Source organism: Glycine soja, chromosome 19 (assembly GCF_004193775.1).
Source record: "Glycine soja cultivar W05 chromosome 19, ASM419377v2, whole genome shotgun sequence".
NCBI classification, from domain to species: Eukaryota; Viridiplantae; Streptophyta; class Magnoliopsida; order Fabales; family Fabaceae; genus Glycine; species Glycine soja.
In genome coordinates, this window is record NC_041020.1 from 6,797,847 (window position 1) to 6,865,830 (window position 67,984).

The 67,984-nt window shown below is 33.5% G+C and overlaps 4 protein-coding genes and 1 pseudogene across 40 annotated transcripts; 4 read left to right on the forward strand and 1 right to left on the reverse strand.

Annotated features, from left to right (window-relative positions):
* Nucleotides 1-6,490: 6,490 nt before the first annotated feature.
* LOC114398538 lies at nucleotides 6,491-11,641 on the forward strand (annotated as a pseudogene).
* Nucleotides 11,642-15,944: 4,303 nt separating this feature from the next.
* Nucleotides 15,945-30,293, forward strand: LOC114398269. Of its 35 annotated transcripts, none has more exons than XR_003663547.1 (10): nucleotides 15,955-16,960; nucleotides 23,190-23,208; nucleotides 23,483-23,583; nucleotides 23,702-23,779; nucleotides 27,377-27,532; nucleotides 28,612-28,692; nucleotides 29,170-29,232; nucleotides 29,302-29,376; nucleotides 29,523-29,579; nucleotides 29,744-30,293. XR_003663547.1 is itself a non-coding variant. In XM_028360453.1 (4 exons), the coding sequence occupies exons 1-3, from the start codon at nucleotides 16,708-16,710 to the stop codon at nucleotides 23,738-23,740; spliced, it is 393 nt and encodes a 130-aa protein (XP_028216254.1). In that variant the 5' UTR covers nucleotides 15,956-16,707; the 3' UTR covers nucleotides 23,741-23,779; nucleotides 24,464-24,593. The 35 variants fall into 35 exon arrangements, 8 of the variants coding, with proteins under 8 accessions (XP_028216257.1, XP_028216253.1, XP_028216254.1 ...); XR_003663544.1 differs by having other exon boundaries at nucleotides 15,956-16,960; nucleotides 23,190-23,244; XR_003663548.1 differs by having other exon boundaries at nucleotides 15,956-16,960; nucleotides 23,190-23,244; nucleotides 23,551-23,583; nucleotides 23,696-23,779.
* Nucleotides 30,294-32,956: 2,663 nt separating this feature from the next.
* LOC114399348 lies at nucleotides 32,957-39,115 on the forward strand. The gene is made up of 5 exons (XM_028361529.1): nucleotides 32,957-33,837; nucleotides 33,938-33,982; nucleotides 34,072-34,371; nucleotides 34,582-34,748; nucleotides 38,658-39,115. Exons 1-5 carry the CDS (start codon nucleotides 33,612-33,614, stop codon nucleotides 38,886-38,888), a joined length of 969 nt encoding a protein of 322 aa, XP_028217330.1. The 5' UTR covers nucleotides 32,957-33,611; the 3' UTR covers nucleotides 38,889-39,115.
* Nucleotides 39,116-47,528: 8,413 nt separating this feature from the next.
* LOC114399436 (DNA-directed RNA polymerases I and III subunit RPAC2-like) lies at nucleotides 47,529-50,267 on the forward strand. Of its 3 annotated transcripts, none has more exons than XM_028361622.1 (4): nucleotides 47,529-47,653; nucleotides 48,206-48,371; nucleotides 49,275-49,351; nucleotides 49,981-50,267. In XM_028361622.1, exons 2-4 carry the CDS (start codon nucleotides 48,220-48,222, stop codon nucleotides 50,121-50,123), a joined length of 372 nt encoding a protein of 123 aa, XP_028217423.1. In that variant the 5' UTR covers nucleotides 47,529-47,653; nucleotides 48,206-48,219; the 3' UTR covers nucleotides 50,124-50,267. The 3 variants fall into 3 exon arrangements, with proteins under 3 accessions (XP_028217423.1, XP_028217426.1, XP_028217424.1); XM_028361625.1 differs by having other exon boundaries at nucleotides 48,206-48,320; nucleotides 49,971-50,096; XM_028361623.1 differs by having other exon boundaries at nucleotides 47,530-47,653; nucleotides 48,206-48,320.
* A 2,343-nt stretch (nucleotides 50,268-52,610) lies between these two features.
* LOC114400761 (thylakoid membrane protein slr0575) lies at nucleotides 52,611-60,089 on the reverse strand. Its single transcript, XM_028363389.1, has 9 exons — nucleotides 59,700-60,089; nucleotides 57,848-57,894; nucleotides 57,651-57,753; nucleotides 57,354-57,440; nucleotides 56,506-56,589; nucleotides 55,935-55,988; nucleotides 54,789-54,869; nucleotides 53,358-53,403; nucleotides 52,611-52,865 (listed from the first exon to the last, which is right to left on the reverse strand). Exons 1-9 carry the CDS (start codon nucleotides 59,961-59,963, stop codon nucleotides 52,795-52,797), a joined length of 837 nt encoding a protein of 278 aa, XP_028219190.1. The 5' UTR covers nucleotides 59,964-60,089; the 3' UTR covers nucleotides 52,611-52,794.
* Nucleotides 60,090-67,984: the final 7,895 nt, after the last annotated feature.

Sequence of the window (67,984 nt, forward strand, 5' to 3'; positions counted from 1 at the left end):
AAATTTTTGTGCCATGTGTCTGATGGCTAAGGTAGCTTCCACTCTTTGATTGGGCACATGGTTTGGGGGTTTCGTGCAATCTTGTTGGTTGTTGTTGTGTCATTTTGGTTTGTTTCTTTTTCAAGTTTGAAAGCAAAACTGGATTTGAAGGTGTGAGGCTCGGCCTTGGTCGTTTCTTTACTAACTTTTATGTGCATGGCTATGATTTTCGTTTTAGTTTTCCAATTTGGTTTTGTTCTGTTGTTGGGATTGTTCTGTTTTTTTGTTGTGACATTTTCGTTTGTTTCTTTTTCAAGTTTGAAAGCAAAACTGGATTTGAAGGTGTAAGGCTCTGCCTTGGTCGTTTCTTTTCGAACTTTTATCTGCATGTCTGTGATTTTCGTTTTTGTTTTCCAGTTTGGTTTTGTTCTATTGTTGGGGTTGTTCTGTTTTTTTGTTTAATGTCTTTGTGTTCGGTTTGGTTTCAGTTTGTATGTGTGTTAGTATTTTTCGCTGTTTTTCTTCTTTGGTGCTTTGTTTACTAACTTTTATATTGTGCATGGCTGTGATTTTACAGTTTTTCTTTGGTTGACAAGTTTCTTTTGGGGTTTGCTTTTCCTCCGTTGTTGGGTTTGACTGTGAGAAGAAAATGTAATGTTTATGTTGTGCATGTGTGTTTTAGCTTTCATTTGGCTTTTGCTGGGTTTGTTCTGATTTTGTTGTCCTTTTGTTTTCTTCTTCGGGTGCAACACGTCTGTGGTTTACGTGTTTGTTTTTTCCCCTCAAAAAGGAGTTGTTGTGCCATGTGTCTGATGGATAAGCTAGCTTGCATTGTTTGATTGGACAGGTGGTTTGGGTGTTTTGCAGAATGGTGTTGGTCGTTGTTGTGTTATTTTCGTTTGTTTCAGTCTTCAGTTTGAGAGCAAAATTGTTTGTTTGATTGGTCGTTTGTTTTCTAACTTTTATGTTGTGCATGACTCCTATATTATAAAAGAGAAGCATAGGAAAATTACTGGTGTGACCCTTCTTAGAAAATTGGCACCTGTCCCTTTCGCTGGGTTTATTGTCATTTTGATGGGTTTTTGGTTTGTCCTGAGCTTCTACACGTGGGTGCTTTACGTGTTGATTTTTTTATCAGCAAGTGGTTTACGTGTTAAGCAAGTGGTTTACGTGTTAATTTTTTTATCAGCAAGGAATTTCTGTGCCATGTGTTTAATGGCTAAGCTAGCTTCCACTCTTTGATTGGGCACGTGGTTTGCGGGTTTTGTGCAATGTCGTTGGTTGTTGTTGTGTCATTTTCGTTTCTTTCCCAGTTTGGTTTAGCTCTGTTGTTCGGTTGGTTGTGAGAAGAAAAGGTAATGTTTTTTTTTGTTGAATGTCTTTGTCTAATTTTTCTATTGTGCATGGCTGTGATTTTACATTTTTCCTTTGGTTGAGAAGTTTGTTTTGCAGTTTAGTTTTGCTGAGGTTGATTGGGAGAAGCTAAGGTAATGTTCATGTTGTGCATTCTTTGCTTGAGAGGTTTGTTTTACAGTTTGTTTCATTTTCAAGTTTCGGAGGAAAACTGTTTGTTTGTTTGGTCGTTTGTTTTCTAACTTTTATGTTGTGCATGACTGTGATTTTCCTTTTTGTTTCCCAGTTTGGTTTACCTCTGGTGTTCGGTTGGTTGTGAGAATAAAAGGTAATGTTTTTTTGTTGAATGTCTTTATCTAATTTTTCTATTGTGCATGGCTGTGATTTTGCAGTTTTTTTTTGTTGACAATTTTGTTTTGCAGTTTAGTTTTGCTGAGTTTGATCGGGAGAAGCTAAGGTGATATTCATGTTGTGGATTCTTTGGTTGAGTAGTTTGTTTTACAGTTTGGCTTTGTTTGGCTATTAGTTTTAAGTGTGGTAAATGGAAATTATACTTTTGTACCTAAGTTTGGGTTTGGTTGAGAGAAGTTGAGGTTTAAGTTGAGGATGACTGTTTTTTGTATGGTTTGTTAATTTTGGTGTTAATGGATTCTTATATGTTAATTCTATTTAGTCACATGTGCAGATGTTTTGTCCACATGTTTATTTTTACTTATTTATATGGATTTTATTGTGGTCTTATGTGTGTTTTGTGAATTTTCTTCTTTGTTTTGTTGGTGAAAGGCTGTTAGCTTTGGTTTGCAGTGGTTGAGGTGGTAGTTTAGTTTTTTGGTCGTTTGACTATATGCTTGGTTTTTAACTGATGTTCTGTTTTTCTTGGAGTTGTTGTTCAGGGTTTGCGATTATAAAGTTATGGCACGTGTTGCTGATAAAATAAAATTGATAGATGGATCAAGGGAAGCTCTTAAGCTTTCTGTAAGGATCACTGATCTTTGGTTCATTGGGATTCCCGAAAAGACTGAACAAGCCGAAATGGTGGTTATTGATTCTGATGTATGTTTTTGGCGGTTTTTTGGAATTATAAATTATGTTATTATATTATTGGTCATTCAATGAAGTATTTATATGCTTTCTATATTGTAGGAAGACGAAATCCATGTTGTTTGCAAGCAGGATCAGCTGAAGTCTCGCAAGGCTGATTTGAAAGAAAATTTGACTTATGTGATGCATAATTTTAAAGTTATCAAGAAAGATGGGAAATTCAGAGTTTGTGATCATGAATATAAATTATGTTTTACTGGAGTTACTGTTGTTAGGCAATGTGATATGGAACAGTTACCTTTTAGGAAATTCAGATTTGTTGCTTTTTCCAGTGTCATTGTTGGTCATTTTAAAATTGGACTCTTGGTTGGTAAGATCATTGTTTGCAATTTGTGGATTAATTTTGATTGACTTGCTTATGTCTTTTCAAGTAAGATACGTTTACCTTGTGGTTGTTTTAGATGTTATTGGCGTGGTTGATGAAGTGGTATTCCGATATGTGTCATCCAAAAATACGAGGGTTGAATTTAAAGGATTTGAGGTTATCTTTTACAATTTAATTTGAGTGTGTGTGATTGTTGTTTGTATCTGATGATGATTAGCTGCTGATATACTGATACATTAATTGTTGTTTCCTTCTGATAGTTGACAGGTGCTATCTTGTACACTCTGGGAAAATTACTGCTTACAGTTTTTGTCTTATTTGAATGATATTGAAGATGAAAGGCCAATCATTATTCTCTTGACTCATGCTAGGATTAAGGAAGCACAGAGTCAGTGTAATGTTAGATTTCTCAATTTCCATGCTTGCTAGATTATATTTTTTTTGGGTCTAATTTGTAGGATCATATCTGGCATCGGTCAGTAATTCTTTCAAGGCGTCTAAACTCATGATCAATGACCTCGTGCTGGAAATTCAAGAATTTAGAGAGAGGTATTTTGGCAATGTGTTACTTATGTGATTGTAATTTCAAATTGTTAAATATATAAGTAATGTTTGCTGGGCTTTTGCATTTGTTGTATTGTTATAGTCTTTTAGATTTAGGGATCGAGGTTAGATCAATTTTGGTGCCTATTGGACAAGGGAGTTCACACGTTTCAGGATCATCTCAATTATCATCAAAAGATGTGTTTCTGTCAAAGACTGAAGTAAAAAATATCTCTCAGATTAATGCTAGTTCAGAGGTGATGTTCTTATTCATTTGTAGCTTTTCTTTGTAGAAAATCTAATGTCAGTTTCTTCAAACAGGAGTTTGTTTGTGTTACTGTCGCCAAGATTACAACCATAGTGATGGACAACTATTCATGGTGCTATCCGACTTGTGGTCAATGTTATAAAAAAGCTAACATGCAAACTGTGTCGTTCACATGTCTGTGTGGCAAAGAGAATGATCAACCTGTACTGAGGTGATTGATTCACTGTTTAATTAGTATGACGTTCATCAACTACTTTTTCTTATGTTGGTATCTATATTGGCAGGTATCGGGTTGAGGTGATGGTTAATCACAAGGGTGAACAAACCAAATTTTTGATCTGGGATCGTGAATGTGCATAGTTAATTGGTCAGTCAGCGGATGAAGTAAACAAGCTCAAAATAGAAGTATGTTATTGTATTGTCATGCAATGTTTTTTAGTTTACACTGAACATTTGTTACCTTGCTATCGATTTTCATTCTTCTTTTTCTGCGCAAGGATGGGGATGTTGATTTAAATGTCTCTCCTCAAGCACTAGATAGGCTATTGGGTTGTTTCCTTGCATTCAAAGTGAAGGTGCAACCAAGGTTCAGGAATTCTGTTGTTCTTAAATATTCAGATGAATCAGACTTGATCAATGTCGTGCTAGATATGATTCCCGATAGTGAGGTTGTGTTTTGTCAAATCTATTTTAGTTATTGTGAGTGTATGCATATATTCCATTTGTTTTTTAACTGTCGATTCATATATCATCTAGCCATGTTGCAAGATCGAGAATTCAATACTTGAGTCGACCGATCCTATAGTGCTTGAATCTATGAGCTAATATTGTCTTTCTCTGTTTTTCTTGGTGTATGTTGCAATGATGGCAACAAAATTTAGCTGGCTCATCAATCAATATTTGATGTAGCAATCTCTGTCTATTATCGCTGATCATGATCGGTCAATGCTTGGCTCAAGTGAGCCTACAGAGTTTGAATCTGTAAGTTGGGGTTGTCGTTGTGTGTTTTTGCTAGTGTATTTTTGGATGATGTCAACAAAATTTAGCTTACTGATCAATTAATATTTTATGCAGCAATCTGTGTCTGTTACCGGGGATCATGACCCTTTTCTCAGGATTCCATTGACACCAACTAAGCGTGTATCTTCTGATGAGTTGGATAATGAGCGAAAAAACTTTCAGATTTCACCTGCTGAAGTTTCCTCGAACAAATTAGCCAAGCATTCTCAGCCTGAATGAATTATGTTGTTGAAATGTTGCCTTGGATGTTTTTTGATGATCGTATGGTCAAATTGTAATATTTACCCCGTCGCAGTTTTTGTTGTTTTTAAACTCTTTGCATGGAGGACGTTGTTGGAACATTAATTTTCGTTAAATAGATTTTGTAGTTGCAAACAAAACTGGTTTTTCCCTCTTTGATTAAATGGAACAGTAGTTTTTTGAGACTTTGCATTACTCTATTTGTTAACCCTGTGATGAAATTTAAATCTGTGCATTGTTGTTGTCAAAATCTTAATGAATGTAATCAATTCAAGTTAGCTGATGAATCTTAACGAGTCAAGATAACTGATAAAGACAGATTGAATACAAGGATTATTTCGATTCAATACAAGAATGCTCATAAATGTTAACAAGTCCAGATAACTCATGAATTAAGGTTTTTTTTTAGGGAATTACACATGAACTAAAATATAAGCTGACATTTACTAATTAAAAACTCAATTTTTTGACTACTCAAATATTAATGGTAAGTCATTAGAATCAGTAAAATAGAAAATTGCTATTGCACAGCTAATTTGGGAATTTAGTATAATCAGTACTAAGTGAGGACAGATTCAAGGCAAGGATTATTTTGATTCTATTAGAGATGAGAATTGCAAATATGGCACATTGATCAATCGAAGAGAGATTGGACAGCGTTCGATATCAAAGTTTTCTCTACCCTGCATCTTTAGTTGTAGTTTTGTGTTGTAATTTCAATTTAATGCAAAATTTTCTTTTTTATCTTTCTCTACCCTGCATCTTTAGTTGTAGTTTTGTGTTGTAATTTCAATTTGATGCTCAATTTTTTTTTATTACAATGATAACTGTCAAAATGTTTAATCACATTTAATCTAGCAAACGCAAATTTGATATTTGTCATCTCTTGCTTTATGTCAATTAAGATTTGTTTATTAAAATTTACGCATGAATCTTTAGCTGTAATTTTGGATGCCAAAGTAAATCTGTTCATTAATTATGAAATCATGCCAAAGTAAATTTGTTCATTAATTATGAAATCCATTATATAAAAACGTCAAATCACATTTAATCCCCCAAACCGACATTTTATATTTGGCATCTCTTGGTTGATGTCAATTAACATTTGTTTATTAATTTACAAAATATTCCATCCTTTGTTGTAAATTGCGTTTTAAATTCTTGACCTCTAAAAATGCAGATCAATCACATAGTCAATTCTATATCCAGAACTTACTCCTCTATATACAATATCTTTACAGCTGAGTCTGATCATTCCTACATGACTGATTTTCGAAACTACTTTAATTCAACTTGCATGTTTAATTTTGTTTTTATTACACAATTGAACATTTGGAATTACTTTGATGTATAATTTGGTCTCAGTGTATTTCAAATCTTTGTTGTGGTGAATTGATATACCAAACAGCTTGATTGATATCAATTGCAAACATGCAAAAGAATGCACATGCAAATGCATGTACCTTAGGTAAAGCCAGAATGTATAGAAAAGGTATCCTACAAAAAAAAAAAAGGCTCAGCCTGACAGATCACATGAGGCAAGTATAGATTCCACTCTGAAAGATATACAATGTCATGGTGAGAAATTATAAATAAGATGTTTTCTTTTATAAATACATCAATCTGTTTGATTTGACTTAATTTGTCTCTATTCTTAAGTCATGACAGCTGATTCATTAGAAGATATAAATTCTGAATCTCCACAAGGTATGATGATAGAAAATGCTTACTCACTTTTTTGCCCAAATTTTAATTATATCTATGATATCTAACGTAAATTGTTACAGCATCTAATTCTAATTCTTTCTCTGAGGATGAAAATTATGAATCCAATACTAATGAAGCTGCAATCGATACTGAAGGTAATAATTATAGCTATGATATAACGTTAACGATATCAACTGATATCCTTTAAATTAAATTTCACTATCTCATTAGACAATTTCAGGCTATTCTGACTTGGGTGATTAGGCCATGGAATGTAGACATTGCAATGCAAAAATGTGGTATGATGAAAGAATTTCAAAAGATAGAATTACAACAAGTCCAAAATTCACCTTATGTTGTGGAGATGGGAAAGTTGAGCTTCCGTTATTACAAAGTCCAACGAAATATCTAGAACAACTTCTGTTTGATGGTAAAGCAAGTGATAGTAAAAATTATCAGTGTAATATACGGACATACAACATGATGTTTGCCTTTACGTCTGCTGGTATTAAGCTAGACAAATCAATTAATGAAAGTAGAGGACCTCCTACAATTAGAATTCAGGGTCAACCATGCCATCGAATAGGCAGCTTATTACCAATGCCTGGAAAACAACCAAAATTTTCACAATTGTATATCTTTGATACGCAGAATGAAGTTGAAAATAGAATTAATACAATGAGGTAGTACTTCTTTTGTTTCTTTTATTATCAAATATGAGGAATTCTAATTCAGAAAGCATGTTTTGTGACACCAATGGATGTATTTTTATATTTTTTTTTGCAGTCAACATGTTGAAATTCAACCAGAGATTGTTTCAACTTTAAGTCAAATGTTGGATGAGTACAATGTCCATGCAAAAAGTTTTAGAATGGCCAGGGACAGATTGGCAGATAGTCAAGTCGATAATATAAAATTGAGATTGATAGCTACACGTGAGAAAAATGGTCGTACATACAATCTCCCAAATGTTTTTGAAGTTGCTGCTCTGATTGTTGGTGATTTTCATCCAGACTCAAGAAGGGATATTATTGTTGAAACTCAAAATGGAGAATTACAAAGAATCCATGAATTACACTCTAGCTATCTAGGACTCCAATACCCTTTACTCTTCCCTTATGGTGAAGATGGATATAGACCTGATATACTTCACTGTTGTACACCTAGCAGCAGAAAAAGGAAGAGAAATCACCTAACGATGAGAGAGTGGTTTGCTTATAGACTACAGTCCATATCAAATGAAGCACAAACTTTGTTGCATTCTAGAAAACTATTCCAACAATTCATTGTTGAAGCATACACGATGATTGAGTCTGAAAGACTTAGCTACATTAGGAACAATAAAAAAACTTAGAGTTGACAAGTATTGTAGTTTACAAACATCATTGGATGCTGGAAGCAGTAAAGGCTCTTCTAAAGGAAAAAGAGTGATTTTGCCGTCAACCTTTGTTGGCAGTCCACGCTATATGGATCAACTTTATTTTGATGGTATGGCAATATGTAGCCATGTGGGTTTTCCAAATCTTTTTATTACTTTAACCTGTAATCCAAATTGGCCTAAAATCCGTAGAGTACTTGCACCTTTGAATCTAAAAGCAACAGATAGACCGGATCTTATCTCACGTGTTTTCAGATTGAAGTATGAGCAGATGCTTTTTGACTTAACAAAAAAACACTTGCTTGAAAAAGTAGTCGCATGTGAGTTTGCCATTAATATGCTTTTTAAAGTTACACATTTGTTTATTGCTTTTCATTTTTCCTTGATATAATACAACTATAAAGAATTTCTATATTATTGTTCCACTATTAATACAATCAGCTAACAATTGCAGATATGCACACAATTGAATTTCAAAAAAGAGGACTTCCTCATGTGCATTTATTGCTATTCTTACATCCAGATAATAAATATTCATCTTCAGATGACATTGACCACATAATATCAGCAGAAATTCCTTCGCATGAAAATGACCTTGAACTCTATACATTAGTCCAAAATCATATGGTACATGGGCCATGTGGAATTCTCCAACCTAAGTCTCCATGTATGAAAGAAGGCAAGTGTAGCCGTTTTTACCCTAAAATGTTTCACCCTCAAACTGTTTTAGATTCAAATGGCTATCCAATCTATCGTAGAAGAAATGATGGCCGTACCATTTCAAAGAATGGAGTTATTATTGATAATAGATATACAATACCTTACAATGCAAAATTGTTGAGGAAATACCAAGCACATATAAATATTGAATGGTGTAATCAAAATACTTCCATTAAATATCTATTTAAATATATAAACAAAGGTTATGACAGAGTCACTGCTGTTGTTATTCATGATGCTAATGGTATACTTGAGAATGCTATCAGTCAAAATGATGAGATTAAAGAATATGTGGATTGCAGGTAATATTAATTCAACATGTATACTTAAGTTACTCATTGTTTCTTTAATTAATTCTTTTAATTATGAATTTTTTATGTCAGATATATTTCTCCATGTGAAGCTACTTGGAGAATTTTTGGTTTTCCAATACATGCTAGAAAGCCTGCTGTGGAGAGATTACATTTTCATCTACCAGGACAACACAATGTTCTTTATGAAGATGATGATGATATAGATGATATCCTGCCAAAGTCAAGTATTTTAGATTCAAAATTCTTAGCCTGGATGAATAACAACAAATGTTTTTTAGAAGGTAAAAATCTTACTTATTCATAATTTGTTTCCAAATTTGTCTACAACCAAAAGGCTAGATCATGGAACCTTAGAAAGAAAGGCAATACAATTGGCAGGCTAATATGGGTTCCACCAACCACTGGTGAATTGTTTTATCTAAGAATGATGCTTACTGCATGCAAAGGAGCTACTTCATTTGAGGATATTATAACAATTGAAAATATTATATACCCTACATATAGAGAAACATGCTTTACAACGGGTTTTTTGCAAGATGAAAGAGAATTTGTGGAAGCAATCAAAGAAGCTAAGGACTGGGGTACAACTAATTATTTGAGGAAATTATTTGTGTTAATGCTATTATCAGGTGTCATTACTAAACCTGAAGAACTTTGGAGTCAGACATGGAATTGGTTAGCTGAAGACATTGCATATCATTATAAAAAAAAAACAACTCTGAACACAAGTTAGTTTTAATCAATTTGTAACTTTCCATATTGAATAACATCACAAATATGCATTGTTTAACTATCTCCTTTATCATTTGTTAGAATTACACATTGATGATGAGCAACTTAAAAATTTAACATTACTGGAAATTGAAAAACTTCTGCATGCAAACCAAAAATCACTCAGAGACTATCCTACAATGCCATATCCTGAGGGTGGAAATCCTGCATCGTGTCTAGAGAATAGCTTGATATTGTCTGAACTTAATTACAACAATGATGAGGCTAGAGCAGAATTCAAAAATCTTTTTCTATCGATGACAGGTAATCTACCAATTCATATATTATAAATTGCATTTAACAAAGTTAAATTCCATCTGTATTTTCTAATTTTTCATCCGCTAATTCTTCATTTCTATCAAATCTCAACTTATTTTTTATTCTAGACGAACAAAAACAAATTTATCACAAAATTATAGAAGTTGTCAACAACAATGAAGGTGGCATGTTTTTTCTATATGGATATGGAGGTACAGGAAAAACATACATATGGAGAACATTAGCAAGTTCACTGAGGGAAAAAAATCAAATTGTGATTATGGTTGCTTCTAGCGGCATAGCTTCTTTGTTATTGCCAGGAGGCAGGACTGCTCATTCCAAATTTAAGATATCTGTGCCAATTTTTGAAGACTCAACATGCAATATACTTCAAGGAAGTCAACTAGCAGAATTGTTAAATCAGACAAATCTGATAATTTGGGATGAAGCACCCATGGCACACAAATTTTGCTTTGAAGCACTTGATCAAACTTTAAGAGACATTATTAAAGAAAAAAAAATCCCAATAAAATTTTTGGAGGCAAAGTTATTGTATTTGATGGAGATTTCCGACAAATTCTGTCAGTCATTCCAAGAGGAAGTCGTTCAGACATTATAAATGCAACAATCAATTCATCATATTTGTGGCCTTCCTGTGAAGTCTTAACACTCACCAAAAACATGCGTTTACAAGGCAATGCCCAATTAATTGATGATCAAGAAACTACTAAATTTGCAAAGTGGATTCTAGATATTGGAGATGGAGTTATTGGGAATCAAAATGATGGATATGCTACCATTGAAATTCCTGAGTACCTACTGATTACTGAATATAATGACCCCATTGATGCTATAGTCAAATCAACATTTCCAGATTTATATCAACATCACAATAATCCTGAATTCTTCAAATCTAGAGCAATATTAGCTTCCACCAATGAAACAAGTTGAAGAGGTGAATGATTATATACTTTCCTTGATTCCAGGTATTTATGCACATATGAAATTTACAAAAACTAAGGTCTACTCAGTATTTATTCTCTATTTAACTTTGCATGCTACCTCAAATAAATATAATAGGTGAACAAATGGAATACTTAAGCTCTAATTATATAGAGAAGTCAGAAACCATTAACAGTTGGCATTTCCAATCAATCACAACTGAATTTCTCAATTCACTAAACACATCTGGTCTGCCAAATCATCGTATCAAACTAAAAATCGGTAGTCCTATAATGTTACTAAGAAACTTAGACCAAACGCAAGGACTTTGTAATGGTACTAGATTAATAGTTACTAGACTAGCCAAACATGTCATTGCAGCTAAAATCATTTCTGGCAAAAATCTTGGCGATAATGTTTACATCCCAAGAATGTCGATGTCACCTTCACAATCACCATGGCCTTTCAAGCTTTTAAGAAGACAATTTCCAATCATGCTATCTTATGCAATGACGATTAACAAGTCTCAGGGTCAATCACTTTCTATGGTTGGACTTTATTTGCCAAAACCAGTCTTTAGCCATGGGCAATTATACGTTGCATTATCAAGGATCAATTCAAGGCAAGGATTAAAAGTTCTTATTCATGATAAAGACAAAAAAAATATGACTTCTACTACTAATGTAGTCTTCAAAGAGGTTTTCAAAAATCTTACAAGGTAACTCTAAATTTTCAAACAACAAATTGTACTATCTATTGACAACAATTCCTAACTGTTATCTTACTTATATACATTCTAACATACAACCAAAGATGATATCATATATTACAATGTTAAATTTTACATTGTCAGGTATGTAATCTTAATCACCACATTAATATCTTCCATTTATAATTTCATTTACTTAATGTTATATTATTTAGCAGTTTATCACAGCTTAACATTTGCTTTGACATTTACATGTACAAATTTTCTTTATTTCTCTGTGAAATATAGAAATTTAAATTGTTGAAGTTCAATGATGAAATATCTAGCATTCATATGCTACTGCTTATATAATAATTATGCTTTAAACAATATTTTTAAAAAATCGTTCATGCCAATCGTCCACATGTAGCACATCATGCTGCATATACTGCATTCGTTCAAACCAATATCATTCTTATTTTACACAAAAAAAACTACATTTAAAAAATCCAGTTATCCAACATGACATAATTAGCTTTAAATAATTCCCATATATATCCTTCAAATATGATATCATGAAAAAATATCATATCATACCCCCTCTGCAATACATTAAAAATGAAATGCTAACAAGCAATTCTAGAAGTTGGCCCAATGCTCATATCTTGGCCCAAGATAAATTTACACAGTTACTGCCCTACAATACCAACAGTCTTAAGCTTCTAATTCGAACAAAAACTCTTCATCTGCTTCGCACCTCTTCAATTCATAATTATTGATATCACATCTATTCACAACCGTGTCGCATTGGAAAGAAGCAAATATTAAATACCACACTAAAGGCCTATCATCTACTTTCTTCTGCAAATCCTTTTTCATTTCTCTGTCCAAACTCTACTTTCACGCCATGCACAAAATGAGCACCACATCTTCAACCGCATCAACTGAGGTAAGTCATTTCTACTCTTCTCTTCAAGGCACCTACCTTTTTGTTGGGTTTATTGTCATTTTCATGGGTTTTTGGTTTGTGGTTTTTTTGCTATCTGTCTGATGCACGTGGTTTGGGGGTTTTGTGCAATGCCGTTGGTTTTTGTTGTGTCATTTTCCTTTCTTTCTTTTTCAAGTTTGAAAACAAAACTGGATTTGAAGGTGTCAGGCCCTCCTTGGTCATTTCTTTTCTAACTTTTATGTGCATGGCTATCATTTTTGTCTTTGTTTTCCACTTTCGTTTTGTTCTGTTGTTGCCGTTGTTCTATTTTTTCGTTTAATGTCTTTGCCTTTGATTTGGTTTCGGTTTGTATGTGCATTAGTCCTTTCCGCTGTTTTTCTTTTTTGGTGTTTTGTTTACAAACCTTTACATTGTGCATCCCTGTGATTTTACAATTTTCCTTTAGTTGACAAGTTTCTTTTGGCGTTTGCTTTTATATCCCTGCAATTGCAGATGAAAAATGGCATCATCCGACCACCACTGATCATCCAATTTATCACTGCCTTCAACAATGACAAGGTCATCTTTTTTCCCAATTCTTCCATTACTATTATTGTACATATACTTGCATTTATATTTCCCACTTTTTTTTTTCAGAATACCATACAACTTCCAGCGTTCTATCATACACAATGGGCACCAAACTATCCTGAGTTTGTTCATCTCAGATATAATGGAGCCATTTATGAAATACGAGTCAGACAACACAAAGACAAAGTGTATTTAGCAGATGGACTCCAAAACTTCCGGAAAGATTTGAAAATCTATGAGTCAACCAGCATCAACTTTTTTGCATGTGACCATCACTCTGTTTTTGACATACATTTCATACCACCACTGGAGCGGCAAACTTGCGGCAGGCAGAGGCATTCATCCAGAAAGCACATCTGGACTCTTCAACTTACTCAGGAAATGTTGGATGATCCTGAACCCCTGGTAACCTAACTTTCATATCTTAATCTCTTTAAACACATTTTTACCATTTTAATAATTTTGCTTTTTCCAAATTACAGAAACTCCCACATTGTACAGAAGTTCCTCTTAAAGCTTGCGGTAACCACATGACAGTCTTAAGGCGACATGGCCCCCCACTGCAATGGAAAGTTGAAACCCTGAATCCTGCTATTGGTGGAAAAGGTGTTGTCCAACCATGGTATGATTTTCTTGAAGAAATGGATTTTGATGATGGAGATGAAATCTCCATTTATTATAGGTATTATGAAAAAATTTGGGATATCATAATTAGGAGGCAGGAAGATTGGGAAGATAGTGACAGCAACTAGGTTGTCTTTATCATTTTGCTGTTCCAACAAACAATGTTAATGTTTTGCTGTTAATTGTCCATGAACAAGTAGATTAATGTTTTGCTGTTAATTGTCCATGAACAAGTAGATTAATGTTTTGCTATTAATTTCCATTTCCCTATTAATCAGCTTTATCATTTTGGTGTCCATGAACAAGTAGAAAATGCTAACGAAACAACCCGCGCATGTGCACGGGTTGCGGACTAGTTCTTAATAAAAGAAGTTGTAGCCACTCTCACTCCCACGCTGTTTCTCAAACAAAACAAAAACACAAATACAAATTAACCATAGCCATAAACAAACAAAGGATAAACACAACACTTTCAATAAAACCCTCACCTTATAGTTAGGACAACCCCAAAATCTCCTCCCGAAATGCGCCGTCGTGAACGTTGTTCACACCACCGCCAACTGCTCTCAATCACAAATAGGCGACAATGCAGCACCACCATTGACACTGCTGCTCGCACCACGATCACCAGACAAGTTTCTAATGCCGCCAAATGAAGAACCTTCAAATGACAACATTTCCAAGTAAGAACAAGGAGAAGAAGAAGAAGAATTGGGAATGGAAAAAACCCTAATTTCGTGTTTGGGTATAAAAGGGAGAAGATGAAGTTGATTTTGCTACCAATCGTCACATATCTAACCTCCCAAGCCATGTCACCTGACACATACACAGGCTACAAACACTGATAGAGAGGATCTAACGGTACAATTGCGTGCTTTTAAATAATTAGGAAACCAAATTAAACGTTTTAATGATTAGGGGACCTAATTGAATATTTAAATATAATTAGGGGACAAAAAGTACAATTAAGCCTATATATAATCATAAAAGAGATTTTTGAATTCATAGAAAAAAGATTAGGTGATTAATATAAGAATTATTGAAATTATTTAACAATTACAAAATAAAGTAAAAGTTAAAATAAATAATGAGATAAACTTAGATAATAAAGTAGTCAAGAAATATACATTTTAAAAAAGATAAAGGTAAAGAAAGATTTTTTTTACAAAATTCAAAATTTTTGAAAGGCATAATCAGTAGATGAGTGCGGCAACAATAAGTTTGATTTTTTTTTTTTGCCAAGATAAACCCTGGTTGAGGGTGAAAAAAGGAGTAATACAGTCTTTTTATATAATTAATTTTTTCCCTAGCCAGAAAAGTTGAATTCTCAACCTCCTATGGAAATGTTTTGGCGGATAAACGGGTAAAAACGATTTCTCAAAAAATATAATTTCTTGAGAATGTTTTTTCCTAAAAAATACATACTAAGCATAAAAAATCATGATTTATGGGAAAGTAAAACTTTCGGATAAATAATTCATTTTATGCTTTAGGAGAATTTTGGATAAAAAATAAAGTTTCCAAAATCAAGATTTATGGTAAAGTAAAATTTTTGGATAAACAAGTCCTCAGAAATATAGTTTCCTAAATCATACAAAGTAACACTTCTATCATGTAAGTAGTACTTGGATAAATAATTTCAAATTTTATAGAATTTAAATATAGGAAAGTTTAATTACTTTAATTAAAATTATTTATTTTAAAAAAAATTTATAGACATAGTATTTAAAAGTTTAATATCCATGCATGCATTGACATAGTAAAATCTTTTTTTAGAATATTCTTTTTGTATTAATTCTTTTAGATTGAATAATTAAACTCTTAAATTTAATTTCCAATAATATGAAACTTCAGAATTTAGTTTTTTATTTTAAATATTATTTGAATTTCTTTCATTTTACTTGAAAAGATCTCCTATTAAACTCCATTATTTTTAAAATTATTTGAATATTTGATAAAAATTCACCTCCAAATATAAAACTTCCATTATCTAAAAAAAATCAAAATTTAATCTAAAAAAAAGAATCACCTTAAAAAAGTGAATTCTTCTATAAAAAAAAAACACTCAAATTTCAACTTTCTCCCTCAACAAATCAAAACTTCATTCCTTTTCCTTCTGTTGACTCCTTTAAATGACCATTAAAATAACCTTTTCTTGAAACTCCCTCTTCTCATCTCTGTCTAAATCACCTATCTCCAAATTTGAAACATTTTTTTTTTATATAAAAAAACCCACATAACCCGTCTTCTTCAAGACAACAAAAACAATCAATCTTTGCTCCCTTCTTCCTCATCCTACCTTTACTCTCCTCTTCCACCTACCCCCAACAAGACATACACCAAATGAAACAAAAGTACACAACCCTAGTACTAAATGTGAGTGAGTAAATCCCAATCTTAATGGTTGTTGTCCAAGGCTCCAAGGTCCATCTCCCACACCCTTCCTCCCTCTCTCCCTCTCCCCACCCTCTCCCAACAACCTCCATCCTCTTTGAACCCTCCTCCCTTTCTCTTGCCCTCACCCACTCTGACTCCTCCCTCTCTCTCTACCCTTCCTTCTCCCCCCAAACCCTAACCCTAGCCCTAACCATCCCCTCCTCTTCCAAAACCACCCATACCCTACCTGCTCTTCCTCCTCTGTGGGTCCCACCGTCATATTTATAGTCTCCTCCCCACATAGAGCCGGCATCCTCCTTCGCCTCTACCGCCGTCGTCGCGAAACCCCTTCCTTCGCCCGTGTCACTGACGTCCGCTGCTCCCATAAAGACCTCCTCCGCTTTGAACCTAACCTTGGCGTCGTGCTCGACGCCAAGCATGGCGCCGCGGTTAGGCTCGCCGGCTCGGTAAATTACTTCGCGCTCCACGCCCCCTCAAGTAACAAGGTTTGGGTCTTTGCCGTGAAAGACGACGGCGACGGTGGTGGCGACGGCAATGACGGTGACGGTGGTGTGAGATTGATGAGGTGTGCGGTGATTGAGTGTTCAAGGCCGGTGTTTTCCGTGAGCGTTGCGTTTGGGTTTCTGATTCTCGGTGAGGAGAATGGGGTTAGGGTTTTTGGATTGAGGAGGCTCGTGAAGGGAAGGAGCGGGAAGAGGGTTGGGAATTCGAAACCGCTGAAGAATGGTGGTCGAGGAGGCGGTTTGGAGGCGGTGAACTGCAATGGTGATTTGGAAGGGAAGATGGAAAGACATGGTGGTGTTACTACTGCTGGTAGGTGAATTCAATGAGTAAAATTTACGAAATATTATGTTGAAAAGCTTTTTTTTTCTTTATTATTTTGAATTTAGTTAGAATGTACTTAGAGTTTCGAGAAATCGTAGATTGTTGTGTGTGGTAAGATTGATGATGGTGATTTCCGATTAGTTTGATGGTGTAAAAATTGTTTGTATTGGTAGTGCATGGAAATTAGTAGCTTTCTTGGGGAAATTTGAAAAGCTAATGCTGTTTTTTACTTGTTTTTGAATCTGGCCTGTTTGACATCTGATATGTTGATGCGTTTTGTAAAAATTGGTGCTTTTGTTTTTGTGCATTATTTTGTTTTTGCTTTTGTTTTTGGGAGGGGGGGCGGGGGGGGGGGGGGGGGGGGTAAAGTGAGGGCCTTGTGGAGTTATGTTCATCGAGCTGGGAATGTGTTTATGCAAATGTTCATGGGTAGAAAACAATCACGATTGTTTAGACTCTTTGATAGTTGATATACAGGTTCTGTTATTTTGGATTTTGTCTTAACTCTTAAGGTGACGTGCTGCTTGCCTTGATTCAAGTAACGGTTATTGACCTCAATTATTGTTTTTTGATAGAATTTTGGATTTTTGCTTGTCTTATTTATTTTGTTAGGTATTTTATTCATTATATCTGGCTGATGATGCTTTATTTAAGACTATGAAACATGGATGGGTCAAGGAGACTGTTATGTCATGCTAGTACATGTGCATCTGTGCCCTATCTATTATGGGTGGGAAGTAGTTTGGACATTAATATAAATATAAATTGTAGGAGTACTTCACCAGAGACTACTAGATGAAGGAAATTCAATCATCATTATACAGTCTCTTAACCCTCAAGATATGAGCAAAATAATGTCTTTGCTTTTTATCATGTTTATCTATTTGTTGTATATCAACTCCTTGTGGCCACAGTTTTTTTTTTTTTAAGGGCCTCAAATAATATATATATATATATAATCTCAAAGAAACACAGCAGCACCAGAGGTACTGCTGGTGATTGATACATCTGTGAACACACAAGTAAATAAAAAGCCCATCAAAACAAAACTGAGAAACTCAGTTACACCCTTCCCATACAAAACTGAAGAAATTCAGTTAGCCAAAATAACGCACTATATTGGACGACCAGTAGTTGAAGGAGTCACTAAAGTTTTTGTCTCTGGTTTTTAGCCAAGACCACAAAAGGAATAAGGAATCTTCCATCACTTTTGGAGGTTCGAAATTCTTGCCTTGGAATACCATAGAATTCCTATGCTGCCATATTGTAAATGTTAAAGCAATCCACCAACGACGCCACCGAGTTTGATTATTGCCAGCTCCAAAACCATCACAGAATTGAATATAATGATCTGCTGGGGATGCTGCTAAGGGACCAACCATCTTATTCCAGCTCATGGATTCCCACCATAAAACAGTAGTGACTTTACAATTGAAAAACAGGTGACCAGCCTCCTCTTGATGAGATCTACATAAAGGGCAGGTGTGGTCTGGAATGAATACATTTCTTTTTAAAAGATTGTATCTAGTGGGTAATCTGTTTTTTAGAATTCTCCAAGCAAAAACCGCAGCTCTTGGGGGTATGTTAAGTCTCCAAAACGAATTGTAGATATTTGGCTGAGGGAGATCTCTGTTGACAGAGATTAGCAGTCTGTAGGCTGACTTAGAAGAGTATATGCCCGAAGGATCTGCTGACCAGCGCAAGGAATCCTTCATTTGAGGTTGGATATGGACAGCGCTGATTAGATCCATGAATGCCACAGCTTCTGCCTGTTCATGATCAAAGAGGTTTCTTCTCCATTTTAAATCCCAGCACCATATACCATGGGATAAGCTACCCATATTGCAAATCTTACTATTCTTCTGTCTGCTGATGAGAAACATCTGATTAAACTGCTGTTCCAGGTTAGAAACAGACCCCAGCCATTTGTCCTTCCAGAAATTTACTAGACTCCCGTCCCCTACCTTCCACTCCATGTGCTGGATAATAGGGTTAAATTCAGGCTGCTTAACTAGCTTTCGGAGGTCCTTCCACCATTGAGAATGCCACGGCCTGTCTCTGCCATTAATTAGGTCTGCCCAGTCCCTGTATATGGATGATAGAGTTCGAACCCAAAGCTGATTTTGGTTAGAGGATAGATCCCATATCCATCTTCCCAACAAGGCTGCATTGAAGCTATTAATATCCTTGATCCCAAGGCCTCCAAACTCCTTGGGAAGGCAAACAGTGTCCCATTTTACCCAGGCTATTTTCTTATGATCAGGATCCCCCCCCACAGAAAGTTCCTTTGCAAGGAAATCACTCTCCGGGCCACCTTTTGGGGAATTTTGAAAAAAGACAGGAGGTATATAGGTAGAGCGGTGAGGACTGAGTTTATCAAAGTGACCTTCCTAGCCATAGATAAAAATCTCTGATTCCACTTAGACAGCTTTGATTCGAATTTTTTGATGAGAGGTTCCCACACCAGCCAACTAGAGTGCTTAGCCCCTAGAGGAATCCCCAGGTACTGAAAAGGAGTCTGCAATTAAGAAACAGAGCTGCCTCATGAACCCAATTGAGATGAGCCCCAAAAATTCCAACACTGCTTTTGGAGAAGTTAATCTTCAGCCCTGATGCCATTTCAAAGCCTCTAAGCATTGTCTTCATCACAATTACATTGTCCCAAACAGCTTCTCCCACAAAGATGGTATCATCTGCATATTGCAGAATATTTATTGGGACCTTCTGCTTCCCTACCAGGTAGCTGCTGTAAAGGCCTTTGTTCAAAGCTGTCCTCATCATACCATTCAAGCCCTCAGCCACAATGTTAAAGAGTAACGGGGCTAAAGGGTCCCCTTGCCTCAAGCCCCTTGTTGGAGCAAATTCTTTTGAGGGACTACCATTTATAAGAATGGAAATAGTAGCTGATTGATTGCAAGCCTTAATCCATCTTCTCCATTTGAGGCAAAACCCCATTCGCTCCATCATATAGTCCAAAAAGGACCATGATACAGTGTCATAGGCCTTGGCAAAATCCACCTTAAACACCAAGGCTGGCTTCTTACATCTTTTAGCTTCCTCCAATACCTCATTGAGGATTAAAATTCCATGAAGGATGTGTCTATCCTTTATGAAAGCAATTTGTCTCTCATCAATGAGGGCAGGCATTACTCTCCTTAACCTGTTAGCCAATAATTTGGCTATGATTTTATACATACACCCAATGAGGGAGATGGGCCTGTAATCATTAAAAGACTGAGGATGGCTTGTTTTTGGAATTAAAGCCAGGAAGGATGCATTACTACCCTTAGGAAAGCTACCATTAGCGTGAAACTCATCCACAAACCTCCTAAAATCCGGTTTTTGAACCCCCCAAAACTCCTTGATGAAGTTAAAATTGAAACCATCGGGCCCAGGGCATTTATCTCCACAACAACTCCACACAGCCTCCTTAATTTAAGGATCTGAAAATGGTGCAGACAATTCCTCCCTTTGAGCTAAAGTAATTGTATGAAATTGAACCCCATCCAAGGTAGGTCTATCCAATTTTTCCTCTGTGAATCTGGCATTAAAGAATTTAACAGCTTCTTGCTTAATCAAGTTTGGTTGCTGGACCCATGTATTTTCAATGAAGATACCTTGGATTGCATTATAGTGTCTTCTGAAATTGATGGATTTGTGAAAAAAGGCAGTGTTGCTGTCCCCCTCCTTGAGCCATTTAATTCTAGATTTTTGCCTCAAAATTGATTCATGAGCAAGGGAAACCTCCCACAGTTCCTGCTGAATGGATTTCATTGACTTGACTTCATCATCCCCCAAAGTTCTGACCTGGGCTATTGTATCAAAATGATGCAGCTGCTGCTTCAGGTGTTCCACTTTGTTCTTATAGCTATCCCCATACTCAAGACTCCATCTTTTTAAACTGGATTTTAGAGTCTTCAGTTTGTTTTTCAACACGATACTCCCCCAGCCAGATTGCACTTCCCCACACCACACTTGCTTAACCAAAGCTTTATATTGATTATTTTTCAACCAGCAATCCATGACTCGAAAAGGCCTGGGGCCCCAATCCATCATGTCAGTTTTCAAGAGGATTGGACAATGGTCAGAATAATCTCTATTAAGCACATGTTGAGATGAATCAGGCCATTTATTTATCCACTGAGCAGATACCAAACATCTATCAAGTCTGCTCCTTGCAGAACCATTTGGTCTACACCAGGTGTATATACTGCCAAAGCTTTTAATTTCGTGAAGGTCCATATCTGCTATCCACTCATTGAACCCAGCACTGTCATGAACACCCACAAACCTCTGGGAGGAACCAATTCTTTCATCCATACTTCTAATACTGTTGAAATCCCCCAGGAAACACCAAGCATCCGCAGGATTAGAAGCTTTTAACTGCTTCAATTGATCCCACAATTCTCTCTTCCCAGCTATGTCACACGGGGCATAGACATTTACAATGTTCAGCAGCATGTTGTTCTTAACCCATCTCCCTGTCAACAGCAGAAAATTCGTACCCTTCACCCTCCTATCTACTTCAAAGGCTAGATTATTCCACCTGCAAAGGAGACCTCCAGTAGTGTTAATTGAAGGGACAGAGTCCCAGGATACATTAGCATCTCCCCAAATAGGCTGACAAGCATCCTTAGTAACAGATTCTTTCTTTGTTTCCTGCAAGCAAACTAAATCCACCTTATGCTTTATGTTGAGCTTACGAATAGCAGCCCACTTCACCCCCCTACCCAAGCCTCTGCAGTTATATGATAGAATTATCATTAGCACAGTTGTCATGTCCCTTCTCTGCTACCATGTCAGAAGCTCTCTGCTCCATGTCAACCAAGCTTCCCATGAGTTGCTGAAAATCCCCCCCGCAGGTCAGCCCCATTTGGTTTAGAAGTTCACATTGTCTCACGATGGCTACTTCCTCTTGATTCTTTGACAATACAGAGTTATTGTGTGTGGCTAACTCCTGATGGGCTTTTTTCTTTTTGCACCACTTTCTTCTGGAATAAACCTGCAGGCCGCTGGATAACATCTGCTGTTGCTGATGGGGACTATGAATTTGTTGGGCCACGGGGGTGCAAGGCCCATTAAGGTTATGAGTCTGTTTATCAGAGAATTCAAAAGGTGGGGTGTGTGGACCGTTGGGGTGAGAAATACTCGTTGTTTTTTGGCCAGAGCTGGGGTTATCTCCCTCCTCAAAGGGACCATCTGCAGGCGCTTTGGGGGAAGAGGTGGAAACTGGCTTGGGCATTTGGGGAATTCATAGTGCTGTGTGGATAGCAGCCAAAATTGCTGCCAAATTGTGCTGCTATACCAATAAGCTGTGAAAATTCTGCCCTCTCCTTTCTTTTTTTCTTTTATAAGTAAGCCATTTTTTAGAGTTGCTTTTTATGATTTGATGCATTTTCTCCTTCAGAACCATGCTAGGATTAGAAAATAGAAATTATTTACCTTCAGCAAAACCCAGTAGCCCATCTCCCTCAATCTTCAAGCCCACATATTTTCTGTTACTTTTTCAGCTGGCCATGCTTTATCCAGCCTTGGATGGCCATTTTACAGTGTTTTCCAGCCAAGGCCAGCACTTCAGTTTGCGGCCCCTGTTCTAACATTTCTCTGCTAGTTTGTGTTCACACTTTTCAGGCCCATTCTGTCCTTTAGCTTTTGTGTTTCTGTCTTCCTCTCCCTGTTCACGGTGTTTGTGGTCTAATGTAATAGTCTTTATCAGATTGTCCAACAAAGATACCTCCCCTAAACAGCCATTAGCCAAGCACCACAAGGGGGCTAGGAAGATCATGTTATCCCACAAAAGCTGGAGCTGCTAAATGTTTAGGAAACCTTAATTATTCTTATTAGTTGATTCCATATCAGGCTATCATTATACTCACATACAAATCAACTTTTAGTCCTTTGTAACACGACATCTATGCCCTATCTATATTGCTGGCAATTGACAGTAAAGAAAAAAAACATTTAATAAAAAAATTACACTCTTTGCTAACAACTTTGTTAATTAATGGAGAACAAAACATTTTATACTTTATTCAAACTCAAAATAGTTCTACTTGTTAGAACTTAGAAGTGCCCTAGTCATAAACCCATTGAAATGGTCCCTCCGTTGTATATGTTGTACAACAAGTTTAATTTTTTCAACTTTTTTCAAATATGACAAATTGGGTTTTTATATATAATTTCTGCTAACAGTTTGTAGATATTTCTCATTGACCAGGATATAGGTGCGATACAAGGTGCTGTCCTTTGTTTAATCTCAAGATGTTTTAATGGTAAATAACTAAATATTAAGAACATACCTTTAACTGCAAGCTGTATTTTGAATTTCTTGTGATACAAATGGAATCTCTAACTAGCAGATTGGCAATCTGCTTTCATTATCTCCCTATATTTTCCAAGTGTGATCTGATGGGATCTCATGATCTGATTACTTGATTCTATACATAATAATTGTTAATCGGTTCCAATATTCCTCAGCATTTTACCTAATCTATGTTTTCCTACTTTTAGTGAAGCAGACAAATGTTAAATTAAAACATGACGACAGAGATGGAGGTTCTTGTTTTTTTGTGTTGAAGGGAAACGAGGTTAAAACAAAATCCATGACAAAGGTATCCATGTCTATAAAGGCTATTTCCATTCAGGCTGTGTCCCAGAGGATGTTTCTGATCTTGGATTCTCATGGAGATTTACATTTGCTATCCCTGTCAAATTCTGGCATAGGAGTAGATATCACTGGTAATGTCAGGCAACTACCTCGTATTATGAAAGTGTGAAGTCTTGCTGTTCTTCCTGATCTATCTACTAGTAAGTGTTTCTTTCTGTCTTGTTTTATATTTTGCTTTTCAAAATTCAATTTGTGGTTGCTTTCTTAGTGAACTATTTTATGTTGGTATTGGGCTGTTGGCAAGAACCGCTAAACATGGATTGATATTGCGTAGGATTGAGATTATTGCACTAAAATCCTTCCATTAAATGTGATGTTGATAATAATCACGTCTGTGCTGATAGCTCATAATTAGCTTGTTGATTGATTGTAATTGCACTATTAATATGGGACCAGTGTAATCCAAGAGACAAAATGTCCTCCCAATCATGCTCTTTCATCTATAAAGAAAAGACAAAGGCACTATGGGATTGGGATGCTGAATACTTAGTTCTCTTTTCTTTATATGATGCTATCGTAATTCGTAAGTATCAGATTGAATGACGTGACATTGGGATGCTTGCTTTTGCAAACTGAAGTGAGATATACTTCTCGCTTTCTCTATATATTTTTGATTTATTACTTTAGATATATTTGTTGAGAATCAGGAATTTAATGTATAATGATGTGATAGGATATGATATCTGATTTAGAGGAAACTGAACATCCTCTAATTATGTGTAATCAATACTACCTATCTATATAAACAAGCATCTGTTGTGTATTCTGCACACAGTTTCACTCAATTATCCCTCTTTATTTTCTCTCATTTTACATGGTATCAGAGTCAGGTTGAGGGAATAACGAAAACCGTCCCATATAGGTTCCCGGTGGACCTTTCTGGTCATCACACTTATTTCGACAACTTGCTTCTGCTTTTTGACGACCCTTTCTCCTTTTCCAGTGACAATTCCAGCCACTATCGGGCACCGTCACTTTTCCAGCGATCCATTGCCACCGGTGAGCCCTTTTGCTCCGCTCTTCTTCTGACGACCTTTTTCTGCATTCCAGTTGATCTTTCTGCTTGCTGCCCCTTTTCTGGCAGCCGCCGCCATTTTTTGCCAGAGCTTTGACGACCTTTTTGGCAGGTGACCCCACCATCAGCATCATTGTCCACCGATCTACATGATGGTGGTTATGGCATCTCGATTGGGCTTGCGCCTGCTCTTTTGCGCGCCAGACTTGGCTAAACAGCGCACTTCTCAGGCGCGTGGCACACCGTCTTGGGCTGCGCTTCTACTGCAGGAGTCGGCCCTCTTGTGCGAGCATAACTCAAGAGTTTTGCCTCAAATGGAGCATCCTTGCGGACACACCATTGGAGCTTGGTTCTATTTACCCTTCTTTAATTACTGTTTGGTTTGCGATTTTGGGCACTGTGCTGTCCATTTTTTTTTACGTGTTTTGCATTGTTTCAAAAAATTTATAGTCACCTATCCTATCGTCGTCTCTTTTCATTGTGTTTTCTGCTCACCACCTTTATCTCACCACTCATTTTCCGGCAAAGAACTTTCCAGTCATCTATTATGTCATTGTCCTTTTCCGGCGTGTTTCTCAGTGACTTCTCTCGCTTTGCTATCAATTTATGATGATTTCATCTCTTCAATTTGAATAGTTGGATCTCCACACTTCGTTTGAAATTTCCAAATCTTGGTTTTAAGATCAGAACTTACTTTGGATTTACTTAAGCTGATGGATGTTCCAGCTCTCTCTTCCTAGCAATATTCCCCGATTTCACCAAGATCCTTGAGTTGTCTTCAAAATATTGGTTTGAAGCTTCCAAATGTGGTTCTTAAGAAGGTCGAAACTTGCTTTGTTTTGCTTGCCATAAATTTCTTAGGCGGATAGTTATTCTAGCTCTTTGGCAATGTTATCTTTCTAGCAATATTCCCCGACTTCGCCAACATCCCTGAGTTGTCTTTCAAACATTGTTTTTTGGTGGAACTCAATTTTATGTTTTTATTTATTAGTTAGGAATTAATTTTCTTGTAAGTAGAAAATTAATTCCTAAGTAGCCTTCCAAAAAAAAATAAAATTCTTGTAAGTAGTTAAACCTTAGTATGCTTTAGCTTGGGGGGGGGGGGGGGGGGGGGAGTGTTGAGAATCAGGAATTTAATGTATAATGATGTGATAGGATATGATATCTGATTTAGAGGAAACTGAATATCCTCTAATTATGTGTAATCAATACTACCTGTCTAAATAAACAATCATCCGCTGTGCACTCTGACACACGGTTTCACTCAATTATCCCTCTTTCTTTTCTCTCATTTTACAATATTCATCATGTAATTGAGAAAATTTACATTGTATTTATACCCTACAATCCATATATGCCACCCTTGTTCACACAAGTTGCTGTGGTTGAGACTTGAGATTGGATGAGGCACAAGTACTCCGCCATTTCAAATATAATGATGGAAATGGGGGTACTTAATAGTTAATACTGATTTAGTAAAAGAGGCTATGAATATTCCTTACAATTTTGATGTACGAGTCCATTAGCTTAAACAAATGACTTTATTTTATGTTTTTTGTGTGACTGTGTGTGTGGGGGGTATTGAAGAATAATCAAATTATAATATTCCTTCTTGGGCTAATACCTTTATCAGGGTTATAAAGTGAACCAATCTACTCCAATTTTTGAATTTGTGTGAAATGTATTTGTGCATTAAAATCCAGTAGGTTATTAAAAAAAAGTTAATGTGATAAACTTGAGAGACTTGTAGCTTGACAATTGGTGAATACTGAATAGAAATTGTTACTAATTTTGATGTGTTTGTTACCATTATTAGAATATATGAAAGTATCTTATTAGTTATTATATCTTATCATATTTTAGATTTTCCTTTAGAATTACTTTCTTTGTTTCCCATTTTCTCTCATGATTGGTAAATGTATTTCCTTATCTCATGATTTGTTTCTCATTTAGTTATGATTATGATTAGTATATATAAAACTAAATAAGGGTTAGTCCTTTAGGTTCCATGAACCATCCCATCACATTGTAAATTTGTAATTCATTCAAGTCATCATCAATGCAGTGTTTCATTCTCTTTTATCTCTCTTTCTTTGTTCTCTTTCCCTATACCTGATACCATGGTTTCAACAATGCTGTTCAATTGTTTCTTGTCCAGTATGAACTGGGCACTGCTTTGCTCTTGTTTAGTTGTTCACTCTAACCTACTTGTTCTTATAAGATGTTTTGGAGTTTTTGTTGGAATATCATTGGTATAAGACGGGTTAGACACTTGGGCATTCCTATGACTTTCTTGTGTTTGTCACAGCTTTGTGGTTTCATTTCATAATTCATATTCATGTTCTGGAGATGTGTCTTTTTTATAACTTGTTTGCCTTCAAATGGGATTTAAGGATTTCCCAAGAGAACTAAAGGAGTTTGTAGGTTCACTTATTTGTGGCTGGAAATGTTGCCCTGATTTCTTGTCTACATGCTATGTGCGTGACCTTTGGTTCAGATAACAATGACAAAAGATTGGAGGATTATAAGCTTCAGAATTTCTATAGCACTTGGATAACAGAAGAATGTTAAAACTTATGGTTATTCAATTAGTCATTAGATCTAATGTATTTAAGAGAAATAAATAAAAAAAAACTCTAATTTATTCTCTTGTATAAGTCCATTATATTTTGTACTTTGTTCTCTCTGCAACTAAAATTAGTTATTATTTTGCACTTTGCAGTGTCTCAGACTATCTGGATATCAGATGGATGCCATTCTGTGCACATGTTCACTGCAATGGACATAGAAAATGCTTTGAAGGAAGCTGATGGAAATGATTGCAATGAAAAGCTTAGGGGATGTTTGGTTTGGTTGTTTTTTGTTTTCATTTTTACTGGTAATAGAAAATGGTGATGGAAATGTGTTTAGTTGGATTTTTGTTTTCATTTTCAGTGAAAATATTTTCCCAAATGAACCAAAAACTGGAAACAATAAAATCTCGTTTTCAGTTAAAATCAAGAACCTTATTTTGGATAAAATGAAAATGCGATGGCAAGGAATGTAATTTTAAGCAAATCTAAAAATACATTTCCTTTTGAAAACGTATTTTCAATGTTTTTATTTCTTGAAAGCAGAAACAAGAAGTCAAACCAAACATATTTTCAAAATTCTAATCTTTTGAAAATGAAAATAGTTTTCAGAAAATGAAAACAGGAAATGAAAATGCAAATCAAACACACCCTTATACATCTTCCAGGTTCACAAACTTCCTTTTCCATTATTGATTGAATTATTTACTGAATCAGAAATATGTAAGTTGCTGTAATTTTCTTGTTTGAGTAGCAACACAACTTCAACTAAATTTTTTTTACAGGCCAGACTAAATAAATTTATCCAAATCAAAATTTTAAGAATGTACCTTATCACTTATTCATAATAAAAAGTTAGTATATAAAGGTATTAAGTATTAGAGGAAATGATGGTGGGATTGATATAAACCTCGAGGAATGCTAACGACACTTTAACACTCTTTTTGACACTCTCTACTATTAACTATGGACTGAAATTTATTGGACATCACCAATTTTGGTGGGTCTCACTTCTCATGACTCTTGATTTAAAAGTGGGAATCACCAAAATTGGTGATTTTCAATCAATTTCAATCAATCATACAGAGAGTGTTAGAGAGAGTCTTGCTAGCATTCCTCAATAAAGCTTAGTGACATTTTATCTCATTTCACGTAATTTGGATATCAGACCACATTCCTTTTATATAAATAAATATTCGAGCTCCTGTAACTTGGAAATCATTGACTGTAGATTTTATCGAATTTTTCCACTTATTGTATAAGCTATTGACAATATGCCATTTATACTATATTTCTTTAATATAAATTAAGGATCCTATGATGCCTTTTGTGAGTTTCGTTCTCTTCACTTATGTATAATCCAAGTAACTTTTACTTTCTTTTTCAGTTATTTGAGTTCTCTTCTCCAGTGAGAAGATCCAAGATATCATTTCTCTATCTGCAGATTCCATTCTCATTCTTGATCAAGGTAATATTTACTTTTGTTTTTTTTTTTATAGACTTTTCATTAAATTCTATGCCAAGGACACTCCTACATCTTCTGCCTCCTTCCTTTGACAAATCATAATAAAGTGAAAAGGAAAGAGGGAATAAGTACTTGTGGCATGTCACTGTAAAGTCCTTGTTAAATTCTCATTATGCATCTGTTGTAATATTAGGAATTTTTATTTTATTTGGGACACTTAGAGTTTCAAAATTGTGATAGGCTGTTGTGCATGTATTTCCTACATTGTTTTCATGGGCCTAAGTTGCTTACATCTACCCTTTACCAAGGCCGCAGGATCCCAAAATGGTGGAGTGGAAGCCTTGCCATTTTATTTTAGTTCAGCTTCTAGTTCCATTCTATTAGTAATTACATATGATCTACTTTTATTGCTTCTCTTGGGTAGTTCCTGACTACATATCTTCTGCTTCTTCACCATGTAAAATTTTCCATTCTCAACAGGAAGTTTATATGCATATGCAAATTCCTGAAGCTGCTTTGATTTTTCTTTTATCTTTTTCAGTGGTAAGAATTTGCCTCATTCTTTCACTGATCTTACCCACTACAAAGTATTGATGTAAGCTTTGTTTGTAGGAAATCAATATTCCCGGTTCCCTTGATGTTCTAAAGTGTACTTGTGTGGTTCATCGATAAATTCTCTCTTTCATAGTAAGTATTTTATCAGTTATAATTAATACATTGTTACCCAAAGAGTGAGATGTTGCAAACCATGAACTATATTTTCCTTGAATTTTTCTCCTTTATTATAAATTATTTGAATAACATGGCTGGCATATCCATAATTCTTGAGTCAGGTGCTCTGGTTGCTCTTACCTTATAGTGCATTCCTAGGATACTGGAGATCATGAAAGGTATGCAAATTTTGTGATGCAACCCTCCTGGGTTCACACCTATTTTTAAACTTTTGTTGTATATGTGGTTGCCAGGGATAATATATACAGGTTCTTGATTGTTAATCAAGTTATCAATGATATAACGTGACCCGAGAATTGATGCCTTTTTTTTTCTTGTTTAGATTGCAAGTATCATTGAACTGGTAATATCCGTGGAGTTCTATATTTCTGGACCTTCGATTTTCAAAAGCTTAAAGCCACCTGTCCTGCAAAACCTGTCACAGTTAACTGCTGGAGTACATACCTCCAACAAAGATGTTGGCTGTTCATGCAACTTGCTTATGCTCATCTTCTTGATGTTGGCTGAAATCATGGTTTTCTGTCAGAGAACTCAGCAAGGTTCGATATAAAAGGCATGATCTTGGCAACTAGGTTGCTCCATTTGTTGGAATAGTGTTATTGGATTGCAATTTTCTCATTCCAACTATGTCTATGGCTGCTATTGTGTAAGTTAGTGGAGTTGGAGGCTTGTCTTGTTATTTTAGTGTTACATTTATAGCCTTGTCTTGTTCTTTAGTGTTAGGTTTATACTTTATAGCCTTGTCTTGTTATTTAGGGTTATGTTTATAGCCAATCATGTTTTGTTGTCGTCTTTACTCGACAATCTTGATGCCTTTAATGCTGTTATACCTATTAATTTTTTTGAATTTATGTTCATGTTTGATGCCTGTATGAATTCTTTGGCTGGGGTAGGTATCATTCATAACTCATAAGCCTGAAAGATAAACAGAGGAAGTCCTAAGAAAATAGGCAAAACATAGGGAAAGAAAAAGGACTAATGGATTTCCCCCATTCCATTTCTGTTGGTCATTAAATAGGGGGAAGATGATTGTAAGAGTTCAAGGTAAACTTAGCAAAAAGGCTGGAGTTAAAAAAAAGAGGTAGAAAAGTGAAATGGACAACTGTATGCTATAATTTAGATTAAGGGAAGGTTTGTTCCTATGCCATAAACAAAGATTTAGGTTGAAATCATATATTGACTTCTAACATTCAATTACCCAGTTAATGAAAGCGATTATAAACCAGTGTTCTCAAAATTGATGATGATGTTGCTGTGCGGATGTTATCCGAAAAGGGGTGCTTAATAACTACTCATGGCCATCAATCAAAACCTTGTTGCACAGGTGTCCTTGCAATTGAGAAGATAAGACAATTCACACTTAAGTGGGTATGAAAAATTTCCTTGAAAAGCAGAAAAATGAAAGAAGTGTATGGGACCCCAACTAACGGAACCTTTCTTTCTTGATACCTACTTGGCGTACACATCAGACAAAAGTGATGACTATGAAGAATTCATGGTGGGACCCTTGTAGTTCCATTATGTGAGGACTCTTGCCACATTCATTTTTTGCAGGATCACTATAAGCATGTGGCTTGCACATGCACAACCACAAAGGCTTTCACAGTCCAATCCTTCACACACTCCACTCTGCTGGTAAGTGACATCTACTTTGTCACTTCACAGCCCATACTGAAAGCAACCCAACAGTGCTTACTGATGCTATTCTATCGCATTCCCAAATCCCAACTTGAGAAACAGTAATATTACAGAGGGATTCACACCCCCATTGGGCTTTTCCACAGTAACGGTAGCTCAGTTTTGATAAAAGTAGAGGGGGGGGGGGGGGGGGTGCAACTTCATTTTGAGTGTCTTTTTTGAAATAAAATTAGCTAAAGTTAAAAATTGATGAAAATTTCTTCAGACATACTTATATCAAGTGAAAACAGAAAATTAAAACAGCAGTAAACAAGTCCGAAAGTGACAAGAATGTATTTACCATTAAATTTCTAATGGGTCTTCATCTATAACTACATATAAAAAAAATATAGTGTTTTGGTCTAAACATTTTTATACTCGTTTTATCCCTATAATTCCATTCATAATTTACTATATTATCCTTATAATTACCTTCACAAGTCATTCACTAATTTTTAGTATTTTTTATTTAAAAAAATATGAAAAAGCAGTTAGGCACTCCGTGCATGTTTTCCGTTAGTGTCAAGTATTGTCTATAAAATTACATATTAACAATAGTTCAATTTACCTAAATTTGATATGTATATCACTGGGATAATATCGTACTACTTAATGATTCTATTTGTTAATTTGTGTTTTACAAAACAATATTATTATTTAATAAAGGAAATGTCTAAAACGTATTCTAAAAAATTGTAAGTCTCCTCCGATTTAAAAATAATTTAAAAAATAGTAAAATAAAAATAGCTCTTCTTCATTTAAGTGTTCAAATTTCCAAGAAAGATGAAAGTCATTTGTTTTACATTTACTCTTTGATTTAAAGTTTCCTGAAAACTTCTTTGTGAGCTTTTCAGATGTAACTTTATCATTGATAATTATCTAACATACCTGATTGCAGCTAAAGGAGAAGTTTCCTGAAATGGGTATCAAGAGTTTGTGTCTTATCAAACAAAAATTAATGATTTTGTGAGCTGGTATAACATTCGTTTGAATAAGTGATACACATTAAGGCTTATGTTGGCCTTTTTAAGTGCAAAACAACAAAAGGATAAGCCGTTAATGTCAACCTTTCTCTATCGTATTGCCGCAAATTGATAACCGAATTGAGACCACGAATATTGTTTTGGCAATTTATGAACCTGGCCAATTATGTGCTGTAAATCAGTAAGATTGAAGTATCGTTAAAAGAATTTGCTTCAACTTCAAGCGAGTACAATAATGTGATTTCTATGAGAAGAAGTGGGAAATGAGAATTATAAATTTGGACCATGTAACTATATTTAGATGATCAAGATTATAAACTAGTTGGTGATTGCATGACCATATGAGTGGATTTTTTTTTTTGTGAGAGAGTGAGAGGAATACATATTATATTTTATCATGAATGATCTCAATAGCCAAGTCATGCGGTTTTCTTTTATTAAAATCACATGATTTTTTGAAGTAGTTACATGATCTAGTGATCATCCATGTTAAGTTGTATGATGCAAATTTACTCTTCTTAGTTAGTATTAAAATATGCCTCTCACAGTCTCGCTATATACATATTAACTATATCATAAATGGCTTAGATTAAAAACATATACAAGTCATGTGAGCTTTTTAAACGATTGTTATTATATTTTAGTTTTCTTCATTTCTTTCCTTCCATTTTTCATGCATAACAAGATTCAAAAAATCATATACATCTTTAACAAATAAATTTTTAAAGTATATACTAAAGTTAAGTTCATAAAGTTTAAGAAAGACTTATTATTGTTAGTAAAATTAGATTATGTATATTTTTTATTGACAAATATTAGTTGTTAATGGTTAATTTTTTTTTGTTAGGAAAAGAAATTAAACCTACAATCTTTTTATCTTTTCTTTCTCTTTTTATCACCCAATGAACCTTATAACTCTAATTATTATATTATGTATGTGTAGTTGAGTTGTGTTATAAGAAAGGATAAAACTCTTATTTTAAAATTATCTAACCTCATGGAATTTTGTGTGGCCCATAGATTCTAATATCAACTATTGCAGCATCCTAATTAATGGAACTAGAGGGAAATAGTGTATAGACAAATTTATACTTTGTCTTTCCTCAACAGAGAACCGTATAAATCCAATGGTCTTTTTTGTGTACATTGTAGAACCATGAAGATTAAAACAACCTCATCCTATACTAGTTGGGTCAAAGAATACTAAAGTTACTGGTGCAGTACCATAAATTTAATGCAGAGTCCAAAAAAAGATAAAAGTAAAGATAGACATGTAATGTAATATACAAAGACATTTGAGCCATGTAGTTGTAGCTTGGAGATTCAAAAGGTGAAAGAGCAAATTGTGGAAAAGACAGATTAAGTACAAAAAGCCACATGCACACCTACACAAAAAGCTTCATCTTCTGAACTCTTCATGTTCTTTTATGGTCATGTCATATAGCTGCATCATCCACTTTTAAAACTGTGCAAATTTTAGTACACACCTTGAACAACTTTTAGAACCATTCCAAGTTCTAAACTCATTTCATGGCCTCAACTGTAGAGGTGCAATCATCTTATAGTGCCAAGAAACAAGATGATTCAGATTTCAATTTGACAGAATGGGCAGTGAAAGATAGAATCAGTAGAGAGAACAGCAACTCCAGAAGGTACTCATCATCATATATAAGAAGCTTTAGAGAAGACACAAGGTCTTTTAGATCAAACGTTACCATTTCTAGCGTTGCTTCTTCACCTGGATACCCTTTAAAAGGTACATTAATTTCTTGTTCATTCCAATTCAGTGAATTGATAAAATTTTTATTTTTTTCCAACCTTTAATTTTCACTCAAATTCTCTTAATTTTGTCACAGATGAAATAGACCCTTCAACCTATTCTTTCACCACTGCTCTTAAAGGTACAAGAGAATGAATAATTAGCATATAGAGGGTTTATAGTATTAGTTGAATTTTTTTTTTCAACCAATTCCATGGTGGTCCACTGCAGCATTGCAAGCAAGGTCAGCCTATAGAAGTTGGGAGTGCCTATCCCCAGAAGGGTTTGCCTTGAATTCAAAGTGGAATGAAGCAGAAAAATATATATGCAACCCCTTTTCAGGAGAGGTACCAATGGAGTGTTTATCTGCCAAAACTCTTAGTGGAAGATCATTTAGAAACTCAACAACAAACAGAATTACCATGTCTGCCCCTCTTGTGTATTCCTCAAGATATATGCAAACAAAGCCATCATCAACTTGCAACAGTTGCACACAAGAAGAAGAAGTAGCTCTTCAATTTCACATTTCAGGTTATTTTTTTATCGACAAATATTAGTTTGTTACAGTGCTAGTTTTTATTAGTAGATTAGATTGAACTCGTTATCTTTTCCCTTTTTCTATCTCCCGAGCTTATATCTCTATATTAATTAGCCATGTTGTTATGTGTTGTTTCCTTTTACTTTATGACACAGTTGACTTTTGGATGCACTTAACCATTTCTAATTTATATCTGTATGCAGAAAAGGGAAAAGAGGGAATGACAAGAGATGCAGGTACTCAAAGTACACCTCCTTCTCTTGTTTCAAGCAACCCCAGCACTGATTTAACTCCATCCATCATAAAGAGCCCAATAAAGCTTTCTGAAGACTCACTAAATTCAAATACAAAAGCTATAACTGAGGAAGAGGTATGTGTTAGATTTTTCTTGCTTTTTTATTTTTCAAGGATTGGTCAGAATCTAATATATTCCAGTTATGACCTTAAAGTATGAAGGCCATTAATGTTCATTTTAATGATTTTAATGAAGGGTATTGCTAACCAATGTCCTAAAGGCATTTGTTAAGGAATTTAAAGAAGAAATTTTTTAATGCGTAAATTATAGGAGAGCCTAACAAAACATGAGAAATGAAAATTTGTGCCTCACAATTAAAAAAAAATATTCTTAGTTCCTTAAGTTGTGTCCTTACGACATATATTAGCATTTGCCTTTAATAATGAATACCATTAATTGAAGACAAAAATACTAAGATTAAAAACGAGTGAGTTTTAAAAATATGTTGATGTTTTATGTCATCGTTTGTTATACTTGATTATCCTAGCCTTTTTCCTTCAAAGATGTATTATGCGTAATTAACTTTTGAATATATAAAACCTTCACTGTAAATTTGATAAATTATTGGTTTAAAGTTTTGTATAGTTTCATCCAATGATGCATTACCTAATCTTTATAGACATTAGATTTTTGTTATTAGACATTTCAACACTCTAATGCTACTCTTAGCATTTTTTTTTCTATTGGATTTAACTTCAATTTTCTCAATATTGAGTTTGGTTGAGAAGATAAAAATAGAAAAAAAAAATAAAAGAGAAATTTTTAAATTAAAATAAAATTTAGAAGGTGAAGATCCATATAGGATCCACATAATTTCTTATAAGGTTAAGATAAAATAAATAGTCATAATAGTTGAATAAAAATTGACTGAATATTTTAACATATTTATGTTTTACTATACATCTGCATGTAATATTAATTATTCATTTTATTATCAATAACTGAGATGACTTCATCAAAGTGAGTTGTTCCCTTTAGATAGAGGACCCACATCTAGGGATTTAAATACTTGATATAAATCAAGAAAACATGGAAAAAAATGCATCTTGTGGTTGGAGCTCAAGCATCTCAAGCTAGAACGAACAATAGCAAGCTCTAAAAAAATTTATTGCAACATTGATTAAAGGTTGAGTAGTTATCAATGTTATCACTACCTGACGAAGTACTAAAACCATATACAAAAGTCAGCTTTATTTTATCACCTTTCAAAAGTTACAATTGCCAAAATGCAAGGAAAAAAAAAAAAAAAAAAAGAAGAAACCTAGGCCAAGGGTGTGATTTCAAAGATAAGAGAATCAAATCTAGTTGTCATATAATTATAATAGATTACAATCTTCCAATGTGAAGAGTGTGGGGGCAGTACTAGATATTATATTGGTCCCTCTCTATGCTTCATGAGCACATGCCACTCTAGTTTTGGTCCCTTCATGCTTACCCCAAGTTGTCTGCTGTCTACACGTACACTTGCACTTGTCTCTTTTTTGGGGAAGTCATTTTTACTGTGATGATAAAATTTTCTTCACAAAGGTGATAAGCTATTCCAAAATTAATTAACTCTTGGATTCACCCACTTTTCTTCCTTGAATGATTTAAAATACATGTGCCATTTTCTTTTAATTAATCTAGTTCTAGTTTTCCATGTTTTTTTAATATGTTATTGGAAAAGTATTTGAAGATGATTAATCTTTATAAAAAATTTGATTTATTATTTTTAGTGGTATTTTTTACTTTCAATTATATTTTTTTTATTCACAAAACTTAAACTTAAGATCAAGTTTCGAGTTTAGTATCACTCAAATTAATCACTTGATAACATTATCCCCGTGTTTGATGCTAGAGAATTTGGAATCTATGTAAATCATTTTGGTTATCGAAATTAATGAAAAAAATGTCATAGTACTAATACTTCATCAGGATCGATTATGTATGAACGGCTATAGTTAAGAGTGGAAAGTGAATCATATAGCATAATGCTAGAAAATTCCCTAGCAATGATAGATGGCAATAACACCGCAGGATAGTGATATTATTATACGGTTCGTTTAGTAGGATAGGATTTGAAAAGAGAGGGGAAAAAAAGGGAGAAAAAAAATACAAATTTTAATGCAACTTCTAGTTAGACACGTGAGAAAATGAGATAGAAAGAGTTTCTTATTAATGGGGCCTACATTCAAAATCTTCTCTCTAAATTGGAGAAAAACTTGAAATATAGTGGGGTTATTACTGTAGTCCCAAAAATATATAAAGTTATAATTGTATTATGTTATAAACTAAAGCTATAAATATCATTTAATATAATTATATTTTCTTTTTTTCTTAATTAAATAAGTAGAGAAAATACTTTATTTTTTATATTTTGATCTAAACATTTTTCTAATTTTTTTATTCTCTCTTCTTTCATTCCCTTATTTTTAGTTCTTTCATACTTCATTTTTTTTTTCTTTATCGTTCGTGTCATCCAAAGAAATTTGAGTTTGACCGGGGAAATGGTAACTGACATGTACTTCATTTTTTCTTACCGCTTTTGTGAATAACTTTTACCCTGTTTTTATTGCATGGGAAACTCATACACGTGGGTGTTAGGTATTCCAAAAAGTAAACTGAATTCCGAAGAATTGACCTTCCAAGGTTAATGCCCTAGCTACTTAGAAGAGTACGTGGTTTGTTTTAGATCGAGCTGATAATAAAAATTAATTTTGATAAAGTTAATTTTAAATTATTAATAATGCAATTGAAATGTAGCCTTAAATTATACTCAATCATAAATTTTGTAACGTACGAGTGAACAAAATTAATTTTGTCCGTAAGCCAAGTGGACACTTGAACTTTTGTCAATTATATAATTGAGTTACAAAATTGGTAGGGTAGTATGTACCTTAATTAAGAAGAATATGTAGTGGTTTCCAAACAGTCCTACATTTGAATAATTTCTGTAAAAGAAGGTTAATTCCTTAAGTTACTTTTCATTCTCCTGAATGATAAATATATATACAGAGAAGAAATACATTAAGAATCTTAATACAAGAAATTATACACATAAAATCCTCTAAGAGAATATTTACATATAATAAATCAATATTTGCCTAGCAAAACTTATACCTAGAATCAAGGATTGCCAACCAAAATAAGGAAAAAAAATCATATCTACAATCTCAATCTCCAATAATTTCCCAAATGTTACTTACATACGGCCATATATACTTGGTTTGCAGTCTAACTTTTGTATGAACCATTCTTACGATCTAAAACATTTTATACAACTTTTGGTAACATCAACCGAATGAGTGTAAAAATTATATTAACACTTTTTTGAGGTTTCATTTAAAGTAGTCAAATCATATTATAAAAGGCTCATTTGACTTATATAATGTCTTAAATTGGTTTGTATATACCAATATTTCTAGGATGAACTGAGTTTGAATTTGGTTCTCTTCAAGTAAAATTTCATATATTATAAAAAAAGAAAATTTTTATATATAAGTTTTTATTGATAAAAAAAACACGGCTGAGAGAAAAAAATTAAAGTAACTCTATCAAATTTTTTAACGATGAATATTAATGATCAACAAAGCAGGTAATATTTCAAATCCTATAACATATTAAAGTCAAGTGATTGAATATAAATAATTAACGTGTTAAAATTAAACTTGAACCATTTAGCTATTACTTGAATTCACTCTTCCATGAAAATAATCTTTTATCGGGCTATACTTATTTTATGATCAAACTTCAATTTAATCAGAATTTATTTTCCATGAATGCAAGATTTTTACCATTTAACAAACTTGAATCAAACTTCAAGCTACTAAATTTGATTACAATTAACAAACGAATATTTTCTTGGAAAAGATGGCTTGATCGATTAACGTTTTCTACTTTCCTAATACATATACAGTAACATTACAAAATGATTGATGGAATTAAAAAGGTACAACATATATACCAAAACATTGATATTGATATGAGGTACAAATGCATGTGCAGGTGGTGGAAGTGAATGATGATAAAGAAACATGGGACACAACAAAAGAAACAACAGTGAGAGAAGTAGTGAATAATGTGAATGAGAACATGAAGAAAGATGAAGAGCAAGTTTGCACGCAAGGTAGTAGTGGAGGGTGCTTTTCCTGGATAAGGAAGAAATTTAGTCAAAGAGAGAAAGAAAGACAACAAAGAAGGGATAACATGTTTTTCACTCACTTCAAAGTTTGCTAGAGAAAGAAAGGAAGGGTGAAAAAAAGAAGGGAAAAAGGGCTATATAGGCTACTACTACTGTAATAGAGAGACTGTGTCTCTTTTGAAAAATTCTCTCACTCTCTCTTTATGAGCAATTTTGCAGTGCTTATTAAATATGGCCAGAAATGGAAATGTTTGTTTAGAACAATGGCAATTGTGTGTGTTACATTTTTATGTCTGCGTTACGTAATTCCAATGGGCAGTGATGATACGTGTGTTTTTTTGTGGTGAAAGTTGGGGCTGACAGCTCGGGCTTCACGTGCAATTTTTTTTTTAAAAAGACTTTTTTTTAATAAATACCAAATATTTATTAATTTTATTAATAGTTAATGTACATTGAAAAATCTAACTGTGCGAGCACCTTTAGAAAAAAAAAAGTCTTATTTCTTAATTATGTTTTTTTTTTTTCAGAACTTGAATATATAAAATCTTAAGAGATTTAAAATGAGTTTCTCCCGATTCAATAATATTATATCAATTTATTAGACTTTATGTAATGCTTGGAACAACTGAAAGATTAGAGGAAAAAGTAATGCAATAGTGAAATGGACTCGAAGTAATGTAGTTGTATTGTTTGGAATGCCAGAAATAGGAGTTGAAAGAACATGAAATAATGTGGGACCCACACAAAAGACAATCTAATATTGTGTAGTACTAAATTATAATTTTATTTTTTAAAATTATGAGATGCTATCTTAATATTTCTTGAAATTAGAAAAATGTAAAATAAATTTCTGAAATTTCATTTTAGTTCCTAATAATGATCATTAGATTTTTTAAATTTTATAACTTTTTATCATTATAGTCCTTAATGAAACTAATAACAAAGACTAATATGAGTAACAAATTTCAATTTTAGGATTATTTTTTATATTTTTTTAATTTTAGGGACTATTATGAAAACATTCCACAATTTAGGGACTAAAATGATGGTTTGCTCTTTAGTTTAGAGGAGTAAGTGAAATGAATGAAAAAAATTGAGATGATTTAGTAGGTTGTTTGATGGAAAAGAAAATAAAAGGAACAAAAATGAATATTTTTTTTTATGTTTGGTTATGTAGACAAATCAAGACCTTCCAATTCTAATGTTTTGATTTATGCAAACAAATAACAACAAAATTTGCATCTTAACTCTCATGAGATGAAAACTTCATTGCATGTTGTGTCTATCGATCTGACGATAACTCAACAAACGTTGAGTCTGTTTATTTTGAACACTTAATTGGATTGATACTTTCACTAGTGCAGAAAGAGTATTTCACGACGGTGGAAATAAGCTTTCTACGACGGTCCCTTTAAAACCGACTTAGAATATCATCAGTTCTAAGACGATTTTTAGTAGCTAAAAATCGTCTTAGAACTGACGATATTATAAGTCGGTTTTTAACTAAAACTCATCTTAGAATGCTAACATTCAAAGACGGTTTTTAATTAAAACTCGTCTTAGAATGTCAGCATTTTGTTAAAAACCGTCTTTGAATGCTGAAATTTTAAGACGGATTTTACTTAAAAACTGTCTTAGATGTTGTACCTAGGACAAACGATGCTTTTGTTTGGTCCTTTCCCTATACCTAGTGCAGATGTTTCCAACAAACGAAGCTTTTAAGGCACTCAACTTGATCTCTAGTAATAATATGCCAAAGTCTATGGTACATATCATTAAGTAATTAGTCCATGAACAAATACAAATACAAAAGCAGGACATTAGAAATGAAATATAAGCAATTGTTACATGGTTCAGGTAATGAAGAGTGGCCTTTTAATGATTTCACCAATCATATTATAGTAAATTCCTTTGGTAGTTGCCACAATATCAGAATTTGATTTGGTTTATGCAGTGCATTTTTAGTTCTTGATCAGATTGAAAAATTCACCTAATTAATTATTCATCATTCACAAGCATGGTGTGAAGTTTAGGTAGTCAGGACTCCCAGGTGGCAAGGTCATGGAGGCACAACCTTGCAGCAACCACATAGGAATTGAAGTAGCAAACATGTGGCAAGCTTATGGTTTAGTAACTTGTTAATGTATGAAAAAAAAATATGTTTTTCAATTCTCCTTGCAAAGGTTCTTTCAAAATAGGGAATGATTGTGTATACTACTATGAAATGAGCTAAAGATCAAAATGACAAAAATCATGTGTCCTCATACTACTGTGAAAAGTATGAATAACACTATTAACGGTTTGACAAGTGTACCAAATGTCCAAGTAGTAAAGTACTCGGAAGTCCAAGTGTCAATTTCCACAGGGACTTTATTTTGTACTTATGTTGGATAATTTTCAATTTATAAGAGAAAAAGATAAGATGAGGTATAAAAAATAAATTTAAAAGAACATGGTATAAAATAATAACTATTAATAGAAAACAAAAGAAATAGTAGGGAATTCAATGGAAATGTTAGGACCTAACATGTCTTATTTGTCTAAAATGTTTATTTGAGATTTTTCTCTATCAATTAGGTAAATTTTTCCTACCCACATCTATTAGAATACTTGCTCCTGATGTCTCACGATGACAAGTCTATCTTACCTACCTATCTCCCAAATGTCTTTATAAAGAATCAATAAATAAGATGCATGAAGTTTTAATTCTAGATGTTTGCTTTGATGCATGGGCATAATGCAATCACTCTATGTCTAGCAATGATTTTATTAAGATACCCTTTCCTTTTAGTTCTATTAGAAATTGTCCTCTATCGAGCAACTAATTCCTAAAACAGATGCATGCAAAACCTTCCTTGTATTTCTATTAAGGATTACCCTCTGTCGAGCACCTAACCCCCAAAGATGATGCAAAAACAAATGATGCATGAAATTAAAAGTAAGAAAGGATAATAATAGGAAAGAAAACACCTGTTTGCATTGATAGATATGAAGTATACAATACATCTTTTGACTTTTTAGGTCTGTCAAACTCTAACTAAGAGTTTAGCCTCTCATAGCCATAAGGGACCTTACACTAGAAAAGGGGTATAGGAACTCATGGAGGAGAAGGGATGGAAAAAAGGAATAGAAAATGATGAAAGAGAAGAAAGAATTCCCTAAGGGAGAGTTCTCAAGCTTTAGGTGTGTATTAGAGTGCTTTGAGACTCGGTGTATATTTTCTTATTGGCTTGACTCCCTTTTTATAGCTGTTGGAGTGGACTTGGGTTTGACTCCCTTTTTATAGTTACTGGAGTGGACTTGGGTCTGATACCAAAAATCTTCCTTATTTATATTTTGATATTTTTTGGATCTTTTTTGCTTTTAATCCTTCCTTTTCATATCTGCAAGCCATAAATAAGAAAAATATCAATTCCTAACATTTAAGCCAAAAATAAATGCTAAATAAATATTTTTAAAGATATTTTAAATATATTTTTATTATAAAAAAAATAGCTCATATTTAATAGTTATCAAACACAATAACTTAATTGGAACTCCTTAACAAAACATGATTCATCATCCTTGATATTTTAGACATTATCAGATGGGACAAGCACCAAAAAGTAGGTAATTAGGCACTATAGATTTAGAAGAGGGTTCTAGTAGTACAATGTGGATACAATCAGCCCACACAGGTAAATTTTTATGCTATGTACAATATTAAATACTAACAAAATAATCTCCTAAGTTAGAGCTAATTAATAATATACATTCACCTACAAGTCACTAATAACTTAAACTACTAAAACTAACCGACACGATTGACAAGTTAAAGACACTCACTGGAATATGTGTTGGGAACAACTTTCATCATCTCCTGTTAACATTAATAGCCTTAGATCATAACTAAGCTTTTGTTGCACCCTATAATAAAATAATAAATACAAAATCAAATTAGTTGATAAAGATTGTGCAGAGTTCAACATAAATACCGCTGTTAAAGAAAGAAGTTTGAAATTTTACTCAAGGACAAAATAACATGCTCTACTACTTTAAAGTCTAATCTAACAAGTATTTTAAAAGATTTTAGATGGACATAAATGAAGTTAGTCGTTTCTACTCCACAACTTAAGCATTCATGAATGTGATTCACATGAGCCGTTGGAAATTTATTTCTCACTGATATTTTGATTTTATGTTTGTGGTTTGTTTTAAAATGGTAGATAGCTCAAAAATCAGATTTTGGGAGAATACTTAAGGTGATGTCCCTTTCTTAGAAGCTTTCTTTGTCTATTACTATTCATAATTTTCCTATCAAATATTTGTTTATTCTACTAGTGTTTTTTCTTGTAGATGTTGCTTCCAGATTCTCAAACATTCTCCCACAAGGTAGATGTTTGCCTTGGATATGGAAATTTGGAACTGTAAAGCTCCTCCAAAGGCCAAAGCCTTTTTTAGACTAATCACATGTTATAGGTTAGATGCCTTCATATAGCTCTCTCTCCTAGCTGATATATATGTCATGTGGATCTGAGTCTGAAATTGTGCCTCATTTGTTTCTCCACTGCGAACCTATGTGATGTCTTTGGAATAAACTATTTTTTGTATTTTCAGAGAGTACTGATTTTGTCCTAGCTCATTTAATAAGTTTCTATAGATTCATTTTTAGGAGTTTGGGAATAAGGAAATGAAATGAAGTGGATAACAATGCCAGGGAAAATGTTCCAACTTTGTATCTGTTTTTCCTTTTAGAAAATAGTATGTATATCTATATATATAGCTTTTATTCCATTAGTGCCCAAACTCCTTGTTCTGTTCAATATTGGCCATGAAACGCACCACAACAGCTCTACAAGTTATTATTAATAATTGAATAAAGTTTGCTATGGAATAAAAAGTCCATAAACTTTTAATTATAGGAAAGTATTCATAAATTGAGTTTTACGTAGTTGAATCAATCTAGAATATGAAAACAAATAGAAGTGATTACTTATTAGATAGTAATAACTTGCATTTGTTTTTTAAATATGTCTTCATGATAGAAACATACCTCCAATACTTTATCAAACTCAACAAGGTTCTTTCTTATGCCAAAGAAGAACTTTTCTACATTGATTTGCACTATCAAAACCTATAAATATGTGATGGTCCCAGATAGTATTGGGAAGATGACATTTATCAAATACACATTACACACCCTAAGACATTCTTCTTAAATCAAATATTTACTAATCAATGATAATGTAAATAAATAGATAATGACCTGGTTTACAATTGCATCACCCTGAATTCGCAGATCCTCATCATTTGTAATCTTTTACATAAGGGCCACTGTCGATTCAATATCAAAATTGAACTTCTGAAACATCTCATCCTGCAAACTATAACATGATGAGATAGTGTGAGAAGTGGCTAACAACCCTGAATTGATAAACCACACACACCCAGTCATCTTGCTCCCTTCAGAAAATACAAAAGTATGAAGCAAATAGTATTCAATAGTTCAACTATAAAAGTTGAGGTTTTTACATTTTAAGAAAAAAAAAAGCAAGCCACTAATCCAAATTTATACTTCAATAGTTCAACAAAAGACAAAGTATATTAATGGCAATAACAATAGCTTTTTGTTTGTTGTAACATTGTTTTGTATTTTGAAAGAAACTTCAAATGCACATAAGGAAACTTCAATTCTAATTTTACCTTCCAATTCCTTTGAGCCTATGTCGACCTAAAAGTTTTCAATATTGGTAAACTTATAGCACCTTATAATCAAAACAATAGTTTGTCTGAGTAAGACCGAGGAACAACCCATTTTGGACTATATATGATGACAAGTCGTCTTCAGACTTGTATGTATATAAAAACTATTTAGCTGTAACAGCAGTAGCAGTAGTGAGTAGTCTACTACAACAAACTTACCATACATGGTCTTCATCCCCTTGCCTTCCTGCTCTGCCACGTAGCTAGAGAAAAGACTATTACAAGTTGAGTAACAAAATGTGAGGAAAAATGTACCAGGGATAATAATAAATTAATAATAATAATATATTGTTATTAACAAATGGAAAAGAGGATAAGCTTTCGATCATTGAGGTAAAAAGTTAAAATGGTTAAGCATAACTTCAGTATATTATGTACATGATATAACTAGACATTTGTATGTTTGTATCATGACTTTGTTCTATGATGTAGTTTATGTATGATGACTCTGTCTTGTAGAAATGATAGACAAAAGAATTAAAAGAATCTTTAGAGGTACAACAAAACATTATAGCATTGTCTGATTCATGTTGTCAACTCCACCTAGTGGCAAAAGGCTTGGTTGTTGTTGTTTTATTAGTCACTAAATGGTTGTTTTTACTAATTAAGGTCTTTCAGTTAGCCCAAAATAACATATATGGCAATAAATAATCAATAATTCCAAAAATAGCATAAAAAATAACCTTCTAGTCCATAGCTATTTTCCCCTCGTGTTAGTCATACTTTAAGGGTTTCAAGCAGCACTTGCATTAGATCAAGAAATCATATTTTAGAAGTTCCCACTAGCATAATAACTAATGAAGGTAAGGGCAAGAAAACAACCTTTAGAAATTAAGAAATCTAACTTGAGGAGTTCCTTATAAAGCTATTGAAATTATGAAACTCCTTTGAATTAGGACCATAAATACACTTAATTTTGTCCCTGCAGAAACTACAACAACAAACAAAGAAGATTGGATAAGAAACACACTTCTGTGGGTGCCTTTGATTCAACCAAAAATAGTTTCAACGAAAATGTTCTGCTTATTAATTTTTGCCTATTTTTGTACAATATTCAGTGGATAAATTGCATAACCGTCTACACAAAAATATGGGGCAAGGCCACAAAATTTGAAATAAAATTCCGCTTTAGCAAAATTCAACATACACATGTGCCACCCTTGACTGTTGTATGAACAACTCCTCTCCATTGTAAGGAGTGATGATGGATTGATACCTCATAGGCTCAAACATCTACCAAAGTCACTCCAATGGAACATGTGGCATTTTCTTAATATAATTAACAAACTATGGCCAACATACACATACCGCGATTTACAAAATAAATAAAAAATACTATGAAATTACAATGCAATATTTCTTTGATTTGTTTTAAATCTCTCACTCCCTCTATCCTGTGTGTTCTATTATTCTTCTCACCTCTCCTCTTTGTTTTTGTTTATCTTTGTAACCTAAATTCAATATCAATGGAACCAAGAGCACTGAAATATGATCACAAGTGATGATGAATGAAGTGGAACAACAATATGTTCAAAATGAGCAGAGCCTTGCAAAGGTTGATACACTACTTGACATGAAGGAAGGCATTCCTAATCAGTTGCAACGACAAATGTGCAACCCCAAAAATTAATTGTTTATAAGTTTTCTATAAGCACCACAACAAAAAGAACTTTCAGACTGCATAAGTTACAATGACTGAATATAAATAGAAATGCTAGAGCTTTCAATGTTCATAACATCACATATTACTTTAATAACTTAATCCTATAGTAACATTCAACACCTTGTGTCTCATGAAGCTAGAGAGTTAGAGGCCAAAATGAAAGACTCACACAAACCTTGAACGACGATGGTGGTAGGCAAAAAGTTCGAATAGTTCAACAAAGGGATGGGGCGGCATGGAAGAGACATACGATTGTCGGTGACTGACGGAGACTGTGAGCTCAGTGTGGGCACAACCACAATGCAAAGAAAGGGGGTGAGTGACTGAGGGCACGAGGGTGACTCAGTCAAAGAATGGGTTCACATGACCTTAAATGACGCGTGAACCACGACGGTTGTCTTCTGTAACGTCGTGGTAATGTCATTTCTACGATGGTTATCCTTGACCCGTCGTTGTATAGTGCATTCGAAGACGATTTTTGTAAAATCGTCTTCGTTTGCAAACATCATAATTACAAAAATGTCACCGGTTCAATATACTATGATGGTTTCATTGGACCGACATTTTAAGTGTGTTGTAAATACTTCTTTCTCTAGTAGTGTTTATATAGAAAATTATGTTTATGGTTCATAGGATTTGTCGAAGAGAATGAAAGAGAAATAAGTCAATCAAAAAAACTATCTATTCCATAAAAAAAGTATGCCAAATCTAGCAAGAAAAAAAATACTTCAATACAAAAAAGGATATATATCTACTAGCACAAGATATGAAAGTACAAAAACTACAAGATAAGCAAACTGCTTTATCAGCTCAATTTGACATTTTGATGACATGCATTAAGTGTTCCAATATACATGATTTTTTTAATTAAGAAATAGATTAAAAAACAATTTTAAATTGTAAAAAAAGTATTTAATTTTAAAATATTATAGTAAAAAATAATATAGTAAATCATTCATATTTATTTGAATAGGTTAATCTATTATATTTAAAAGACTTATTCAATAAGCTAAAACATGAATTTTTAACCAAATAGATTTTTAAAAAAAGCATTTGCCTAACTTATTTGACAAATAGGTTTGACTTAGATCTCATGTAAGTTAGGTCATGCTTTCTAACCAACGACCTTGAATATTTTATTCCAACTAATTCCAAGATAAAACGGACAAGAAAAAAAAAGAAGCAAAGACTTTCTACAAAAATCTTCTATGAACTGCATGACCCCATAGCCTTAATGTTTTTGTGAGAGATCCAAGTTTATAAAGATGAAACAAAAAGCCCACACTAAAACCCAATTTTGTGGCCCAATTTTGTTCAACATTAGCTCAATAAACCCTAAACACCTACATCCAATCTGTCAACCTACGTTCAACATTACTTCCCTCCTTCACTTCTCTAATTGTCGCTGCAGCAGTTTACAACGTTGTCTTCAACTTGGTTCTGCCTCGAGTAAAGGTTTTTCCACAATTCAACACACAAACAGAACACATATATCATATATGTGTGTGTTTGTGTTTTTAATTTATTTATGGTTTATTTGATTTCAAACGTGGTCAATTTCATCAAAGTTTCAATCTTTAGCTTATGGGTACTAATGGATTCTGGTCATAGTGACATTTGCAAAGTAGAAAGAATGTAAAATTTTAACATACATTTATAGTTTTACCTTTTTATTTTCGTAAATTGGATGCTAGCTCTGCATTGTGGACTTACTTTCATGGGTGATGCAACAGCTTCAGTTATTGCAATTGCAAGGCTTATTAACGTTTTAAAACCATTGTACACTTTTTATTTCTTAAGGTGGTGTTTAAACTGTTAAACAGGTTAATATTAGGTTTCAGTTTGGTCGTCAGTAGTGGAACTTTTAAGAGCTGTTTTTGTTATGTGAATATACTTGACAAGCAATTTTATGGAAGAAAACTAATTTGTGATTTACATTTACATAATGGTTTTGATGGACTCTTATTTTTTAAGATTGTTCTTAAAACATGTTATGTTGTGTTTCAGATTGATTGTCAGTGATGGAGCTTGGGTCATATTCTGATCAGAGTAAATCAACCTTTTCTCTGGTGGATGAGGATCACACATTTGCAAACTCTGTCCGGTTCACTCTAAATCAAGAGTTAGTAGTGTGGATATTCTTATGTTACTCTCTGGATTTGTTTATAATTTTGTGAGTTCGTTCGTTTTCAATAAATGAAGCTTGCTATAGTCCTGTGCAGTGTCTAAAATACATGCACTATCAATATTGTGTTCTTCTATTTGGTATCATATCGTTGAAACATAATGGTTTTTTAGAGAGAAGACCAACAGTACTACCAGGGATAGGATATGGTATACTCCAAAGCAGAAAATTGTGGATACAAAAGGAACACTAAAAAGTCAAGAATGTAATAAGGCAATCAGCATGTCATAAATATCGACTCCCTTGAAGAATCCATGTGCTGAGTCTAGTACAAACATGATACTATCCCACAACAAATTTAGGACTCAAGAAATACGCCCTTAAAGATGCAAAAGCATTTCACTAATACACACACTTATGCAAAACCATAAAATGCACATTGTACTTGATTTAGGCCATCATTATGATTATATGTAACATGATCATGAAATGAACTTAATCCTTGTGATGAAACAACAAATAGGTTGACAGATCCCTACTTTCTTCCACGTATCCTGTGAAGAAGGAAGAGGACCTGAGAGCAAGGCATATAAATCCCTATTTATATTGATTTCATTCACTACTTTATTTGGCACATAGTTTATTGGTCCATTTGCATGCTTATTAAGTTTGAGGCTGAGGCTCTGATCCTTTGTTTGGAATGCATTTTTGGTGTGTAAAGGGAAGGAAGAAACCTAATGAGTGCACCATTCTCTTGTTTGGTATCAATTTATTTGTGGAAAGGAAGATAATATGAGTGATTTACTTCTCCTCCTCCATTTTTGGGCTTCTATGAATGTCAAGTTTTATTTGGCTTTTACCTGTTTCTCTCTGTGTCTTCCTTCATTATCATGGGTATTGGGTTCGCTTCAGTATATCCTGATGAGATGAGGTCTTAATATTGTTTTGCAGTCCAAGAGTGACATTTTGTGGGTACAGCATTCCTCATCCTTCAGATAATCGAGTTAATATCAGAGTGCAGACAACAGGTAATTATAATAATAAATTAACTTTCTTTAGTTTCTAGTCCAGTGTTGATCCCTAAAAATCACAAATAAAGAGCTCTCCTTGATGTGACTATAGGCTGCTGCCTTCTGACCTAAAGCCTAAAAGGTCATGGGTTTAAATCTTAGAAACAGTCTCTCTACTAGAGGGGATAAGGTTGTGCATATATCCACCCTCCCCAAACTCCATTTGGTGGGTCCTTTATGCACTGGATTGCTCTTTTTTACATCACTAGTTCTTGTACACATATACCACCAATTTTACAGTTTGTTTTGCAATCTTAGATATCCTGCTGGACTTACAAGTTTGATGGTTTTGTTAGATAATTTTTATTACATTTGAGATCTCATGATGCTAAAACTGTTGAAGCAACTTAACTTTTATCACTTGATCTCATAATATTAAACATTTCTCCTGTCATTCTCTGTTGAGATTAAGATGTTTTTATGGACATTATAGTGTTTCGGTAATGCATTTATAAATGCTGTAGGGGTAATTATAGGAATAATATAGGGTCAATGTAAAGGTAGAGAATCTAAAAGCACCTTTCTGTATCTGATATTTGCACATAATTTATTAACATTGTAATTTTCTCTTCAATATGCATGTGTAGGGGATCCAGCAAGAGAAGTGTTGAAAGATGGATGCCAGGATCTGATGCTAATGTGCCAGCATGTTAGGAGCACTTTTGATAATGCTATGACTGATTTTAAAAGGACCCAAACTAATACTGAACAGGAAATGGATACCAAATAAAGTCTGCTCTAGACTTCTATTTATAGTGTTGATATTGATTTGGGTGTGTATTGTTGGTTTTAATAGTATACTGTGTAAGCATTGGCAAATGTTGGAGGTTAAGGAAATAAAATTTATATCAGCAAAAAAAATGAATAGTTTTAATTTTTATTATTTTTTATCAAACAAAACATTTAGGGGGTGTTTGGTTTGGTTGATTTCTGTTTTCATTTTCACTGAAAACAGAAAATGGTGATGAAAATGTGTTTGGTTGGATTTCTGAAAACATTTTCAATGAAAATGAAAATAGGAAACAATTAGAAAATGAAAACAATAAATTTTCGTTTTCAGTTGAGAACAGAAATCTCATGTCGGATAAAAGAAAATTGTGGTGACAATGAATGTAGTTTTAAGCAAATCTAAAAATACAAAAAGACAAGAAGTCAATATATCATAAATTTTCAGTATTTTTATTTCATGAAAACAGAATACAAGAAGTCAAATCAAACATGTTTTCAGAATTCTAATATTTTGAAAATGAAAATAATTTTTCGAAAATAAAAATAGAAAATGAAAACAGAAAATGAAAATGTAAATTAAACATATCCTTATTGTATTAAAAATACGAATGTCATTTAATGCTTATTTTTTTTAAGTAGTTATTATAATTTATTTAATGTCCTTAAGGCTATTTTCTAGCAAGATCCGTGGGCGTTTTCTAGAGGATATATCTTCCGTCTATGTTTGCCCCATAGCTAGACTTAAATATATGTATTTAATTCCTTATACGAAAATAGAGCAGTATTATTCAAGAATAAAATGTGTTAAGGTCCCTCAATTTTTAGTTAAAATGATAATTTTGGTCCTCACTTTTTATTTTTTATTTTTATAATCGGTGAATTTTATCTTCACCCTACTATCCCAAGTTCTACATTGAGGAACCAAATTTACCAATGATCAAAACTGAAACCAAAATTATTATTTTTAAAATATAGAAATTACGACTAATTTGTATAAAAATAAATAAATAAAAACAGCCTAAAACACATTTTATCAATATAAAATATTTTTGGCTTAATTAGGATTTTATTCCTTGAATTTGGAGTATATGATTTTTTTAGTTTCTGGAATTTAAAAATATTTTTTTAAGTTCTTAAAATTTGAAAAATTATATTTTTTAGTCTCTAACATAATAAATTTACACTTTGTGATGATTTTTAATTGTCTTAAATTAATTTTTATTCTTTAGTTACTTTAATTTATATTTGAAAATTGTGACAAAATATTAAAAAATCTAACATAAAGTATTTAAAAACTATCCCAAAATATTAATTTATTATTTTATCATGTTAAGGATTAAAAACATAATTTTCAAAATTCAAAGACTAAAAAATGCATTTTAAATTTTAGAGACAAAAAAAATAGACTCCTAAATTTAGCAATTAAAACAGTAATTAAGTCAATATATTTTACTAAATTTTTTACAAACTTCCTTTGTGTAATGACAAATTCTATGGTTCCAATATTGACGTTGAGGAATTAAAGATGCTTCTTAAAGGGGAGGCCATCGAGAAGGTGGATGTCGGCATAATGCTTCAACGTGTTCATTTTTCTTTTCAACCACAATCTTTCCTATTAGTAGGTGCTGTGAGGAAAAAAGAGGAAGGACATAAGCGTCCAAATATTTCATTAACAAAACATGTGTGTTACACGTGATGGTTTCCTCTTAACGGAATTAACACCATTACTGTAGGAGGGGTGCTTTTGTACTAGAGTTTCAAAATTAGGGGGTACTTGTGTAGGAAAAAAATAAGGATGGGAAGTGAGTGTAATAAATTCTGACCTTAAGACGGTAAGTGTAATTTGCTCTTTTTCTTTTCTTTTATTCTTTTTCTATTTAGTTTTTTCTTATAATGAAATGTTTGCAAAGTATTTCTTTAAAAAAATACTAAAATTTAAGATAAACAATTGAAATTTGAAATCACTTTTTCATTAGTTTGTTAACAGAAAAGGGGATGATCGTAAAAATTATAAAGTTCAATTAGAATGAAATTAAAATTTATGTCTATTTGCAAAAAGAAAATAAAAGTAAAATTATAGGGATTTGATTATTCTTTTTTCGAAAGAGTAAATAAAAAGTCCCATGAAATGAATCATCAAAATCTCAAACTTCAATCGTGTATCCCAACTCATTTAGGTTGTTTGAACCAAGTGACTTAAGTAATTTAGGTGGAGACTTTACTGCCAAATTGCCAAAACCAAGCAAAACTAAGTTATATGTAGGATCAAAGGATTTTGCCAACATGCGAGCACACTTAACTAATAAACTGCAAGTGTAATGCCATTTATAATCTGATATGCCAAGATTTTTTTTGCTAGAATCATTCTGAGAGCCAGACTTGAGCAATCTCATGTTTCAAATAATTTCAAAACTAGTTTCCAAGCAAATTTTAGTTTTATAAGTTCCTGTATATCAAATGTAAAATAGCATAAATAAAGTGATCCTCATTAGCTTGGCAATTCCTTTCCAAATGCTATTTTTCTTCTTTTCTTGTATGTCAAAATGTACACTTGATACAATGACTTGATACTTTTGAGCATAATATTTTTTTTTTTTACATATTTTACAGGACCTAAGTCCTGTAATTGACTAAACCATGCAACATGGAAGAGGATAAAACGGTCCATAACTTCATGAAGGAGAAGCATTGGGGTCTGTATTGGAGATAAGTCGAACCTCATACAAATCTTTCTCACCCTTACCTGCACCCAATTATTATGTAAGAATGCATTCACCCATTTCTGCACATTCTGTGCATTTTCATGGGTTAAACTATTCACTTGGTTCCTATAGATGTTCTCATTTTACGTTTTAGTCCCTATACATGCATAGAAGTTTGGCCCCTATTGTTAACACCGTTAAATGCTGCTGTTGCTACAAAATTTTCTGAAAGGTATAAAACCACTAGAAAATATGGAAAACTTTCTGTTGTTGTTTTATACAGAATTTTTTTATAGTGGTTTTACACTGCCAGAAATTTATTGTAGCCAAACACCAACATCGTTAGCCACATTAGTAACGGTGTTAACGACAAGCACCAAAGTCAACTTTTATGCATGTGGAGGGACTAAAATTTACAACTCTCATATAGAGACTAAAACTTCAAATGGACCACTATAGGGACCAAATGAATAGTCTAATTACTAAGCATTAGCAATTTAGCACACAAGCAGAGTATAGATTTTCAGACTCACCAATTTCAGCTGTAATTCCTGGCCCAAAGAATGAAGTAAATTTGGCCTAAACACAATGGAAGATTAAGAAAAAGTTAGCACCAATATCTTTAATATTAAAACCCCAGAGGATTTAAGAATTGCAGTGAATAGGAATTGGATTAATTCAATTCCAAAAGCAGCAGTCCTCCAAGGTTAATGCTTTCTGTCTGTCTATAATATGGTTATGCATAGGGATAACCTGTTATGAAGAGTACATTTTATCTCTTGATAATTGTTTTAACTTCTATGCAATTTTGGAGTTTATAAAGTGAAGGATAACTCCAAGGAGTTGTAGGTTTTTTTTTTTCTTTTCTACCAACAGGGCTCATAAATCATAACTATTCCTCTTACTACAGAATGTTTACCTAGCCAACATTTAGATTTGGCTCTACCCAAATTTATCTGGTTTACCCCAACATTTTCATCTTGTACAGCTGTAACTGTAACTGAGCAGTTTTTGGATATCAAACAGATAGAATAGGTTGGGACTGGTTTATCTTATTCCCTATCCAACTCAAAATTTTGATAGGGTCATATATTTGAACTTAGGTCGATGATAGGCGGGACAGACTGGATCAACTTAATTTGTGCATGATATATCGATATTAATATTATATATAACTAAACTACCAAACTAAAAGAAGTAAGAATAACGAATGTATATTTATAATATATATATATATATATATATATATATATATATATATATATATATATATATAATATTATGAAACAAATATTATCAATATATGCAAAATGTAAGATTTAAAAGATATAGGACACCGAGACAACTGAAATAAAACCTAAATCAGCTCTCAACATTCTGAGTCTAATTTCTAAAACCAAACATGTCAAATTAGTTTGGTGCAGGCTGAGTTAATGGGATTGTATAGGTTATAAACACCCTTAATAGTCATAGAACTCTATATTACCTAGTTTTATATGTCTAAATGTCTAATCAAACTCTTTGAAATACTTCCAGTGAAAAAAAAATTGGGGTAGGACTTTGAAGAAATTTTCTGTTTGTAGGCATTTGGTGCTTTGGTTAGAGTGGAATGCTTAAGCTTTGAACTGACAATTTATATCATCGGAACCTTTTTTAGCACAAGGATTGTGAATTGGATTTTTTTTTTTGATTAAAAATACAAGGTAAAATGAGATTTAGGTTTTGGTATTACTGTCCTTTGATTCTTTTCTGATTTTCCCTTCTCTGAGTTTTTTTAAACTCCACTCCCCTCACTGCCAAAAAAATTACAAGCAAAAAGATTGCAAGAGTTATCTAGTTTCTAGCACTTTTGTTCTCTCCAAGATCCAAAGAGTCCCATTATCTTCATGAACATGTGAAAAAAATGAAATAAAATAAAATTTATATAATTAAAAATATATGCTCCAGGAAAGAAAGCTGAATACCTGTCTTTGTTCAAAATCTGACAACTGCAGAGCCTTGGCCTCAAAAACTAAAACCAAACAGTATTTACCATCTTGCGTGACCTAAGAAGTAACCACATCACCAGAGAGGGTTAATATAGGAATGACCAGAGTCTAGTTAATAAAAATAATTCTCTAACTAACATGCTAGGTAGCCTCTCAGATCAACAGAGATTGTTGCATGAAGAATAATAACAGGTTACCATTTCAAAAGTATTACGGATTTCCCTTTTATATACAGAATATTAGACTAGACTAGAAGGTTTTCGTACTAATGACAAAATCCTGAGAAACCAAAATGGGTTAGGTAGGCCAATTCTATTTAAATCAAAAAACAATGTTGAGGTGATCTAATCATAAGACAAAGAATAGATGCTGGAGACTAGAGCTTGCCTATTAGCAGCATTGATTCAAGGAAAGGCTTTAATAGAAATTTCATGAAAAAAATAATAAATACATTACATAAAAGATTGAATGATTTAACGGAAAAGATAGCACAAATGCCAAAAGTGCTAAATTAAATTAGACTAGAATTCAAAACATGTTCTATTTTGGACTTTAAAGTTTAAATTACTAAATGTCATGCGGATTCAAATGGAATTTCAAGACCAATATAAATGCATCTAGAGTGAATTAATAAAAGAATTACGAGTAGCTTTTATACTCTGAACCAACAGAAATACTCTGAGATGACCAAAAAAGACAGAGACAATACAAAAGGTATTTAGAAGAATCTCTCGGGGCTCAAAGACGACCTGGGAGATTGAGCTTAATCAAAATGAACCTTGTGAAAGGGTATGCAGATTGTTGAGGTGGCCAGGTGGGTAGCAGCTACAAGGATAGAGGTTATAGGCTTAAGATGTGGTAAGACTCCATGATATACCAAGAAAAGTTAGAACAAATATAGTTAAAGCACACCAAAAAACATATATGCAAGTTTAAAGCAGCTCATGGACGGGATAGACCATGGTGTAAGTATGAGAGAAGAGATATGAACCAGTACCATAAATATACAAATTCTACCAATTTTTCTTTTAAATAAAATGAGATATATGCCATTATTTTCTTTTTCCGTATTTCCAAATGATATATTATGTAATGAAAAAAAATTCATAATGACATGCGCACTTCTTCACGAATCGATTGTAAAACAGGAGCACTTCTCCTTGGTATTCCTCCTCCCTGAAACAAAAAGCAGATAAAATTGTCTCAGAACTGAAGAACATATCGCGGGCTGCAGAAGAAAGATTAAATCACACTTGCAACAAGGGAAAACAGTGGCAGCCTTAGTATTCAGCTAATGCTGCCGGTATGGATGAAGATTGTTATTCATGTGTATTTGCCTAATAGTTAAAGCTTTTACGATAGTTGGTTCATGACAAAGATATCAGAAAGTATTAAGAACGATTCATTTTGCCCCTGTTCGGAACCAGTTCACCTAAATTTAAGGTGTAGGGCGCAGGCTTCGAAATGGGTTATTATTTGTAACAGACACATAACATATTGTCAAAACATGATTCAGGTTCAAGTATTGTGTTGCATTTCAAACACATGTAGAGAACAAAGAGAGAAAATGTTACTTTTATGTTTCATTGAATTCCTCAAAATATGAAAATGGAAAAATAAATAATATACAAAAATGTTACTTTTATGTTTCATTGAATTCCTAAAGCATAATTCACTAATTCAAATAACATACTTGGCCATACTGAAATATCCGTTTCAATGCCTCATCCAAATGCTGCTCATCTCCATAGCGATATCTGGTAACATCGCTCTTCACCTGGGAAAGCACAAGATGGTCAATAATACATTTAATATTCAAAACAATCTAGGTTAGACAGACTAGCAGTGGGTAGATATTAGTGATTAGAGGAAAGATTGAATCTAATGGCAATAAACAAGCAAAATACATTTTGAAAATCATGGAGGGATTTGATATTGAATGAGCAACTATTTCCTAGAATGAAACTAATTTTGCTTAGAGAATGGACAGCTGTATGTCATTCACGAGGATGCTGCTCAAAACAGACTCAGTACTACAAGGTTAGGATTGCCAACAAATGAGTCCAGAACAAACATCGGCAACCTAACAGGAACAATTAATAAATGAGTTGAATCTAGTTAAAATCCTGCAACCTAAATAAATCCACATTTTATGTCTGGTTAGTGGTGTATATATGGTTTGACTCGTGCATGTTGGCCAATTAAACTGTTGAGCCTTTTAGAATATAAATTGAAAATGACCATTTTACCTAAGCAATTAGAAAATACTAGAGATGCCAAATTGGCAATTTTAACCCTCGATATAAATGAGCAGAAACTAGACATCCCATTATGTGCTTCCTTTAAATTACCCAATCTTGATTGCTATTAGATAAATGGTATAAAAGAAAAGTGTTGGGCATCTTGGAATTTATTTGCACAATAAATAAATAAGTTAAATAGGCAATGTCAAGGTTAACCTTTCAATAAGTCAGCATTGTCATGGTGTATTTTAAAATGACACCAAGCCAGGTGGTAAGCATGAATCTATGATGAGATTACCTGTTTAAGAATTGGAGTTGCACATTTTTCCCTCAAGCTTTGAGCATCTGAATATGTTAGGCATGGGACTGGCTTGAGTTCTGCATACTGCAAAAAACATGGCCCAATGACAAAATATGAAGAATACAAAAAAGATGTGGCCCACAGGAGCCTCCATTAAAACACCAATGCACAAATAAAAACCATGAAGCAACTGCATGGACATTAGGAAGGGGAACTTGTAACATGACTCTGCACAATTTGTAAAGATGAACCTCCATCTTATAAATTTATTCACATTAGTAGAACTTTCTTCACCTTGAGTGCCATTCCAATAATTGCAAGAGGGAAGCCATAAGTTAACATTATAGCTGACCATTCAGATCCAGGGAGAATATTAAAATATGCCCCAAAACCGTAGCTGCATGAAACAAAAAGATCAACATAAGTAACAGAAGCACTTAATGTATTTTATGAAATCAATGAAGAAGGTGAAGAAAGAAAATAAAACTCACGACAAGAGTGAGAGTCCAACACCTAGACCAATCACACCAAATGAAAGCTGCAACCATTTAACAATATTTTGAGAATAAATAACATAAACTTTATGTTGTGAGGGCAAGCACAAGCACATAAAGCAGTGAATCAGCAAACTGAGATGAGTGACATGAACCACAGAACCAGAACTTCAACTATATTCAAGGGTTTCCTCAAAGAGTAGGAAAATATTACAGAAAAATCACCAATTCACTGTCAAGAGACAGCTAGGAAGAGATCACACCTGCAATGTGTGTAAATCCATCCAAGCCATAGTATATATCAACAGTAATTCAATATTTCTTTTCTTACTTCTCTGAGCAAAAACCACTGCTGTCGAATACTTCTCAAAATACTAATATATAAAAAGTAAAGCACAAGATACAGAGATCCACCCTTGTCTCATAAATCTATGTACTATTAATTGTATATGTACCCTCTAAAAAATAAAGCTTTATTTCATTAATTATACACCTGGATTCTCTGTTAGTGTTAAAATAACGAGAAGTTTGTTAGTAAAAGCACATAGTAACTTCTAAAGTAACTAGTGAACCCCATAATCCCTATCAATGAAAGGAAATCTTTAACACACAAATACAGAAAGGTCACATTATTTATAGTTTGTTTCTTACTTTAACATACATAATTTCTTATTCACACAAATCCTTTAAATCAAGGAAGGAAGTAAAAATAATAGGACATTTTTGCAATTAGTTGTGGTAACAGAAAATAAAAAACACTTCTCAAATTTGGCATCTTGTTGGTTGTATTTGAATAGACAACTTGATTAAGGCTCTATTTGAATAAACCTCTATAAGCACTTAAAGGAGAATAAAATAAAAAGGTAAAAGGAATTGAATTTTCCCATAGGTTAAAATCAACTTAACTTGTATAAAAACTCTCTCATTTAACTTCTTCAAAAGTTGAAGTGTATACATTGATTTTAACATATGGGAAAAAGTCAATACATCTTACCTTCTTATTTTCTACTACTACAAGTGTTTATAGAAAAATTTATCCATACAAGGTCAAAGTGCTTATCATGTGAGAACTTTTGCACAAGTTATTTTAGTAAGGTATCCTAACGAGGTGAGAATAGTTTATGGACATGTCATAAGCTACTTTTACAAGTTCTTTCAAACATTTATACAAGTGTAAACAATTAAGTATAAGACTATAAGTTATTTCTGTAATTGAAGAGGAAATACAGTCAAATTGTTTTCAAGTAAATTGTAAATTATTTTCATAAGTTATTGTGTTGGAGATCCACATTTAGTAGTAATATGGACAAGATAGTATATATAAGCGGGGACAACACTCACATTTATGTTGAATTAGGTACAAACCCTAAATTATAAGGTGGTATGAGGTATCAGAGTCAATCTTATTGGTTATTGTTAAGCCTATTGTGTCATAAGTTATTTCTTTTAAACACTATGCTTGTGTTATAAAGGCTTTCACTACTCGTGATTAGTCAGGTCGTGACAGAGATTATTTTTTACGTACAAGGTTTTAAAGAAAGGGTCCGTGACCGTTATTCGGGCCACAACATCTAGGTTTTCAACTGTTCACAACATCAAGGTTTTTAACTGTTTACGATCACAAACGAGACTACATCGGCTACATTTGTCCGTCATATCAACAAACTTGACGAAACCACAACGCGACCACGACAGATTTAAAACCTTGGTTACTGATAAAGCCGGTTATTATTCGCAGCAGTAACATATTTAACAAAAAAAAAAAAAAAAGTAAATAAGTTCTTCTAAACTCATCCTAAAACTAATTGAACAGAATAAGCGGGTTCCAGTGAGGAACAAAAAGACCGACCTTAGAAACGGAGAAGCCATCGTCGGAAACGACGGAAGATTGTGCGGTGGAAGAATCAACGGCTCTGGGAATGAGGCTCAACTTGGAGCTGAACCGCTTACTATCGCCATTACCATTCGACACAAACACGGATCCAAGTTGAACCGGAACGGGTCGCGACCGAGTCGGGTAGCTGAGTCGGGGACGAGTCGAATGCAGAACAACGCAGAGAAACCGGTGACCGGAGCAGACGGTGGCCCCACCTGGCATCGCAAACACACACATACAACAGCGGAAATGCGCTTTTGCTTTATCGCTGGGCTCTTTCTTTGTTTCTTAGCCAACAGAAACAGAAAAAACAGAGTAAGAGGAAATGAAGGAGCTGCTCCTCAACCGCCAAAATTTGGGGTACGTGGCCTCCTTATCTTTCAGATAATTTATCGATAAAATAAACTAAATAAGTAAATTCGAGTGTTGTTTTGCTTATTGCTTTTAAATAAGATTGTGGCTCCTTATTTTCTTCTTTTTCACCACACAGAAAGTATAAATAATTTAAAGATTTTCATGGTCTGTTGTTTTATTAAATAATGACTAGTTTTTTTACATGTGTGATGCCTAAGATCAACAAAGAGTTTGAGTGTCTTAATTTAAATTTTTTATTTAATTATAAAATAAAACATAAATGTGCCATAAAATATGATAGTTTTAGCATTTTTTTTATCTAGTGCAATATAAATAGAATGTATAATAGTTTTAAAATATAATTTTTATACTTTCAAATTAAAAAGAAGAAGGATATTTTGATATAAAAAATTTTAAACATCATTGTATATAAAAGTTGTATAAAACAAATTTAAATATAAATATGTAAGTGTATTTTAACATCCAAAAATCGATTATCATAAAAAAAATCTTGTCCTAGTATAGTTACCAAGAAATTTGAAAATAGCCAACAAACTTTGATGTAGAAGTCATTTGAGGTCAGTCTTAAGAATTTTGAAGTTCTACAGACATTCACGCTTAAGCCAAGAGTGATTTTTGCTTAAGTGAAAATGTCTGTAAAAAATTGTGGTTGTTAGATTTCAGGCTTAAGTGTAGATGAATATAGGCTTAAGAGTGAGTAAGCTTAAACATATGTGGATCTAGGCTTAAGCGTAAGTTCACATAGGCTTAAGTGAGGATGTTTATCAAGTTTACTTTGGTGCATTTCAATTAAAATTCAATCTTAAATGCTTCTTGAGATGTATATGAACCTTAAATGGAATGAATGAAGTTGATATATCTTATTATTCTTATATAATTCACATTCATATGTTGAGATTGATGTTCAATTATGAAAACTTGAGGTGTGAAAAGTCTCATGATGTTTATATGAACCATGAGAGTTCATGATTGGTGAAAATGATGTGAATGATGAATCGATGATAAGTTGAATGAGATATGCATGATGAATTAATGATGATTTGAGTCTATATGAATATTGTTTGATAAGGTGAATGCATCCATGTTGATAAAATGATGATAATGGATGATAATCTTGTCTTGTAACCATCCTTATGTGTTAGAAAGGTTAATTATATCCTTTGGGAAGCTTTTGTTGTTGTTGGAAAATTATATACTTGGGAGGATGAGTTTCATGCTAGAACTCCATCTCACTAAAGTGACCCGAGGTCTCACCTAGTGGGATAACTTTTGTTGTTGTTGGAAAATGATATACTTGGGAGGGTGAGTTACATGCTAGAACTCCACCTCACTAAAGCGACTCGAGGTCTCACCTAGTGGGATAAATTTTGTTGCTGTTGGAAAATGATATACTTGGGAGGGTGCATTCCATGCCAAAACTCCACCTCGTCCGCGTCATTATCTTGACGCATAGCTTACTACCTTCAAGGTGGCATGAAAGTCACAAAGAACACATCTTCCTTGAAGTTTCGCCTTTTAGCTAGAAATTTCATGAACTTCATATAATCTGGAAGGACATTCCAAATCATTTCAAGAAAGGTGTTAGTTATTAAAGAAAGATGGCACTTAAGGTTTCCTCATGCTTTCCTTGCCTTCCTTTCTTGTCAATCAGTTGATGAGGAAGGTTATTGCTTTGGAGAATATTTTCTTGTTGGTTTTCTACTGTTGAGTACTTCTCCCATTGTTGTTGTGCTTGTTCCCCATCTTTCTCCTCATCTTTTTCTCTTGACTCATGCTCTTTTACATGGCTTTTCTTTTGAGCTTCAACCTCTACAAAGGATTTTTCTTGTCTGACCATAAATTGAGTCACTGCTTCTGCCAGCTCACCAACTTGGATTTCTACACTTTGGAGTGCTCGTTGAGTTGATTTAGTTGTTTCCATGAATTGCATCAACAATTTATCCAGATTGGATCCTCTTTCTGCTTCATTTTGATGGTAAGGTTGTAACTTTGGTCCCCCGTGAAAGTTTTCTATTGAGTAGCTCTTACCAAAATGAATTTCATGATTTTTCATTGAGTTTTGATTAGCTTTTGAGCTCGCATGGTATGCCATGAATTCCTCGAACACACTTTCAAGATTAGGAGTTCTTTCTTCTTCATATTGATTGTAAGGACTTAACTCCTGTTCCCACTCTTGATCGTGTGTCATCAAGATATTCATTTTACCCCTTAAAAAGCTCTAAATCTCATGGAACTAAATCATCTGCAGAAGATTTGCTATGTATACAAAGCACTAACAAAAGCAGCAGTCATCAAGTCAAGAGAAAAACAAACATAAACAAAAACAAAAATTCACAAAAACAATAAAAGAATAACAAATAAAGAATAGACACCTAAAAATGAGCTAACTTTCCAAATAAAAAGAAGTTCTCCGGCAACGGCGCCAAAAACTTGTTCGCAACCGGCAAGTGTATCGGATCGCACAAGTAGTATAAAACGGTAAGAACCGAGTATCAAACTCTCGAGGAACTTGTGTTATCTGACAAGCTATTTCGATAAATAGGCGTCTGGTATGAAAATATGATTGTGGTTATGAACAGGTATTTAAACTATTTAGGCAAAAAGAAAGAAAATCACGCAAGAAAAATACTGTGTAAAAACAAGTAGAGAATGTATTGGTCTTCTTCATAGGTTCCTGATGCTAAAAAGGATGTTCTCTATCTAACAATGCTCATACGTTCCTATGTTGTCTCCTGGACTGCTAGACCCCAATTCCTTATGATAGCCTAGCCTAGTCCTGATCAAGCCTCGTCCGCAGATTCCTCTTGTAAGACTAAACTCAACCAAGACCGCATTAAGACACGCATACACAACTAAGTTCTTGTACCCCGATTCCTCGTGATAGCACAACAACTTAGTCCCGTACTATCATGGAATTTAGAATCAGACCAATTTCCACTGTTGAATGACCCTAACAAAGCATGCATCTACGTGATCAAGGTAAAAGCACACTGGAATGAAAAGCAGATAGCACAGAGAACACACAAAACATCATTACATAGATAGAAATATATTTACATCAGGTGCCTACAAGGAAGATCCAACAGAGGATTTAGTTTTCCATAGTCCGAAAACCTTCTTTACAACAAAGAGAAGAACAAAATGAAAGACTGCAAAAACACAAGTGGTGAGGATGTCTCCTTCACCTCTAGGATCTCATAATCACTCACAAACTCATCTCAAGCTCTTAAAACTCGCGTCTCTGCAAATCTTCACACAGCAAAATCTCTCAGAACTCTCTAGAACTTGGACCTTTCTCTCTCTAGAACCTTTGTGCATGCAGAGCTTCTCACGAAAAGTGCCAAACTCCCTTTGCAAATTTGATTTCAGGCTTAAATAGCGGGCCTTGTTCGTGCTCGTGCACTTAGCGCAGATCTGGATCACTTAGTGCGCATAAGTGGATTTTGGTTTAGTGCGCTTGTTTTGCTTAGCGGATGAGTTAAAGCGGTGCACTTGATGACTTGGAGCAATGCGCTTAGCGATTTGATAGCTCATCTTCTTCTGGATTCTTCCTTGTGCTTAGCCACTGAAGGTTGCGCTTAGCGAATTCTCGCTAAGCCAACATCTTGGCTTAGCGAAAGAGTGAAAAATAGCACTTTGCCAAAGTTACCTATTTAACCTGAAATTGAGATAAATTGATTATTAAACGCACAAAACAAAAGTATAAATCATCTATTACCTATATTTAACAAAAAATACTTATAGTATTACAAAACAACTATAAATTGGAGAAGTTTGATATAATATACACAAGTTTTATACACAAAAGTTAGTCGTATTCATCGACTAACAGGGGTACCTGCCAATGGTACTCTGACGCTCAAGTTAGATCTCGGATAAGAGCAAAAAACAAGTATTTAATATAATGTGAACAAACTTACCTCGATATTCCCACAACTATTTATTCCTATTTTAATGGGCATTGGTACATCATTACCATTTTAGGTAACGCTCTGATAATTGTCATTAAGGTTTATGTTAATAACCCTAATGATTTTTACTTACAGTAATCATGCTTTATGGTTTAGGTCGTGATTCTTTATCTTTGGGTATTTGCATTCTCGACTAGGTCAAGTATCGATCACCATGCTAAGGACCTAGTCAAGGGCCACAATAGTTTTTAGGGGATGTTCAGGTATTTGGCCATGCTGATTATCCTGATGCTTTAAGCATGGTTTAGATCACCTAGAAAATTACTAGGAGCTCTTGATAATTTTTTTCCAGGTAGTGGAATAGTTGACAACTAGAGATAAGCAAGTGCTTAACAAAGCCAATGAGATATACCCACTTGAAGAACTCCATTCCAAGCACTTGAACTTTTCAATCTGAATGTCTTTAACCAAAGTGGTCATCAATGGGAATATTGTGAGCTATTAGAAAGGGTAGCCAATTATGCCCAAGGCGTTTCGTTAGTTGTAAAAGTTTTGGCCAGTCTTCTTCGTGGAAAAAATAAGGAATTCAAGAATGGGAAAGTTTGATTGGCAAGCTTAAAAAAGTGATATTTATTGAAAGCATAAACCGGTAAATATGGGCGATCTAAAATCTTTATTGAAAGACAATGAAAGTGATATTTCAGTGGCTTTTGAGTTAGGAAGGATGAAAAACAAAGCTCTTATAACATTCCATGAGGATCTATGCATGATAGTTTATAAGAAATGACTTGGGAGATTGTTCGTCAAGAGTCCATTGAAGATCCTGGAAGCCGCAATCATTTGTGGGATCCACATGATATTTATGAAACACTAAAAAATGATCAAGTTAAAGCATAACCAAATGCTATATCTTTTGTAATATTTGAATTTTTTCTAGTGAAAATCGAGAAATATGGTTTTGATGATGTTAAAAAAATTGTTCTACATTGATTTGTTTATTTGTTAATTTGTTCTTGTATATGCTTATCAATTGTTAATATGTTATAATCCTAAGTAGAACCTTTTCCCAATGTTCTTTTTCTTTGTTAATTTGTTCTTGTATATGCTTATCAATTGTTTGTTTTGTTGTCAATCTCTTTTCTAGTTTAATCCACTTGGTCATATTAATTATATGTTCGCGATTTGTTTCATGACTCTTAAGTTTGGAACCAAGATTCTTCCAATCTTTAGTCCCTTCATTTGCTAGTTGACTAACATTTGTTGAACCAAATAACTTACAGCAAAAACAATACACTTTGTCTAAATCTTTAGAATAAACTAGCCATCTTCTATCATGTTTTTCTCCATTTGACAGTGTTCATTGATAACATGATAAATAAAAATATCTATTATTTTCATCTTTTGGATATTGAAAATTGTCATGTCTGATAGGACCATTTTCTATCATTAAATCTCTAAATTTTCCATCAATATTTTTCCATAGTCCTGGGTCATAAATATTTGTAGGTACTCCACTAGAAGTGTTATTATGCTCAACATTCCCTTCTACTCCTATTTCTAAAATATTGTATTCTAGTTCTTGATTGAAATTATGACTATTTGTGTTGTCAGTATTATTTATAGGTGGTTGTTCTATCACGTTTTCACCATTGTCAGTATTATCTATAGGTGGTTGTTCTATAACATTTTCCTCGTTGTCAGCATGATCTATCAGTGGTTGTTCTATCACATTTTCACCTATTGAACTTGCTTCTGCGTCATTTTTATGAATAATAACAAATTTATCAAGGGCACGACGTTGAGATTCAATTAGCTTTTCAACTTTTCATTTTTTCTTTAATTTTTCATAACCAGATTCATACTTTCTATTTGACATTTTCTTTTGTAAATAATCAAAATAAAAAAAACTAAATATTAAATAAATCTAAATAAACTAAACTCTAAAATAAATATAGAAAATGATGATCGATGAACAGAATGATAGAACCTGGAATTGGAAACAGACAGAGATTTTGTTGTTTAGATGTTATGTCAGGCGCAAGGGTGCTACGTGATACGTGTTGCATTGATGTGTACCCAGAGTCATGCCCGTGAAATGAATCGTTCCACCAATCCCCCGGGATGGAGATGAAAGGCTTCGTATGCGGGACGTCGGGATGTATACGGTTTATACGCGTTTAGAATCCAGACGATGTCAAATCCAGAGAGGTTGAGCCGCGGAGACAAAGTTTGATCAATAGACAATAGGTTTCATTCAAGGAAAAGAGAAGAATAGATTTTTTTTTATTAACAGAAGATGAGGAGATGAAAAAACATGAAAAATGGAGTCTGGAGAGTGAGATACATTAGTTAGGAAATTGGGATGGGTTAAAGGAAAGTTAATAGGGATTTACTTTTTTGGGATAAATAAAATACTTTAAATGGCATTAATTGTGATATTAGTTAATTTTTAAAAAGATTATATTGATTGACTAATTTTTAGGGAAGAGAGAGATTCTAAATTATTTTATTTTAATCAGTTAAAATTTGTTAATAGTTAGTAATAAAAAAATTTAAGGGCCTAAAACTTTTTTTTAGGGCCTTAGACTGATGCCTAATTTGCCTTTCATCTTGCATGGCCCTGTTGACAGTGTTCGTTGATAACATGATGAATAGAAATATTTATTATTTTCATCTTTGGGATATTGAAAATTGTCATGTCTGATAGGACCCTTTTCTATCATTAAATCTCTAAATTTTCCATCAATATTTTTCCATAGTCCTGGGTCATAAATATTTGTTGGTACTTCACTAGAAGTGTTATTAAGCTCAACATTCCCTTCTACTCCTATTTCTAAAATATTGTATTCTAGTTCTTGATTGAAATTATGACTATTTGTGTTGTCAGTATTATTTATAGGCGGTTGTTCTATCACGTTTTCACCATTGTCAGTATTATCTATAGGTGGTTGTTCTATAACATTTTCCTCGTTGTCAGCATGATCTATCAGTGATTGTTCTATCACATTTTCACCTATTGAACTTGCTTCTGCGTCATTTTTATGAATAATAACAAATTTATCAAGGGCACGACGTTGAGATTCAATTAGCTTTTCAACTTTTCATTTTTTCTTCAATTTTTCATAACTAGATTCATACTTTCTATTTGACATTTTCTTTTGTAAATAATCAAAATAAAAAAAATTAACTACATATTAAAGAAATCTAAATAAACTAAACTCTAAAATAAACTCTAAAATAAATATAGAAAATGATGATCGATGAACAGAACGATAGAACCTGGAATTGGAAACAGACAGAGATTTTTTTGTTTAGATGTTGTGTCAGGCGCAAGGGTGCTACGTGATACGTGTTGTATTGCTGCGTACCCAGAGTCATGCCTGTGAAATGAATTGTTCCACCAATCCCCCGGGATGGAGATGAAAGGCTCCGTACGCGGGACGTCGGGATGTATGCGATTTATAGGCGTTCAGAATCCAGACGATGTCAAATCCAGAGAGGTTGAGCCGCACAGACAAAGTTTGATCAATAGACAATAGGTTTCATTCAAGGAAAGGAGAAGAATAGATTTTTTTCTATGAACAGAAGATGAGGAGATGAAAAAATATGAAAAATGGAATCTGGAGAGTGAGATACGTTAGTTAGGGAATTGAGATGGGTTAAAGGAAAGTTAATAGGAATTTACTTTTTTGGGATAAATAAAATACTTTAAATGACATTAATTGTGATATTGGTTAATTTTTAAAAAGATGATATTGATTGACTAATTTTTAGAGAAGAGAGAGATTCTAAATTATTTTATTTTTATAAGTTAAAATTTGTTAATAGTTAGTAATAAAAAAAATTTAGGGACCTAAAAAAAAATTTTTTTTTGGACCTTAAACTGATGCCTAGTTTACCTTACATCTTGCAAGGTCCTGTTTATGGTGTTACTTGCGGTAGAGACCATTGCCAAATTCTTCCATGTACAAG

Coding starts and splice junctions, on each gene's coding strand:
- LOC114400761 (XM_028363389.1), bottom strand. CDS start 59,963: ATGTGTGTGTTTGCGATGCCAGGTGGGGCCACCGTCTGCTCCGGTCAC. Junction 57,895..59,699: donor ATGGCTTCTCCGTTTCTAAG/GTCGGTCTTTTT, acceptor AAATGGTTGCAG/CTTTCATTTGGTGTGATTGG. Junction 56,590..57,353: donor CAACTCCAATTCTTAAACAG/GTAATCTCATCA, acceptor GTGCTTTCCCAG/GTGAAGAGCGATGTTACCAG.
- LOC114399436 (XM_028361622.1), top strand. CDS start 48,220: ATGGAGCTTGGGTCATATTCTGATCAGAGTAAATCAACCTTTTCTCTG. Junction 48,372..49,274: donor CTGGATTTGTTTATAATTTT/GTGAGTTCGTTC, acceptor ATTGTTTTGCAG/TCCAAGAGTGACATTTTGTG. Junction 49,352..49,980: donor TATCAGAGTGCAGACAACAG/GTAATTATAATA, acceptor ATGCATGTGTAG/GGGATCCAGCAAGAGAAGTG.
- LOC114399348 (XM_028361529.1), top strand. CDS start 33,612: ATGGCCTCAACTGTAGAGGTGCAATCATCTTATAGTGCCAAGAAACAA. Junction 34,372..34,581: donor TCTTCAATTTCACATTTCAG/GTTATTTTTTTA, acceptor ATCTGTATGCAG/AAAAGGGAAAAGAGGGAATG. Junction 34,749..38,657: donor AAGCTATAACTGAGGAAGAG/GTATGTGTTAGA, acceptor ATGCATGTGCAG/GTGGTGGAAGTGAATGATGA.
- LOC114398269 (XM_028360451.1), top strand. CDS start 16,708: ATGAGGTGTGCGGTGATTGAGTGTTCAAGGCCGGTGTTTTCCGTGAGC. Junction 16,961..23,482: donor TGGTGGTGTTACTACTGCTG/GTAGGTGAATTC, acceptor TCCTACTTTTAG/TGAAGCAGACAAATGTTAAA.